Below are 72089 nucleotides of genomic sequence, written 5' to 3'. Positions count from 1 at the left end.
CTTTAACAGGCTCTACCTGGTAGGTAAAGTCCTCAGGGTTGAAGAACCAGGCCTTGCTGCAGGGAGTAGATCTCCTAATTGGCTTGGAAGCTGTTTGACATTCTCTCCAAGAAGTTTTCCAGGACACCGGTTTGCACACTGACATGGACAAAGCAGCTTAGCCAAAAAGGAAACTACCTCTCTGTTTAAATTTCCACATAAGTGGGTAAATATGTCCTTCAGCCTGGTGTACTTCTCCTCAGATGCCTTTTTTAAGGTGCTTCTTGCTGCTGCGAGGTAATTTACTTTGAACAGTTGGGATGTAAAACACAGAGTGACTTTCATGGATAATTGTGTGGAACAAGTGAACGGTTTGCCGCGTCAGCTGAAAGAAAAAAGGTCCAACTTTGCAGGTAAGAGTGGAAAGAATGGGAAGCAGGAGCCTTCGATGATAAATAATTCATCCAAACATGTTTAAAAGACTACTGACAGATATTTATTCAGCGTGAAGTGGTAGGGGATGTGTCTACATCAGTGGTTTTGTTGCAAAACAGGCGTCTGTTTCTGATTATCATCTGTTTACTAATTGATTTAACAGCTGTATTAAATTCACAGGAAACTCATTATCAAAGAGTTCCTCAAACATTTGCAGGTTTTCTCGCAATTCAAACACAAATCTTTAGTGCAGGATGTCTGCACATCCTTAAAAAGTCTTAAATTAATGTATCTTAAAGTCAAGGCCTTAAAATGTGGCTGGACTAATTAATATCATATTCTATGGAAACTTAAGGCCATTTTAATGCCATAAATATGTTAACATATAGGTTGTAAGGCCTTAAATGTATTAAGTTCATTTCAAAAAGTTATGTTGACCTTAAATATGTTCTTAAAGGCTTAAAATGTTTTAAATTAGTATTTAAATAGCCAAGTTAGTCTTAAATATGTTAAACACAGATCTTAAGGCCTTAAAATGTCTTAAATTCATTATAAAATATTACACTGGCATTAAATAAGTTAATCATAGCTCTTACATTTAGTTGTGGCCAGACGATTTAATCTCGTTTTCTATGTTTTTGTTTTCTTGTGGAATCGCTTCATCGCATTTTGTAACTCAAGGCCATTGCAGCTAATGGCCTTACTAGCTAGAACGGGTATATTAGCAGCATTATTAGCAGGAACCATTGGTTCTGGTTTCTGCAGAATGTAGGAGAAAAAGTAGCTAGCTAAAAAAGCTAGCTAGCTAGGATCTACTGACTTTAAACAAGCTCCTATATCTTGCTGGAAACTTAATTATAAGTTAATTTTGTCCTATTTTAAGTATAGTAAGACTTTTAACCTAGAAACTAGACCAAAAATACTAAGATTTTGTGGATTTGCAGTTGTTAGCATAACATGGTGACCAAACGATTAACTCCCAAAAACAAGATGTGCAGTTTAAATTAGAAATATAAACTGTAGTAACAGATTTATATGGAGATTAATACTCAGTTTATCTGCTTTCTTATGGTCATGTAAAAGTAAATCTGGGATATTTCTTGCATGTTTTCTCAGACTGAAGCGAAAATAAAGCTTTCAGCATCACATACAGTCCTATGTATGGTAATAGGCATTGATTTTTCTCTGCCAAGATTGTTTCTTTTTTGTTTTTTTGAGCGGTGGCCTTTCCCCAAGTCTTTCTTGGAAACTTTTTAGATTAATAAACTCCTGACAATCAATAGCCAAGCAGAGCGTGCAAGTGACCAGGCTTTGGTGCAAATAAACATCATCTTTCTTCTCATACTTTTACATTTTCCTCCTCCGGATTATTTCCTTTAGTTTCTCCAATCTGCATGTCGGCTCTCTGGAGCTGCCCATCAACGCCGGACCGTGCCGACAGATCCAGACTGGGAGGCATCGTAGCGTGATCCGAGGCGTGACTGGGGTCAACCTGAGGGAGACAGGTGTCAGAGAGACCAACAGGTCCCATGTGGGTAAAGGTTCACCATTAATGCCCCGAGGGCTGCTTTGCGGGGAGCGACATGAGGTGGAAGGATCCGGATGAATACTGATGATGCCGGCTTCGGCGCGCAGACTGAAAGCAGCAGGTGGTCCAGAAGAAGAGGGCGCAGGGATGATATTATTTATCAACTCAAGAACTGGGAAACCTAATCTGAGAATTTGATGCGGTTCTTGCATCATTTTTTTAACAAAGATTAAAACACGTCACATGGTGACTTGCTGGAACCTGAGAGACTGTTTTTAATTAGAGCAGGCATGTAGAGAGAATATAATTTTGTTCTTATCAGCTGGATGCAGCTGGATGCAGCGAATTTATCACAGTTGCTCTCATCTCCTTGATAAGGTTTTCCTCCTCAGACTGGTGAACGTTCGAATAAGACACAGAGTGAAGCTTTCTGACAGATTGTTGCTGGCAGCTTTGTGAAACAAGTAAACCTTGAGTCATTCTGTACACTCTCTGCACCGATATGGGATTTCTCCTCCACTTGCTGGTTCTTTCATTGAAGATTTTCTGGTCTGCAGCTGGTATGGTTTTCATGTTTGTAGATTTGCCAAATGTACTGAAAAAGTTTCCTCTTGGATGGGGAAGCAAAAAGAAAGAGGTTCCTGCAAATCACAGTTTGACGGTGGAAGAGTCTCACAGCTTCACTATAAATCCAATAGACCATTAAAGTGGAGACAGACACGACCTCAAAGAGACTCCTGGGAAGGTAAAATATGATCTAAAGCAAGTTTTGTCAACCAATATCCCCAAGAAGCATTGCTGAGCAATGTCTCTTTCAGAGCTCCGGAAACCAAACCATTTTGGAACGAACTTTGGCGAATTATAATTCACCGATCCGTTTTTGGAAGATAAAAAGTGGGGCTACATAAACCACAGGCCCTACCTGTGAGAGGCAGGCCAACTCCTTGGGAGGTAGAGTCAGGTTCCTTGCAGTTTGACTGGTGGTGTTCTCTCTAAATTGAAAAAGCATTGATGAACCATCGTCCGGAGCATTTAAAGGGGTTAAGGGCCAAATCTAAACCAGCCTGGACAAAACTGTGGGGAGTTTTAGAACCAATCCATTGTTAGAGATGCCAAGGGAAACCAGATTATTAGGTCTGTTTACACCACTGATAATACGGTGAACATGGAGAGACTATGCAAGTCTTCCCAGAAGATTTAAAGCTCATATTAAACACAATGGGTTATGATTAAATACAATTTTACGTTTGCAAATATTTTTATCAGCGTATTTATAGCTAGATCTTTTATTCTCCCTCTCTACACTTTAGCATTAAAGCAATGAGCATTAGCAGCTGCCTTTAAATTGCTCCAGCTCCCATTTGATGTCATCGTTATTTCAGACTCATTGTTACGAGGGTTTTGTTTTCTTTCTAATTTGAAAAAAAAGAGAAAAATGTCAATAATGTCCACAAGGACAGGCTGAGTGTTTAGAAACACGTCTGTCGCTCAGAGAGCTCGAGGTTTTTCAGATTGTTTTTGTCGTAATGGAGAGGTTACTGCCTGAAATGATGCAAAAATAAAAATAACCCAAGAGCTCCTCTTTGAAAGTGCCGCAGCTCAAACTTGACCCTTCATCCATTTTCTGTGGAGCGACGCTGCTTTTGAAATGGGAACTCTGAATCCTAAATCTGACATCAGCGTCAAAATGTTGGAGATTTAATATGAAAGTTGCTTTCTCTAGGTACAAAAACCAAATTGTTTTTCATGTCGCCGTTTCTTTGATTTTAAGTTTCTTACAAGATTGAGACCGAAAAATCCAAAAAATGTGACAATATACAATGATATGCAATAACATTTGGATCAACTGCAGAATAACAGACTTTTAAAGAATTAAACTCTACAACATGCTTTATGACAGGGTATTATCACAGCTCCGATTTTAAAAAAGGAGTTAATTTTTTACCAAAAAAAATCAGAAACATTTCTGAGTTTGAAAAGTCAAACATTTGCTCAGAACTTTTGAGATTAATCTTAGAAATAAAAAACAAACGTAAATTTCTGAATTTGAAGTCAAAAACTTGCAAGAAAGAAACGCAGAACTTTTGACATCAATCTCAGAAATTTCCATCTTTTTTTCCTCAGATTTTTGAGTTTGATCTCAAAAGTTCTGCGTTTCTTTCAGAAAAATCTGTTTAAAAAATTGCTAGAAAATCTCAAATTTTGAGGAGGAAAAAACATGAACATTTTTGAGACTGAAATTTTTTTTTTTTTTTTAAAACTCAAATTTTCTACAAAAATCTTGGAAAGTTCTGATGTTTTTTTTCTAGCCAATTTCTGAGCTTAGCCTCAAACTTTGTGGTTTTTTTTCCTAGCAAATTTTTGACTTCAAATTTGTTTCCTCTAGAAAGTTTTTTTGGCAGGAATGTACTCCTATATAATTTTTCTACCTACATTGACGCCATTGCTTCACTTTAACCTTTAGTAAACTTCGAACATAATGTCAGAGAATATCTGAGCTTTAAGTTTTGTTTATACTTCTTCCCCATTTTTGACATAAAATTTAGCTTTTATTTTTAAAAGCTAAATTTAAAAGCTTAAATTTAGCTTTTATTTGCAGCAGCTCAAAAGGTGAACAGTCTTTATTAAGCATACATGGAATGTTTAAAATAAGCTGATTAACATATTTAATAAATTTATGCCTTCAAACAAACAAATTTATCACATTTATCTTGCAAAATTGTGACTTTAGATAAAATTCTTGGACACAAACGTGATTTTTGGTGAAAATTTGCTGTTTTACTTTGGTCTACTTTTGGCCCTAGTAGATGTTTTGTGTGCATTGAGTTTAAAAGTAGCATAAAACTCAAAGACGGGATCCTAAGCTTCATCAAAAGCGCAGTCTGCAGTTCGGCGAGGATGATTCCTCTGAAGTGGGTCATTAAAGCCTCTTTCAGCCTGCGGCCGTGGAAAACTCGAACCGCCCCTTCAGGTTGGAGCATCTGCAGGTTTATCTGAAATATTGACGTTTGACAAAAACAGAACAAATCCATAAGCAGAAATGAAAAACCTGCAGGCTTATCTGCAGAGAATCGCACCACATAATCACGGCCGTGTTTTCGTTTCAACCCTTTTTGTGTCTTTGTTTCCGCTGGCCTTATCTTTCATTTCTATCCTCCTGGTAAAACAGCAGCAGGAACAGCTTGCTGAGAGTCACCGCGTATTAAAATAAAAATAAGATATTCTCCTCAACTCCAGTTTCTTTAGCAGGTTTTTATTGCTTCTTCATATTCTATTACTTTTCCACATTCTTCTTGCTCGGTATTTATGAACTCCAGGGTTCAGCAGTGGCATCGCCAGCTGCAGCTCCAGTCGAGTTACACTGTTGTCCCTCCAGGCAAGAAGGAAATAACCAAAAAAAATGGATAAAAATGAATCCATAGAAACTGGAAGTGAAATAAATGACACTGTCTGCTCTTCCTTCCATTTAAATACTCACATTGCTGGAAAGAGAAGAGGCCTGGGTTTAGCTCGATGAAACGCGTCCATCACCGCCGTTTGCAGGGACATTTACTGATATTTACAAACACGGAGCAAAAAGACACAGAACATTTTTTATTCTCACTGTTTTGGCGCCAGATAAAATTATAATTATAAGTTAAATCAGGGTTTGTGTCGTCAGGTTACAGCTGAAACCAGATATTTACACTTAAAGACTTTTTTCCTCACTGTCTGAAATTAAACTTTTCTTCTTTTAGGTCAGTTAAATTATTTATATTTGCTGAATGCTTCGTATTGAATATTTAATAATCCTGATGGCTCAATTATTTATTGATCTGTGTAATTTAAATAAAGGTCGGCTGGTATTTTACACATTCAAATTTCAAAACGTTGCATTTTGTTTGTCCCTGCTGTGCAGCACAGAATAAAATCACAAGATATTATTAAAGCAGATTTAAACTGTCTCTTTGCAGTTGATTTGGATTGTTTTGTCTCCAAACTTCCAGTCGAATGCTTGAATTTTCCTGTGGGGAAAATAAACTGAGTTCTGGGCTGAACTGCCGCTCGGTGGGGAAGAAGCCGCCGCTCCAAAAGAAACACAAAAAACCAAATCAGTTTGAAAACAAAGTCAAGGACAAAGAGAAAGATCTTTGAGACAAATCTTGTTTTTTGATTAAACTAAAAGTGAAATATTTAGTCATAATGATGATTGGAAAGAATAATATTGAAGCAACCAGGAAGCTGGACTCAAACTGGGGCAGAAAACCAAAAACGATCAACACAAATTATACAAAAGATACAAAACAAACGAACTTAATGTTGTTCCAGATGGACACGTCTGAAATAACAGGAACCCTGGAAAATGTTTTTCTTTCAATTACATTTTTAATTTATAATTTATTAAATCATTTTATTTAGATATAAGCTTAATTTTTTATTTATTTTTTAAAATTAAATACATTTTTTTTATTTGACTTAATTTTTAATAGTTATTTTTGTTTGTATTGCTAATTTGTATTTTTTTTATCTCTGTCATTTTATTTAAATATTTTCTTTTTTATTTATATATTTATCTTTTCTCTATTTTTGCAGGGATGGGAACATGCCCTCCTGAGATCGTTTTGTTTTCTTTATTTTCTCTCATTTGTTTTATTTTTGACAAAAATAAAAATGTTGGTCATTTTAACCAACTTGTTAAAAATGGCTTGATAAAAAGCATCTACTTTGATTTAAAAAGTAATTTACACACCTTTCATGCTTTGAATGTTATTTTTTCCCCCTGTAAATAATATATTTTTATTTAATAATCAGTTTTGCTTTTAGTATTTGGGGTTTTCTTACCACTTTTCCCCCTTGAGTCAATCGAATGTGTCTCATTTAGATATTTGACAAGATTATTCATGTTCTAATGAGAAAACACAAACTTCATATGAGCAACCAAGATGAATTTCTATAAAATAAAGCGCTTATATCCAACGTTTACTGTTTGCTTCACACCTTCTCTGCAGAGAAAAGGTGCCATTTCTGATCAGATCTCCATCTGTGGAGCCATTTTTCTGCCACTTTGTTGAATTCTCTAAAACCCACAGATCTCAGCAGCGAGGATATGCGAGCGCCATGTTTATTAATAGTATTTGTTTTGCATGGATTCCCAAGACTTGTTGCTGACTCGGAGCCTAAAGCAGGAAGAGGAGGAGGGGATCTTCGGCGCTGCAGCTGCTGATGCATTTTTCTCAGGTTTTTTTCTACAGTTCACTTGGCTGCAGAGCTAACAGGGAGATAAAGCGGCGCATATATCTGTCTGAGGCCTGGTACGCATCACTTCCCCCTGGGAGGACGCCACGCCCTGGAGGGAAACGCCTCGATGATGACAACACAGATTACACAGGCGTTAAACCGCCGAGAAGAGCGGAAAAGTATGAAAAACGAGGTGTGTGCGCTTCAGGACAGAAATCAGGGAATCAGGAGGAAGAGCAACGAATGGTTAAAAAATAAATATTTATCCCGAATAGATTTATTACTTCTTATAAATGTTTAATGTTTCAAATAACTGGAGTAAATGCAAAGATCAGTTTTAGTGACTGAATTTATGATGAGGAAAAACTATCTGTGTGTGCGATGTACAATGGCTGCTGGAAAAGACAAGTGTTTTGCTGTTGGCTTACAATCCAGAAACCACTTGTTGCATTATTTTTGGTTGTGTGGGAGGCTCCACTTCTGCTTTTCAGAGATGTACAGTTGCGTTATTGCGCATGTATCTGCAGGCGTTACAATGCGTGAGCATAAACGTTGAGTTTGGGGGGCGTGGCCAGCAGCAGCTTATTTGGATTTAAAGTGACAAGAGGCCTTCTGACTAAAACCTCATTATCTAAGAATTATTTTGTGCAAAAAATGTAATTAACATGTTTTGTTTATCCCATAGCATCCCAACCTCTTCAAACCAGCATGAAACGTCACGTTTGACTAAATATCTGAATAGATCCTTCAGTGTTTTAATGTAAATGCACAAAATACCAACACAATTTTGTTAAGATGTGGAAAATAAGTGATTTATTTAATAAATATGCTTTGTATAGCCATATATTGTGGAAGCTAGCTACACAGCTTTGTCCGCCTTTCTCCACAGAAAGATGTTTGAGGGGGTGAAAACTTTTCCAGGCCTCTGTTTGTAAGTGGGTTGATGTATCTGATGGATTTTCTGGACCTCATGAATGTCAACCCAACACCTCCATGTGTTCCTCCTGCTCTAAGTTTTCTTTTGCCTCCAGCAAATCAGATTAAAGTTCAACCTTTCAAGGTTTCTCAGACGAGCTGAAGAGCAAAAAAAAAAATGTCATATTGATTTTTTTCCTTTAGCACTTATCATATTTCATTTTGTCTCCGAGTTAATATTTCAACAACAGCATGACAGGTTGTACAGGCTTTCTTTTTATCTCTCCGGCGCTGAATTCAAGCCGAGCAGCAGAATAATAAAGAAACAAGACGTTTCATAATATCAGTCGTTGTGAATCGCTGTCTCTGGGCATATTCACAGGATCTCGGCGCTGCGCCGCAAACGCCTCTTTACAGGCAATAAATATCTCCAAAGTACTCCGCATCTCCTGCTTGCTAAATACATCTGTCTTTCTTTCGCCAAATAAAGCTCCCACAATGTGCAACTCTTCAGGCAATTTCCTCTTCCAGAGCGTATTTTGTTCTAAAAATCCCTGCGGTGAATAAAAGTACAGCGCGAGGCTGAAATGCGGCTTCATGGTCTGAGTTTTTCAAGCCATAATCAGGACCTGGAGCTTCTAGTTCACGTTTTCTGGTTGATGCTGGACAATTATCTATAATTCTGCTCAAATTGAAGACAGAAATTGAATATTAAATTTATTTTATGATTTCAAAAAGTTGTTTTCTAATGAAATTTGCATCCAAACCAACCTGGTCCAATGGGAAAATAAACCCGTCTGCATTTTTACACCCTTAGTATGTTTTGGTCAAATTTACAGACAAGTAGGATCAGGAAAGACCTCAAGCTGTTCCTGTTTGACAACACGAAGTGGGCTAAAAAATCTCAAAAAGCAACCAGCTCATCTAGCCAATAGCTGGGTTCCCACTGACCATACGACTGGAATTACAAAAACAATTTGTAATAATATCAAACAAACTCACATTTTTTGATAAAAGGTTCTTGTGCTAAGAAGAAATAGTTTCACAGCCGTATTTATGTGTTTCGCAAAAACTGCAACGGAAACACTTTTTTCCACATGTTCAACAAGTGGATGTTACTACTGGTGGAAACGCTGAAGACGACGGCAGGAAGTGGTATTAGGAGGATAGCATGGCATGTTTTTAATGACTTATCCCATGAACAAACTTATTCATGTGTGATATTAACTGCATTTCTTAGATAATGGAAACACAGAAATTGCGAAATTGTATTTTTTGGCATTAGCGGAATATTGACAAAGATTTGTGCACATTTGTAAGGAAAACACAAAAAAGCATACTTAACATCTGATAAAGTTTCTAAAACAAATGTGCTTTTCAATACTATCCTAATTCATTTAACTGGTCTGTAAGATGTCTGAGTGGGTATTTTTCTGTAGGTGGAGAACCCAAATATTTTGCTAAAGTAAAAGTAGTACAAAGTAGCCATCTAAGAAATTATTCAACTAAGAGTAAAAAAAATTGGTAAAAAGTCAACTCAGGTTATTTTAATAAAAATCTAATGAAAATGTAATAAAACTGGAGGTGTGTGTCTGTGTCTGGTGAATTTTAAAACATGTTTGCTTGTGTATTTTGCAAAAACTGCAATGGAAACACTTTTTTCACATCACAAGTCATATGATCAACAACCGGATGTTGCTACTGGTGGAAACGCTGAAGAAGACGACAGGAAGTAGTAACTATTATAATGATGGCAACATATGTTCTTTAATGACTTATCGTGTGTGACTTTAATAGAAATACTGCATTTGTGAATTTGTTTTTTTTTTACATTCGTGCAATATTGACAAATGTTTGCTCACATTTGACATAGCAAGCTTTGAGACTTCAATCAGTGAATAATCCCACAACTTTCTCCAGTAGATTAGAAACAAAACTGAAGTTATTATCACTCAACCTAAAGAGGAACAGATTCAGTTATTGCAACTAGAAACCAGTGGTAAGGTTCAAAATATGACTGTAGTGATGAACGCTGACCTGAACCTTTAGAGTCACATTAAGACAGTCACAAAGTCGGCCTTCTATCACCTGAAGAACATCTCCAGGATTAAACAAGATCTAGAGAAACTCATCAATGTGTTTATCTTTAGTCATACTGATTTCTGCAACCGTGTCTTCACAGGTCTGCCTAAAAATAATGGATCAGATCCAGAACGCTGCTGCTGGAGTTCTGACTAAACCCAGGAAGTTAGAGCACATCATTCTAAAGTCCTTACACCGAGAGAATAAATCACTGAACCTCAATACATTAAAGATCTGCTGTAGAAGCAGCATTCAGCTTCTACGCAGCAAAATCTGGAACAAACTTCCAGAAAACTGCTAAACAGCCGAAACACTGACTTCCTTTGAATCAAAGCTAAAAATAAGTTGCATTTTATCTGTTGTAACTGGAACACTGATCAACATTTTTATGTATATTTGATTGATGACTGCATATGACAAACAGGAGGGTTAATCGCTTGCTTCGTAATTGTTCACTGCTTATTTATGATGTAAAGCACTTTGAACTGCCTTGTTACTGAAATGTGCTGCACAAATAAGATCAGACTTTAGCAGATTTTCCATTGGTAGATTAAACTAAAACACAGCTGAGTGTCTATCATCTACAAGAAGCGCAGAAATTAATTACACAAAAGAAGTTACTAACCCCACTGCACCGTCTTTGGCATCCCACATTTAAAGATAGGAAGAAAATAATCAAAATGTAACATTTTTGTTGTTTCCTAACTTTCTGAAGCTGTGGTATACCTCCACGCTGACTCCTATTGTAGAGGCTGGATATTTGCAGTTGCCGGTAATCAGAGCTGCTTTGTTGTCTGCAGAAGACGGCTCTTTGCTACTTTAGGAAGGGAACAAGAATAGCCTGAGTTTACGGCGTTTCACAGCTTTAATGCTTCCAAAGAGCGTTCAATAACAGCTAAAACGCCGTTCTCCATCGGTAAACGTGTGCATCCCTCCGATCGTCTCTACATGCGGCGTTACGAGCCAATAAATAGCCTCTGCATTCATCTGCAGCAGATAAAGCACAATCATCCTTCCATCGCTTTGCCTCTAACTGTTCGATGTGTGTTTTTATTCCAGACGTTTCTTTTCGGCTTGAACTTCCACAGCTGATCGCTTCTTATCCTTCTTTTTTTCTTTTCTCCATTCAACAGTTTCTGCTTTGTTTATGATTCAAGACATCCAAGAACCAGAAAATAACACACATTTCCTTCGCTTCGCCAGTGAGAGTTTCAGGAGGAAAGGAAAGTGTGCCCTTGCTTTTGTTCTTGGGTCAGGTTAACAGGGGTGGAAAATGACTTGGAGACGAGTAAAAAATAGCAAATAAACTCTAAACAAGAGGGAGTTCAATGAAAAGTTGACCTTTTATCAAGCAGCAGGGACTTTTTTTATGCAGTTGAAAAAAAGACAGTAGGAGATACTAATTTCAAACTAGCTTTGTTTGCAAATGAACATCCAATACAAAAAGAAAATCTGATCTTCTGTGAAATCCCTTATTTCATCAATCTAACTGGATGTCTCCTTAAAGTTTCAGTTTGAATCAGCTGCCAGTGACGACGTTCCTGATTTCTAAAGATTAAATATATTTTTTCTTTCTCCTGTGATTTCTAAATAGTTTCTCATTCATCTTGAGAAACAAGACGCTTCTCACAATTAACTCCCAAAGATCTCCAATAAAACACCAGGAAGGTGAAAACATTTTCTTAAAATAATGTCTCTGGATTGAACTGAACTTTACTGGTTAATGCAGCTGTGATTGGTGCTACACTGCAAAAACACAAAATCTTACCAAGTATTTTTGGTCTAATTTCTAGTCCAGATGTCTTAATACACTTGAACTAAGACAAACTAATTTAAAAGTAACTTTGTAGCAAGACATAGCCGGTTGTTTTAATTCCTTAATATTGATGAGAAAATTTTAGTTCTATTGGCAGATTATTTAACTTATAATAAGACCTGTTTCCCATTTTATTTACTTTGTCTTATTCCAAGTGTATTAAGATATTTGCTCTTGAAACTAGACCAAAATTACTTGGTAAGATTTTGTGTTTTTGCAGTGTACAACCTGCAGTATCCTCCATGTAGCTTTAATATTTAGTTAAGCTTACAAATATTTTTGGAAGATTGTGAATTTGAGAAACCATTTCTGTCAAGGTAAAGGTCAAATTCTAAGAAAAATCGTAGAAATCCAGAAAATACTAAGATAATTTTCTAAAGTTGAGTTGCTAAAAGCTACTTTTAGGGTGTTTTCCCATAGTTTGGTAGACTAGGTTCGATTTGGGACCAAAGTTACATTTGAAACATCTTCAGCTGCTGTGGTGGTTCTCTTTCTCAGTGCATTGTGTCAAACAATCCAAACCCTTTTGAAAAGATTGTTCCCATCCTCTCCTGTGGGGGCGCTGCACCAACAACAACTGAAGGAAACGACACAAAAGCCTCTAAAAAAGACACAGACAACTTCCTGTTTGATGAAATGTAAACAGAAATGGAGTAGCGTCAGATTTTAGCAGTTGTAAGATTTATCTTTTTTCGCTGGTAAAAGACGAGCCATTTCTTCCGCTAGTGCTAGCATCGCGTGTTTGTTTTGTTTATATTTACTCATAATGCACTGCACTGCAGTCCACTTCCTGCTTTTGGAGCAGTCTCCGGTCCTTTTGGCGTTCATATATGCATTCGAACAGTTAGATTACGCATTCACAACTCCCCAAACAAACCAGACTTTCTAGACAAATAAACTCGAGTTCAATTAAAGTGAACTAAACAGCACTGGTTTGAACGCAACCTTAAGTTAGCATTACAAGCATGCTAGCGCTAGCAGGAGAAATTGCTCTTGATCTTGTACCACAGGCAAAAGAGAAATCCTATAACTGCTCAAATCTGACTCCTCTCCATTTTTGTGAAACAGGAACTCAGTGTCTTCTTCAAAGGTGTCATTTCCTTCAGTGGTTCTTGGTGCAGCGCCCCCACAGGCGAGGAGGGGAACAGGTGCAGCATGAAAAAAACCACAGCAGCTGAACATGTACAATGTTGCAACTTTGGTCTCAAATCAAACCAGCACCATCACTGCAATAATTTATTTGCATCTTTTAATGCATTTCCAATTTTGTATAAAAAATTAAATCTGCAGAACGTGACGATTTTTTAAAAATCCAATCCATAACTAAAATATTCATCAGCTGCAAATTATAATAGGTTAAAGGGAAAAGTAAATGTGCAACAGCCAAAGTTTTGAATTAGTGATGTCAAAACACTCCAGCACGTCCTTAAAAAAAAGGTTAGAACAACAAAAAAATGGAGTAGCTGCTGCTGAAATGTTATCATCGTCACCCATATTGTAAACTCATCACAATACCTCAATCACTGTAATAACCCTGGCAATCGAAACTCAGCGATGTCTGCTGGCCAGCCGGGCAAGCATTTATAAGATCTTGTGCCAGGCCCAGAAGTCTGACATTATTTGGCGGAGACAGTAGCTTGGCAGCAGCAGCGCTAACAGGAGGGGCACCGAGAAACTGACAGGCAGCCAACGAAACCCAACTACAGTAATGCCTTTAAACGACTTGAAAGTCAAACTAATGTTGCAGCCTCTTAGAGGAAATACGGGGTGGGAAAGTTAGGCTTCAGAACAACAAAAAGCAATTGAATCAAATCAGAGAAGCTTCTGGTTTCTTTTACAACTTAAAAACAGAAAATCTGCAGCCGTCCATCTTCATTTCTCGACACATTTGGACCAAGAAGCTTCTTCCGTCGGTGCGTTTCATGTGGCTTTGAACCTGTGGAGAGTGTCATTTCTTTTCCAGCAGTGTGCATGTCAGGGACACAGCAGCAACAAGGTCCCCAAACGAAGGGATATTATTAAGGACTTGAGAGACAAGGCAGACGAGATGAGGGGCACAGTGGCAGGATTGTGTTTGTGGAAGATTAAGGCTCTTCAGGACGGACGGATGATGGATGGACGGGAGTCCTTCATCCATCAAGGCCTGTTTACATCACCTTTAAACAGGCCACAAGTCCTCCTCTGTTTGCTCTCTCTTAAAGGGACGGAGTGGATTTTTATTTCATCTCATCTTCTGTAGACGTTACAGCTGGATGTGTTAGAATACTAACAAAATGTTTAATTAATTTAAACATAAAACAGCTGAGTAATTGATCTATTTCTGTTCATTTTCTGACTAATATGGCTTATAGGGAGCAAAAACCCAAACCAGAATATACAAGGATTCTCTTTGTTGCCTTTTAGGATACTTTATGCCCTGATAGTCTGGCAGATTTAGTCTGATTTGAAACCAAAATAGAAACATTTGTTACATTTTTAACTGTAATTTGTTCCCCTCCTCGCCTGTGGGGGTGCTGCACCAAGAAACAACTGAAGGAAACGACACAAAAATCTCTGAAGAAAACAATAAATGCAACTTCCTCGGTCACAAAAATTGAGTAATGTCAGTTTTTTGCAGTTGTATGATTTATTTTACGTATTTGGCGAAGATTTTCTCCTGCTAGCGCTAAGCTAACATGTTTGTTTTGGTAGTATTTACTCAGAATGCCCTGCGCTGTAGTCCACTTCCTGCTGCAAGACAATAATTTTTGAAAAACGATGTAATATAGAAAATTTTTGCCATAAAAAAGAAAAACATTATTTTATTTATAAAGTTTCCAACATAAAGACAACGAAAATAGATCTAAAAAAAAAATCTCTTACAGTTAATATCATTTTATTGTGAAAATTCTTTGCAATTATTCCATTAAAAATATGGAAAATTCAATTTATTGTTTAGATTTTTAAAAATGTTTATTCTTTAACATTTTCAACCAAAGTTAAAAAGATCCAAAAAGCACTGACTTAGATGATTGATGCATTTATTAGCATCTAGGCTAATAAATGCTGCCTGATTTAAAAAAAAAAGTTTTTAAACTTATTTTCTTCCAGGGCAATTATTAATTAGAATTGTTAATATACCTAAAATTAATTTTGATAAGTACCAAAGTCAGCTTACTTAAATAAATTGTAAAGAATCACCTGAATTATGTTTTTTTTTATTTTTGGATTAAATGTCATAGTGGCTTGCCTTACTGATAGATCAAATTGGGAAACATTCATGCAGGCGACAAAAAAAAAGCCATATGGAGCCGTTTACCCTCCACCTCCCACCTGTTCTTTTCTGCTGAATCTGCGTTTTTACGCTGCATTACATCACTACATTTTAAACCCGTCATTTCCCCTGATATGCGACACCCTACTCTCCATCATTCATCCGTTTAGCGGTAAACACGTCCCGCTGTCCGCTTGGTTCCGACGGAGCCCAAATGAGACGGGGCCGCTTCCTGCCTTGGTGGCGTTCCAGCCGTTATCAACAGTCAGACTTTTATCTGATTGCTTTCATTTCGTGGGCTTGAACCGCGAGGCGCCTTTTCAGAAACAGGAATTCAAAGCGAGCTCTCCGAACTGCTTTCACCAGTTCACAAAGAGCAGCCTTATTTCAGGATCCCAAACTGGTTTCTTATTAGAGATCCCAGACTCATAAAAATTCCCTTTGAGGTTGGTTTATAGTGTTTCCCCTGATTTATAATGACTATTTCCCCACAGTTTTAAAGCTGTATTTGAAATGCGGTTTGAAGTGAAAAGATTCAGCTTTTTTCTATTGTTTCTAAGCAGCGTTGAATCAAATCTGGAGGAAAAAATATTCCAGTATATTTAGAGTGCACTGCAAAAACACAAGTAATTTTGTCTAAAATATCTTCATACACTTGAAATAAGACAAAACTTTCAGGTAAATTTTCAACACAATATTGGAGCTTAATTCCACTGGAAGGGTATTTCACTTATAACAAGACATTTTCCCATGCTAACTTTGTTGCTTGCTAACTAGCTAAAAAAATACTACAAATTATTTAAAGGCAGGATTATTTAATCTCATATATTCTTGTGGGCTAAATTACAAGAATTGTCTGTACAGCTAACAAGTTTACAGACAACTTGTTAGCTTTGTTGCTAATTTGTTAGCTAGTTCAGTTGCAAGTTAGTTATCAAGCTTCGTTGCAATCTAGTTAGTTAGCTTTGTAGCTAGCTAATTAACTGAGAAATACTAGTTACACTGGCAGATTTGTTCACTTATTACTAGAAATTTTCCCTATAAGTGAAATAATCTGCCAGTGGAGCTAGCATTTTTAGCTAGTTACTTAGCAACAAAGCTAGCATGGAAAAATATATTGCAATACATGGTTAATCTGCCTATGGAACTAGCATTTTGTAGCTATTTAGGTCGCAACAATGCTAGCATGGGAAAATGTTTTGTAACAAGTGTAAAATCTGAAAGTGGATCTAGGAAATCTTAGCTAGTGAGCTAGCAACAAAGCTGGCATAGGAAATGGTCTTCATGGAAAAATTTGCCTGCAGAACTAGCATTTTTAGCTAGTTAGCTTGCAATAAAGCTAGCATAGGAAAATGTCTTGTAGTAAGTGAAATAATCTGCCAGTGGAAGCTCATATTTTTTAATCAGTGATAAGAAATTATTACTTGTAAGCTAATTTTGTCTTATTTTAAGTGTACTAAGGTATTTGCAGTAGAAACTAGACAAAAATATAAGGTAAAATCTTGTGTTTTTGCAGCGTCTTTCACATTTCATTCACTTAGAAAAGACACTCGAAGTGGTTTCTTTGAACACAAACGAAGCTGGTGTCTAATTCGCTCTTGAAGGGTTATTACTAGAACTCCCTCGTCTTCGTCTCTTCTTCACGCGAATATGATTACAGATATCAGCACTTACGTACATAATTATTAGAAGCTCTCGAGGATGGACCGCTTTTATTCTTCGGACTATTGTAAATATTAACCTTTGCCCCCTTTTCTTTCCGCTGGTATATTCTCAGATAATATTGAATTCCTTTATCTCCCTCTTGCAGTTACCTATATTATGCCGACCTGTTTAACCAGTCATCTACAGTGGGCCTGGTCCGCCACAAAGCGGCTTCCCAGGAGGAGCTGCATTATTCAGCACCGCTCTCTGGCTTCTCTCGGCCTGGTAATCTCCGCGCCAGCAGGTCCGCCGAGGAAAACAGGAAGACCTCCGCTGCGGGTTCCTTCATAAAAAGAAACCCACGAAGGCGCTTTGTGGAAGACAACAAAATGTAAAAGAGAAATTATACCCTCTGTAGTTTTCACTACCAACTTTGCTTGTGTTGTAAAATTCAATTTGATGGACTGTATTTCCATCATTTGCTGGTGAGATGTGAAATATCTGCAGACAAAGCTTCATTTTTTCCTCTCTTGTTCAGTGATATGGCTCATCAAGTGCAAATATCAAATGAAATGCAGCTTTTGTTGCCATTTAACTGGAGCCCTTTATTGATCCCTGAGGGGGATTCAGTGTGTGGATGTATGGAAATATGCAGCGTGTTGAACTCTTTTTATTTGTATTCACTCCAGTGGTTTTAAAATTATAGCCTAGAAAAGTAAAATATACAAAGAATCTGGCCAATTTTAAAGACAACGCACTAAAAAACAGCAACACAATCAGTTGTTGACAAGACAAAATATTAAATTAAATTAAATTAGTCAAGTCAAGACTTGGGACTTTACTGGGGAGGATTTCCATCAAGTTCAGGAGTTACTGGCCGTTCATCCAGAAGAACGTTTCTGTCTTCACTTGACTTGGACTCAATCCTCACAGAGACCTGAAACTTGCCTCTCAAATACTTAAGACTTGACTTGGACCCACTACTAAGACACTTGAGACCCAAGGGAGGAGTCCAAGTCAATTTCTCCAACTTAAGTCTCAAGTCTTTGAGAGGTGAGTCCAAGCCAGGTCCCAAGTCCTTGGACTCGTCACTCGAATATTTGAGACTTGACTTGCCTTGGAAAGACGAGACTTGACATGGACTCAGCTATCAAAACCCTGACACTTGACTTGGACTTATGCCTCAAAGACTTGAGAATTAAGTTTTAAAATTTTACTTTGATTTGTACCTCAAGTCAAGTCTCAGGTCTTTGAGAATCGAGTCCAAGTCAAGTGAAGACAGAAACATTCTCCTGGAAATACGTCCAGTAACTCCTGAACTCGGCGGAAATCCTCCCCAGTAGATTTAAGGCCTTTTCACATCCTCACAATGTTTGGTAAGTTATGATTAAACCTGTTTTCTTCTTTCATTTCCCGACATTAAACGGTTTGCCAGGTCGACTCGTGACTCGTTATTGTTTGTCCGCTCCATCCAGATGAAATACCACCGGAAAAAAAACAGAAGCAGAATATCTGGAGCCGTGATAAGACGGCGATATGGATCTCAGGTAGCGATTATGAAGCATCACGCTTCCGCTAATGACCTCATTACAAGGCAGCACAGGAGGATTTTTAAGTTTAATCAAATTCCTTGCAAAAATAAAGCTGCTATATTAAATTTCTCTCTTTAAAAATACCCACCTTGAAACTTCTCTGACTCTCTGGTGAAATGAAGTTACAGAGTTGAAGTAAAACAAGAAGAAAATGGTAATTTAATTCAAGGAGACATTCACAGTTAATATTAGTTTAAAAACGTGCCTCATAAATACAGGAAATAAGAAGTGAGGCTTTGCGGTAATAATAATCATCCCACTCACAGGAATAACAGTCATTACAGGAACGATGCGGCCAGGCGACCTCAGCGGAGGGGAGACAGGATTTCCCCCTGCGCCATCAAACTCAAAACCAAGGACGAAGTAAGGGTGGAGAGTTTTCTCTACCTGCTGACAAAGGGGAAAAGATGATCACTCTAAATGCCGAGCACTAAATCTTTCACACTTGTCAAGTCCACTTTGTTCCTACTGCCGGAGCCGACCCCTCTCTGCATCAGCAGGGAACCGGCCTTGGACGTCGGAACAAAGAGGGAGGAAGGCCAAGATGGAGGCTAAATTTATAACCCACCTTTATGCTTCAATGAAACCCACAGGCAGAGCCGGACAGAGGAACTAGTTACATTTACTGCATTACATGTACCTGAGTAACTTTTTGGGGAAAAAAATTACTTTTATGAATGTTTTTACTACACTGTACTTTTTACTTTCACTTTAATAAAATTTCAGGATTTTCTACCCACTGAATGAAAAACAAAAATATTTTAACCAAAAACTCATCAGACACAGACACACCGGCAGTTTTATATTTTGATCCATCTAATTATGTAATTTTTAAATATTAACTGTTAATTTCTGTTATTAAATTCAAAACGTAAGGCTCAAATATTAGAGGTTTGTTACACAAAAAAAAAGCTCAAAATTTGGTTGAATATAACATCTAGCCAATGAAACCAGATTTGCGACACAGAAATATTACTAACTTTACTCAAAACACCACTGGTCACAGAGTAAAAAAACAAACAGCACATCTGGTAGCTGAAATGACATGAGAAGCTAATGCATGTGTCCGCTAGCTTAAATGCTAAACATGCTAACAGCTCAGATGCAACATTTCGATCAACTGAAAGTATAGTTGTGTTTTAAGTATTTATACACTGTAAATATATGCTCCTACGTGTGAAATAATACTTTTTTACGAACTTACAGGTTGTGCTCCGCCGAATAAACAGCTGCAGACGGTCCGTAGAACAGTAATGCTAAACCGGAAGTACAAACTCGGTGATTTCCGGATTCCCGATTTTCAAAATTAAACTGAATAAACAATATTAACTACACTAAATATGCGTGTCACATTCAACAAACAACAATGACTCTTTATAAAATAAAATGTTTTATTGGTCTTTTGTAATATTTACATCACCTGAGAAACTGAGTTTGGGTTTTTATTAGCTGTTAGCCACAAATTCCCAGTGATAAACCCTTGAAATATATCCATATGAATCACACAGTACACATAAAAAGAACATCTTACATGTTGATTCAGTCCAATTTAAGATGATATACGACATAAAAAACCATAGAACATTCTTCTTGGTGACAACATCTATGCTATATAGAGCAGTTCTGCACAAAGTCATTTCGACTATTTTCTTCTATCAAGCTTCAGTCCTGCAGATATATTTCAGCTCTGTATGTTGACAAGAATGACCTTGTATCGCCTGCACAGCAACATGTTGGGGTATATTAACTTCCATTTTGTGAAATGATGTCAAAACAACTATTATACACTTGGGTGGCAATGTGATTGTCACAAGGTTAGATAGCTCATATAAATGAAAAATAAAGTCTCTGAAGCATGCTGGGTGCAGTTTCCAAGGGCTCGGAGAAGACGAGACAATTTCAGCTGAGATTTCCACTGCAGAGATACAGAAGATGGTGTGGATTGAGTTTGAAAAACACAACTTTTATGGTGTTGTTACTTGTAACACAAAAAATTACTTAAAATAGTTATTAAAATCAAATTATACTGGGTTATTGTAATGAAAAAACAAAACATTATCTCCAGTCATGTTTTATGTTAGCGAGCCATGTGTTTTGTTTTGTGTTTTTAAGAGCCTGGATTTTGGGACTGCATGAATAGGTGACTTTTCAACTGGTTGAATTTTGCAGTTTTGTGTTTCTAATATACATAGTTCATAAAACATTATGCTTTTTATTGAGGAGATAAAAGAAAAACAAGAAAATCAGAATATATTAATATTAGTACTTTTAATTTCATGAATTTTGTGACCCATTTTGCCAATTTGGACACCACTGATTTAGATAAACACATAAATAGAATATTCAAGATAATATTTATGTGCTTAAGTGTTATTTTATCAAACTAATCAAAACCATTTCATTCTGAACAATGCCAAATTACATCAATATGAAAAGATGTTTAATATTTAAAGGGACATATAATGCAAAATTCACATTTTGCACATTTTCGTTCTTCTATTTGGGTTTCTGCTGCTTCTGAAACACCACAAGCATAAAAAAACACCCAGCCATTTTTTGGCAATGAGTTCATACTTATTGTTCTAGATTATGAGTCGTTTTAGAAACCTCCGGAATGTAACATCACAAAAAGACAGCACTTTACCTAGCAACCCAAACCAAGCCCAGCCCGTTACCTAGCAACCCAATCTAAGTTCCACCATGTTTGGTCAGCTGGTTTTACTGCTGTACAATGGCTGCTGGAAAAGACAAATGTTTTGTTGTTAACTTATCACCTGAAACCACATGGTGTATTCTTGTTGGTTGAGCAGGAGGCTCTACTTCTGCTTTTCAAAGATATACGGTTGTATAATTCTGCATCTGTTAAGTGACATGATGCCCTAAAACAGCTCATTCTGACTAAAATCTCATTATATAAGAATTATTTTGTGCACAAAATGTAATGATTAACCTATCCTAATCTGTTCAAGGAAGCATAAATGGTTATCTTTAATTTCAAGAAGCACTCACCAAATGCAGAGAAACATATTAACGTTATATTAACATTTTAACAGTTTTTAATGGGCAGTCTGATCAATACTTTCTGCCATAATCGGCTGTTTGAAGTACATTTGTTATCTTGATGTTGCCAAAAATCAAAATAAGTTTAGCACCTCTGCTCTAAAGTCTCTTACAGGGATTTTTAAATGTGATTTTCTTTCAATATTAGTAAAAGTGAAGATGATTTTACATCTTTTTGGGAAATAAATCAGGAAACTCCTTTGACTGCATTGCAAGAGTTTATCCAATTTAAAGATTTTTGTGAAGCTGCAGTGTTTTTGTACTGCACAGATCCCTGAACAGCACAGATGTCGCAACTAAGGAATGGTTGTTATCTTTCCAAAAGAGATCTCTGTGTCATATCAGTAGAAATGTATTTCCAGGCACCATAGAGATGCAAACTGGGAGACTAAGAATATCAGCTCTCCAGTTTTGGAAACTTTAATAGCTGACAGGCTTAAATAAGCTTACTCCTGAGGTGAATTTAAAATTCTGGCATATCTGTAGCAGCGACTTCCGCAGACAAGCAGATTTATCTCCTTTCTGCTGTATTTGCTGTGACCACATCATGGCACTGTAAGCGATAAGGAGCATGGTGAAAGAGTGAGAGGGATTTATCTGCAGCAGTGCTGAGTGGGGAGCTGATAACGGGGCTAACCCAGATGACTTGTTTTGACAGAAAACGGCAGGAAGACGAAAAAAAGAAAAGAAAAACTGTGTTAACAGCATTATGTAAAACAGGGAGACACGTTCTAATCATGACGACGACCCGAAAAAATGTATTCTGGAGAGGGAGTGATGAGGAAGTTAAGAGTTGTAAAAAATCATCAGAAATTAAGAAGGCTTGAGGGATTTATCTGCGTTTCCAGTAAAAGGAAAGGCAGGTTGGCTCAGGTCAGATAATAAGAGTAAAAAAAAGAAATAAAGAAAGTATTAACATCTATGCTTACAGCTTAATTTGGATTGACTTAGAAATATGGGGAAAAATATCAAAGAGCAAGATGAATGTCTTCAGTTAGCTCTAAAGGTGACTAGAACAGTTTAGAATAATTTATAGACAAAACATTTTAATTACATTTTTTGCGCAAAATCATTTCAGATAATGAGAGTCAGAATGAGCTCTTTTAAAAACTACCGTCACTTTAAATCCAAATAAGCTGCTGCTGGCCACGCCCCCCTACTCAACATTTACACTCGCATGTGAAAATGGCTGCAAACCAATGCACAACTATACAACTATACATCTTTTAAAAGTAAAAGTGGAACCTCCTGCACATCCAACAAGAATCCAACAAGTGGTTTATAGATGGTAAGTCAACAACAAAACACTTGTGTTTTCTAGCAGCCATTGTACAGCGCATACAGTGATAAAAGCTGCTGGTTGCTAAGTGACGTGCTTGGCTGGGGTTGCTAGGCGACAGGGCAGCGCCTGCTAATTTGTGACTTATTCAGAAGATTTTTGAAACGGCTCATTTTACAGACAGCAAAAAAGAAACTTATTGTCATAAAGCAGCTGGTTTTAGCTAGTAGTACCTACCAATATACTCTAACTTGTTAGCTAGCTTTGGTGCTAACTAGTAAGTTAGCTTTGATGCTAGTAAACTAGCTAATTCCATTGACAAATTATTTCACTTATTACAAGACATTTTTCTCATGAGTGAAATAATCTACCAATGAAATTAGAATTGTTTAATCAATATTAAGGAATTATTGATTTAAAACAATGATGAAAAGTTATTTGTAAGTTAATTAAGATCGGTAAGATTTTGTGTTTTTGTAGTGCAGGTCTTAGATTTTATTCAGAATGGTTTTAGAAAGTCTTAAATTTGAGTTTGTGAAACCTGCAGAAATCCTGGTGAAGATCAATTTACACAATTTTGGAAACGTTCAACAACTACATTTAGATTAGAATTAAAATTTATTAAGGTGAGGTTTTCAAACCCGTTTAACCACCAAGCATGGCGGTAGCAGCATCAACTTTAGTCAGAGGCTTCCTTTGAGGTGATGTAACACAGACTGCTGCAGGAGATCCTTCCTGCCATTACAGGAAATTTCACAACATTTAATTTCTCTCTGGATTATTAAATAATTTTCAAAGTTTGAATTAAACATTTGAGTGTGTATTGATTAGGAGAAATCTGTTTGATTAGGTATTGATTTTCCCTTTTACGAAAACAAAACAAGACCAATTTGTTTCAAATTATCACATGTTTACTTTCAGATTGAAAAGCCATCAGAATCTTTATTTAACAACACGAAATTGCAGCTTTTCATGAAACAAGCCTGGCTTTTTAAGGACCCATTGAGCATAAAAAGAAGAGAGAAGTACTGCTAAGATAATTATTATTCAGCCGCCTTATAGAGCTGCCCAGCTGGAGTTTTAAAAACAGAAAGTTCTCACATCCCACTGTGAATATGTAAAGCGAAGCTGCTCACTTTGAGACAACTTAAGAGAAAGAGATCGTCTCTTTGAGAAATTTCTGCTGAAAACTAAATGAAATTGCTGTTTATCCTTCACTTTATTTTCTGCTGTTTTGCAACTAATCTAATGAAGACGCTGTTATTCTGCGCGCGAGGAGAAATCTGTGTTCTCCTGTGCAGCAGGAGGCTCATATCTCACAGGCTTACCCTTTCATAATGAAAGGTGTGGAGACATCTGTTTCTGGAGGCAGTAATTACGTTATTGTATAAGATAAACAAAACAACTTATAATGAGAAACCACATAAATTCACAGAGAAGCAGACAAAAAACTCACACACCTTTGATCACTGGAAATGGATGCAAATTTACCTTCTCTGCGTCTGCAAAACGCCCCGAATCTGGAAAGATGCTAATTATCTCTGCACAGAAAACGCCTGCTGAACGCAGGACTGAAACCAAGACGGAGCGGAGCGAGTGTGTGTCCAGACTGCGGAGAGCGGCACCAACATCTGGCCGAAACTTGAACTCGGCGGATAAAAGGTTTGGCTCTATACTCGCTTCTCTTCTGCGCCAAGAAACAGAGGAAATAAAATTATTAGAACAAATCATAAGCTTTATCTGTAAATGCTGCTGAAACAAGCTGCAGTATTTAATCACAGGAAAACTGTTGATGCATATTTAAAAGTCATGTAGAGGATTAAGTGTAATATTATTAACAATAAACATTTAATTAATAAAAAGGTAGTTAAATTCAAGACTGTTGCAGCCTACAATTACTTATGTGTTGTGAAGTTGTGAATGTTTTAAGCTTTAATTTGAAATAACATGATGTTACAAAAAATGGACATTTCTACACATAATCTTTTCTTTCCTTCACTGCAATAATACAAAATCTCACCCAGATTTTGTATTTGGTGCCATTTTTATTTGTGCTAGAAACTAAACTAACTAATTTTGGTTTAGTTTCTGGCACAAATAAAAGTTTTAAATAAATGATTCTTTAATATTGTTGAAAAAGTACTAGTTCTGATGGCAGATAAATTAACTTATAACATGGAGAAAATATCTTAGTGAAACAATCGGCCAATGGAACTAGAACTTTGTGGCCACAATTAAGGAATTTTTTTTACGTAAAACATACTAACATACTTGCTAAAAAATACTTGAAGTTAATTTTGTCTTATTTAAAGTTTACTAAGATATTTGTACTAGAAACTAGACCAGAAATACTTGGTAAAAGTTTGTGTTTTTGCAGTGTTTTCTTTTTCTCATTAAGTTATAATTTGTCCTTACCTGCATGTCTCCTTCCTGACTTTTTATCCTGTGAATAATTTCTTCACAGAAATTGTGTGGAGAGCAACACTGAGAACAACTTATGCAGCAAAATTAAAGAGGATTTGGTTTATTCCTGGCATTAACTAACCTGCAAGGGATGTAAAATACGGAAAACATTAGTATTCTTGCTAACGAGCTTAATATAATAACATGGATTGGCTAGTCATCTGTTAGCTAACATTATCTGCGTGGAGCAGCGTTACTCGACTTACTCGGTTTGTTTGGAAGAAAACAAAAAGTTTTTTGCCTTTTGGTTCTGGCTGAATATGGGCTCTTTGCACCTAAGGCGTTGACGTCACATCTCCAGGAGCTAATGCGGCTCACTTTTTTCCGCTTTGAGTTACCATGACTGGTAGAAAAGACTAAGTCGTATTTCAGATGCAAAAAAACAATACTATTAACATTGTTGTCTTCCTAATATAATGGGCTTTTAAGTTTTCGTTAATTTCCAAGCGATCCTGAATTAAGAAGATGGCTTGTAAATATCTGCCGCTACCAGCTAACGCCGCACAGCAAAGTTTGCAGCCTTCACTTCACTCCGGGTCAGCCTAAAACTACCGGGGACACGGATGGTAAATAAAGGAGCCTCCCTGAGTTATTTCCATGGAATCACTTCTGTATTCAGCCTGAAAGAGTTTATGGGAACCAGAGAGCAGACCAGAGCCAGACAGCCGAGCAACTGATCCGCCTGTACACACTGCTGTAAACACCGTCCTATCTGAGCTCTTCACAAGAAACATGCAAAGGTAATAAAACGAAATAACACGGAGACATGAAGCAACACGGTCATATTTTTCTAAAAGCAGCAACTTTGAACCTGAACAGCTGAACCAGATCTCTGACACCAGAGCTGCGCTACTGTTAAGCTATGAGGCTTGTTGTGCCTCGTCAGGCTTCGTTAGTAAAAAGCCCAAACCGTAACCTCCCCGTTAGTCTGTGACACTAACGACAATAAACACACATAATATACTTGAAAATAAGATAAATACATTGTCCGTTAGAATGTTTAGATACTTAAATAGCACATTTTACAAGAACAATGTCCGAGAATATTGCCTACTAGCATAAGCTAACGTTAATGTTAGCCACAAAGTTTAAGTAAAACTCACCTTCGTGTCAGTGAATGTATAACGAGGCGAACATCTTAATACCTTTCTCCAGCTTACTTGTTGGGGCTTCGGATCGATGTACAAACCTTGGCCAAGCCCTGAAAGCACCTAATGTAAATGATATTTGTATTGGATCGGAAACAATCGAGCCGCTTTACCCCGAACGCGGAAGCTGAGGTGCAAAGAGCCCATTAGCCTCCACTCTCAGATCCACAGGTGTAACCGGACGGATTTACGGGTAGCACAGATAAACAGAACACCAGCATGTTTACATTCCTGGTGCATTTAAGGACAACTCGGAAAATCACGTTACCGCATCTTTATAATAAATAATCGAGCAAAGTAAAAGATATTTTTATGGAAAATGAAGAAAAACATCACAACCTCTCCATACTGCTCACTACAGCGGCATGTTAAGGCAATTTTAGATATAAAAAAGGAGCAAATTTCCAACATAAAACTGATAAATGTGGAGATTAATCTCAGAAATTTTCTAGACAAAACGTAAAAACCCTTCCCTTTACCATATATGGAAAATATGTCACGGAACTACAAGCCCCTGTTGTTAGCTCGGTGAGTGATGACGACATATTACGGTCACCGTACTAAAAAAAAATTGCTTTAAAAAACATAAATTTGGAAATTTAATGTTTTAAAGATCGAAAATTTTTTACTTTTGACTCAGGAATTTCCCCATATTTTTCCTCGAAAACTTCTGAGCTTAATCTCCAAATTTCTGATTTTTAACTAGCAAATTTTTGACTTTTCAAACTAACTTGGAAATGTCCCAGTTTTGTCTCAAATTCTTCAAAAAATGAATAAATTTTTTATTTTCTTGCAAATTTATGAGATACATATCAAAATTTGAGTTTTTTTCTAACAAATGTTCTACTTTCCAAACTCAAAAATTTCCAAAATGATTATTCTAAAAACTTCTGAAGTTTTATTCTAGAAAATTGCAAAAAAGTGAGGCATATCTTTCTTCATTAACAACAAACACATGGGCAGATGTTACCTCCATCTCCAAATATCATTATTTCTCCTTCCTGAGCTGCATAGAAATTGAAACTGACCAGGAACTTTACACATTAAACAAAGGCAATGGAAAAAGATTGAGAATGCTTTGCATAAGTATTCCTAAACTTTTATCTTTTTCAAATGTAAATAGATCAACACAAAGTGAAGTTAGTGTTTCACCAATTCAAATTTAAGACATTTTAAGATCACAATAAATGAAATTTAAGACCTATATCTCTAGAGAAATGTACAAACTTCGTCCAGCCAAGTGACGGTGAATTTATCCATGATACGTGAATAGCTAGCTACTTAGCTAGTTAATAAGCTAGCAAGCTAGGTCGTGGTTCCCTTGCAAGGCTACTAATTAGTGTGGGCTCGTTTAGTTTCTTACCTATTGCTGTTATATTGTGGCTTTTGCACTTTGGGTCAACAAAAGGTAAGGCCACACAGAATTGTTGCATGAGAACGCTTTAGCCTGGGTTGCTAAGATGCTACATAGCTTGCAGTTTGAAATGAAGGCATGTCTTTCTCCATTAACAACAAACACATGGGCAGATGTTACCTCCATCTCCAAATATCATTATTTCTTCTTCCTGAGCTGCGTAGAAGGACAGATTGCTTTCTGCCGCCATTGAACCTTTGACCTTTTTGTTTTTATATGGGCCCAAAAAGCACCAGGCCAACCTGACAGCCTTGAATGTTCCTTGGCTGGTAAGGCTTGTGTGGTGACATTCAACCGTCTCCCAGGAGGGGGTTTTCTTGGCGCAGACTCTGCGTTTTACAAGGTCCCCCAGTCTCAGGCAGTCCACAAGCAGGTGGGGATAATAATTAAGTATGATTACAAGACATTAATCCATCCAAAGAGTGACAGCCACAGCTGCAGCAGCATTATACAGGCCCTGCAGGTGACTCCCAGCAGGCTCGGCAGCAAAGGCAGCCATCCTTTCAGCAGCATTTATATTTCAGTCAGTGTTTTGATTCGGTACAGACTTCAAAAATGATGCAGCACCATGAAGGAAAAGCTAAAGCAGTCTAATGGTTAAGATGCAAAATATATTCAGTCTCTTTTTTTCTACCACAAACATTTTCTTTCTTTTTTAAAAAGACGTATTTTTACGCTTTCATTTTATCTTAAATGGAAGTTGTAAACAGCCCAAAAAAAATCACACATCTTTTAGAAATGAGATCTGTTTTCCTGGCCTTGGTTAAAAACAGCTTCGTTTTCTGCAGAAATATATTTAGTTTTTTCCCGTGAAAAGACAAACAACTAAAAAAAGCACTAAATCCAGCTGGTTCTGATTTCCACTTTTTAAAACATTAATTTGCTATACAACACATCTGCTATTCTTAGCAAAACAAAGTTTGGATCATAAATCATCTCTGTCCTGTTTTCCTTTCATGATGTTTTAATACATTTTGTTGACACAAAAAGCAAAAATGCCACAAAAACAATAAGTTAGCAACTAAACGGGCTCAGACTAATTAGCTACTACCTAGCTTACTAGCTAATGAAGCTAACTGCTTAATTTAAACTAATGGTTGCTCAAGCTACCATTAGCTTGAGTATGTACCATGCTAATACATACTCAAGTTATGCCAAGTTAGGCTACTCATGCTATCAGCTAGTCAGTTTGGCTGCTGGTTAAGCTAACAGCCATCTTGCTATGCAGCAAAATAACCTAAACATTATCAAGACAATAAATAAGAACACTTTCAGAAATAGAGAAGTTTCTTCCTACAACAGTCCTAAAATGCAAAAAATATTAAAATTTTCAGAGTTGCCCTCATTCAACATACATAAAACTTGCTTTTGAAAAACTAATACGCTTATTATTTGACAAATCATCCAATTTGGGCCTTTTCTACAGGAAAAAGTCGTATGTAAACTTCACCATTTGAAGAATTACCTAAACTCTGGTTTAAGACACTACTTTTGCTATGAAGGATAAAAAAGGCAAGTTTGCTATTGGGTAATTAGTGGGATAAGGTCCATCTATATCCATCAGCAGTGGCTGACAGCTGGAAGCTGTTAGGCATGTGAAAATGGATTTCTTCTCACTGTGAAACTAATTATGGACATACTAGCTTAGTGGGAGATTTCGGGTTTGGGTCTGCAGCACACCCCACGGCGTGTGCATAGCTAACAGACACATCGGCAACAGGTCAGCCCAGATCATGGCTCGGAAATTTAAACTGACCAGGAACTTTACACATTAAACAAAGGCAATGGAAAAAGATTGAGAATGCTTTGCATAAGTATTCCTAAACTTTTATCTTTTTCAAATGCAAATAGATCAACACAAAGTGAAGTTAATGTTTCACTAATTCAAATTTAAGACTTTTTAAGATCATAATAAATGAAATTTAAGACTTATATCTCTAGAGAAATGTACAAACTTCGTCCAGCCAAGTGACAATAAATTTATCCATGACACGTGAATAGCTAGCTACTTAGCTAGTTAATTAACTAGCAAGCTAGGTAGTGGTTCCCTTGCATGGCTACTAATTAGTGTGGGCTCGTTTAGTTTCTTACTTATTGCTGTTATATTGTGGCTTTTGCACTTTGGGTCAACAAAAAGTAAAGCCACACAGAATTGTTGCATGAGAACGCTTTAGCCTGGGTTGCTAAGATGCTACATAGCTTGCAGTTTGAACAGCTTAAATTGACTAGCTGTTAGTATGAGTACCCTAACTGGGCATAGCTTGAGTATGTATTAGCCTTCATAGCTGTTAGCTTTAGCAATGATTAGCCTGAATTGATAAGTTAGATTCATTAGCTAGCTAGTTGTTGTCTTGCATAGTCGCTAATTAGTGTGAGCCTGTTGTTGTTGTTGTGGCTTTTACACCACAAAATGTATTTAAATATCATTAAAGCAAAATAATCCATGCTTGAGAATGTTTTAGCCTGGTTTGCTATGAAGCTGCGCAGATTACCGTTAGAAGAGCCTTTAAGATGACTAGCTGTTAATATGAGTAGCCTAACTAGCCATAGCTTGAGTATTTATTAGCCTGCCTAGTTGTTAGCTTGATCAACCATTAGCTTGTAGCTTACAGTTTGAATAGCCCTTAAAGTGACTAACTAGTGATCTGGAACTAACTAGCAAGTGTATTAACAGTGAGTTACTGATAAAGTCATACACAATATGTTTGAACGCGAGGCAAAACAAAAAAAAAAACCATGAATATGCAATTAAATAGTCCTGCCAAAACAAAATTTAAGACCAGTGCTTAACGTAGTTAAGAAAATTCTGAGATTAAAGTCAGAATTCTGAGAAATAAAATTCTGAGAAAAAAGTCAGAATTTTGAAATTAAGGTCAGAATTTTTTGTTTATTTTTAGTACCTTTAATCCTCTTCTGTATTCTTTCAGCTTAATCACAACATGTTTTTGTGTGTAATTTTTTTCTTTTGGTCTGGTTTATGAAACTGTTGTAAATGCTGTTGTAGCAGGAAACTGAACACTTCACCAGAGTTGTTGTGAAGTGTTAAATCTCTGTTCTCGGGCGTATTATGGCCTTTAAGGTTCTGGTTTTGCACTTTCAGCAGCTCCAGAACATTTCTCTACATCATATTACATGTGTGAGGATGAATCCATCATCATTTTACCCTTAAAGCTTTTTAAAATTCTTCCTCAGCTGAATAGCACGTCTCTAACTGGCTGCAACACATAATTCAACCCAGTTGAAGTGAAAAGCATCTTAGAAATGCTTTTCATTTTGCTTCTAAACCGAGGCTAAATTGGATGATAAAAAGCTTCCTACGCTTTTAATGTTTCGGTCAGTTTTGATATTGCAACTTCATTATAAATTGCAGACTTTTTAAAATTAACTGAATTGTTCATTTGAACTGCAGATGAATGGAGGTATTCAGGTTTGTCCTTCACAGCCTGAAAAAGCTGCCTTTATTTATCCAAGGCTGAGCTTTGCTGCTGAACACACCTGGGCCTGATTTGCCCATTCATCTTAATAAAAACTTCTTTTTTTTTGTCAAATTTAAACCTTCCTCTCGCTCTATTTTTTTGTAACACTGTGCAGATTTTCTGTTGGACTGGCCTTGAGATCCAAAAAGAGAGAAAAAGTTAAATTGCAGCCCACTGCTTCTTAATTTTAAAAAAGAACATACCATTATTAATAATAAATCGCATAAAGAAATGCAGCACCAAAAGAAACAATTTCATGGTGGTCTGGGAAATAATGGCACTTAATAAGAGCAAAATGATTGCAATTTTTCTGTCTGATTAATTCAGCCGTGCTAATTACTTTTTTTATTTTTACACCACTGAGAAATGATAATTATTTTTACTTATTGAGTCATTATGAGAGCTTGCGAGGAGAAAAACTTGTGAAATCAAAAGCAATGTGACACCCATGAAGAAATGTGACATGTTTACATTCCAGAGCACCTGCAGGAAGTCATTTATAATCCTCATTCTTGATCAAACGTGAAGAAAAATGTCAATTTATTGAGCAAAAACCACAAGAATGAAGAATATGCCTAATAAAGACAGAAAAGATAAAAGCGGTACCAGTTCTCAATATTAAAGGAACAAAAAGGCAAAAATATTTCCCAAAAGACACCAAATTAGGAAATAATTCACTCCTACTTTAAAAAAGAAAATTAATCCAACAATCAGGAAGCAGAAATGTTTCTTCCCTCTTTTCTTATTCAACACAGATTTTGTGGGTTTGCTTCTCTTGGGTTTTACAGCACAATTGCAAGCTGCCAAGGAGTGTAAAATGTCCTCTTAGGAGCAATCAAAAACAAATACAGGCCTCAAATAAAACTCATTTCACACATGCAGGTCGTGGTTGGTGGAGATTTTCGGTCTGATTGAGTGACAATTTAAACCCAGCTAATTTACCAGCATGAATGTTTTTAACAGCGTTATAAAAAGATTCATGTTGGCCTCTTTCTTTTGACACAGAAAAAGCCATCTGGTGAAAAACTGAGGTTCACAAAGCAATGTTTGGAAATGAAGTTCAACAAAACTGCTAGCTGGGCAGTTCGCCATTTTGTAACTTAGTTTCTTTTTTTTTTGGTTGGTTTGTCCTCAAATTTTGGGAAGAAGAAAGCCGGAACAAAGTTTTGGTCTTCCCAATAATTTGATTCAACGCCATACACAGTTTTCATGTGACGTCACACTTATGAGAACTGCAGCTGACGGACATCTTGGTAGCCTACCATTTTGTAAATTAGCTGTTTTTGGTTGTTTTGTCCTCAAATTTTGGGAAGAAGAAAGACAGAACAAAGTTCTGTGCTTCCCATGAATTGATCCATCGGAGTAATACATAGTTCTCATGTGATGTTACACTTCTGAGAACTGTGTAGCTGACGGCCATCTTGGTAGGCAAAATTGAGTATGCGTGACTATCGAGAAATATTCATTTAAATGCACAAAGCTTTCGTGATGGACGAACAGATGTTTCAACCGTGCAAAGGATTCGGCATGATCTCAAACAATGAGTACTGAAATCTCCGATCACCTTTATTCCAGTTAAAATATATACATATTTTATACATATAATTTTTTTTTTTTTATGTCTTTTCTGTTCATGATTTAATACATCTCTGCAGTGGTTAGTTTCGATATGCTATGCTAACTTTTACAAGGTAAAGACTTGCTCAGACACCAGTGATATATTGTAATAATTTTGAGAAGAAGGCAATTGGTAAGAAAATTATCAGTGATATTCACTGTAGTAATTACTGCAGAAGTAGCAAATACTCTCCCAGTCACCAGAATCTTATTATTAAAGTGAAGAGTTGGTACGTCCTTTACAAAGCCGTTGAAACACTGATTGTATGCATCCATGAGTTTTCAATTCAAATTCATTTAATCAAGGGTAGCACATTAAATAATGTGACATGTTAAAAACAGAGTAACCATTGTTACAGGACTTGTATCCATACACTAATTTGCAAACCTAGTCCTTGGTTGGACCGTTTTTAAAAGACAGTGAAATTAAAGTTAAAGTTTCCTGTCACACACAGACACCTATGCTGAATTTTGCTGAAAGTTGGAGAGAAGATGAGGAAAAAAGTGGAAAAAAATTACAATATTGACAAATTTTTTTAATCATAAATTTTAAATGATATTTTATCATAAAATCTAATCTATTTTCCAATCATTGTTATAAAATATGTTAAAATAATTTACTGAAATGTTATTGTCGTTAATCTTTCTGACAGTCAAACTGCTTTGTTCCTCAAACCGGCATAGAACGGAAGTTTCTGGAGAAAAAAATGAGGGCTTCGCTGAGGTTGCTAGGTAACGGGCCTGGGCTTCGGTGAGGTTGCTGGGTAACGGCGGAGGGGACGTCGAATGTGACTTTACTATTAGTACGTTTTTAAAACGGCCCGTTGGTGGCAGCAGGAACGAAGATAAGACATTTTTCCTCATGTAGGTGAAATAATCTGCTGGTGGAACAAGTATTTTTCAACAATGGTAAGGAATTATTGACTACCCATTACTGAAAAGTTACTTGTAAGCTAGTTTTGCCTTATTTCAGGTGTAATAATATATTAGCACTAGAAACTAGACAAAAATACTTGGTAACATTATGTGTTAGGGACTAGATTACTGTGACTACTGAAAGACAAACCTTGTGTAATGAATTGCTGTAATTTGTTTGGTACTTTTTTTTATTTATATGAACTTTCTAAAAAGAAGAAATGAAAATCTTCTTAACAATCATAACATAAGGAAACATATCCACCATAAGCATTGCTGCCTTTACTTTTATACCTTCACCCACCGTTCTGATAAGTCTGCATTTTGAAAATAGCCCACACTTGTAGAGCACTCCTTATCTTTCCTCTACAAACTGCTTTTTCACAGCATTTTTTGTGTGTTCACCCCAAAATTTTGCTTTCTACATATACAGCATTTTTATTCTTAGTTGACAGGACTGAAGGGTGAACCACCCATTCTCCTACTGGAGGATCAAAGCCTCTACACCGAGCCTCAGCTGCCCACATTTGCTCAACAACGACAAGTAGAGAAAAATAACATATTTATGTCCATAAATATGCCACTCTGTTTAGGTTTGAGCATGGGAGGAGAGACGTCCCGGGTTCCTCTACGCCGAAGCAGGATAACGATCCGAAGTGCACTAATAAAGGATTCTTGCAGCATTGTTATCCCGTAAGAGATTAGATTGTTGACAGAAGATCTGCAGAAGAAAATCAAAGTTGAATCTTATCACTGCCACAGATTCCTTACCAGGTCTGTGTTTAGTCCGCTTTAATCAAACTCTAGCTTGATTTTCTAGAAAGTCCGGTTTTTGTTTAGTTTTAAAAGCAAATATCTTAGTACACTTGGAATAAGACAAAACTGACTTTAAAGGAGTTAAACTGATAGTCTTTTTATTTAACTTTTACATTTTAGGTGAAAATATTTTAGGTAGCTAACCAAAAACGCAAAGTCCAAATAAAATGGCTGGGTGCAATGCAGTCATAAACCTTCATCTATATTATAATACCTGCAATTTATAGCAGCTGTCAATGATTCAGCTACACTGTAAAAATACAAAATCTTACCAAGTATTTTGATCTACTTTCCACTGCAAATGCATTTGTACATTTCAAATAAGACAAAAATAACCAACTTACAGGTAGCTTTTCAGCAAGATATATGAGTTTGTTTTAGGTCAATAATTGATCAATATTTATTAAAAAACTATTAGTTTCCCTGGCAGATCAAAATTTCAGGGGGGTTTTCTTGCAAATTTTACACTTTGAGCTCAGAAAATTTCAGTTTTTTAAAAAATATGTGAAATTAATCTCAACATTTCTGAGTTTGTTTCTCGTAAATTTTACACTTTAAACTTAGAAAATTCTGAGTTTTTTTTAAATAAAATTTGTGAGATTTATCTCAAAATTTCTAAGTTTTTTGGCAGAAATGTGCTCTGTTTTTTGTACAATCGTAATCCCGTTGGAGCTAGTACTTTTTCATCAATACTAAGTAATTTTTTAAAAACCTAAACCAAGCTATTTTTGCTTAAAAGTTACTTGAGAGTTATTTTTTTCTTATTTCAAGTTAACTAAAATATTTCCACAAGAAACTAAACAAAAATACTTAAGACTTTGTGTTTTGCAGTAAATTACTACATTTCATGAACATCTTCAACCTAAATTCAGAGTCACATTTTAATTCACATCAACTCTGATTCAGCTAAGATGACCCACTGAGGCTAACATAAAATACTTTTTAAAAAAAACATAATGAATGACAAATTACATTTGCTGCACGAAGCACAGAAAGCGAGAGGCCCGCTGTATGGAGGTAAATGTTGGCCGGCCGTATCCGGTAATAAATTGACTGCCACTCCAATCAAAGGAACAACGTTGGGATGCCCCACTGCATCAGGACGTTCCCTTTAATTAGGTCGAATCCTTCCAACTGCAGCGCAACGTCACGGTGCAGAAACGTCTGGAACCAGCATGGACTCCCAACTTTTCATTCATTAGCAAAAAATCAGGTCGGGTTGTGAATCTGCAGGAGATCCAAGGCGAAAAATATGAAATAACACCCAAACATAGCTCTGTTGTTTTCCTAAGCTACTTCAAAGACATTCATAGTGTTTCCATTAAAGCAACAAAGGAAATAATGAATCATTAGTTGCAGGAACAAAACAATATTCGACTGAAAAATCTAATAAAAGCATGTTGATAATTTGAAAAGATTGAATTAGTTCATGGTTGGACAGATGTAGATGAGGTGTGTATTAACTTTGCAAACAAAAATGAAACAGATCAAATTATTAATAAACAGCTTTCTGCCCTTCAGCTGCAAAACAGGAAAACATCAATAAATAATTCTGAAATATTTCAAATATTACTCCATCCTTCTGTTCCGCTGTATTTTTAAACCACAACAGTTTTATTAGAGTTTTGTCATGATAACACCTGTTTAACATGTTAAAAAATGTAGATTTCTTCTTGTGTTACACTGCACTATTATCACCAAGTAAAACAATGAGCTTAATGAATAATTAATGGCTTAATATAACAAGTTTAGTAACCCAGTGTGATAGTATAATTGGTCTTGTGCTGTAATGTAAAGGTGACCTACAACACTGCAAAAAAGCAAAATCTAACAAGGTATTTTTGTGTGGTTTTTAGTGCAAATATTTTAGTACACTTAAAATAAGACCAAACTAAATTATCAGTAACTTTTCAGCCAAATATAGGAGCTGGATTGAAGTCAGCAATTCCTTAACACTGATTTTAAAAAAGTACTAGTTTCACCGGTAGATTATTTCACTTATAATAACACATTTTTCCCATGTTTTAAGTGAAATAATCTGTACTGGAACTTATTTTTAAATCAGTATTAAGGAATTATTAACTTAAAACAAGCTCCTATATTTTTCTGAAAAGTTACTTTTTAGTTATTTTTTATCTATTTTCATGTGAAGGTATTTGCACTAGAAACTAGACAAAAATACTTTGTAAGACTTTGTGTGTTTGCAGTGTAAAATCAATACAATTCACATTATGATATAGCTAGCTTCAGTTAATTTAGTAACTAGTTCTGGACACTGCAAAAACACAAAACCTTACCGAGTAGGGTTGGTGGGAGTTTGTGTTTTGGCAGTGTATACTTGACTTAAATAAACAAACACATAGAGCAGTAGAACTAGCTGACCAAGCGTGCTGGAGCTCAGCTTGGGTTGCTAGGTAACAGATGCTAGGTAACTCTGCTGGGGTTGCTTGGTAACGGTCAGTGCCTGCTGATTTGTTATGTTATACTCCAAAAGTTTTTGAAACGGCCCATTTTCCAGACACCAAAAAATATTAATTTATTGTGAAAAATGGCTGATTGGTTGCTTTTAGAATTAATAAAGACCGAAATGGAAGTACAAAAACATACAAAAGGTGAATTTTCCTTAATGTGTCCCATTTAAAATATTCTTTCAGAGTCTGAGCCGAAGCTCTGGTGAAGAAAAATGGATTCAACTTGTGTTTAAAATAGAGCAGGAGAAGACTCAGCCTCTTCGGTGAGATTAAACAGCTTGAGCAATGATTTGTTGCAGACTGGTTGGATGGAGCGGATCCTGGAAGAGCGCTCTGCAGGTGGGTTGTCTGATTCTGCCCTGGAGACGGGTTGTAAGTGGCGGGTGGAGACGCTGCGCCTGCAACACAAGATAGGGAGACAATGAAGGAAAACAAAACTATTTAAAAGACAGGTAGATGATATGAGGTGGCGTGAGTGTTTAAATTAGACTGCTGCTTAAAGTACTTTCCACCCAAAATAACCAATTTTAGCAGCAGAGACAGAAAAACTGGCATTTCTATTTTTATTTCAGGATGTCTCCGTTCATTAAACTCTTGTGAATCTTTTCTGACTGACAGGGTTAAAAAAAACATGTTTGCGTGCTTCAATTAAAAACTTGGACTCATTATCTTAATTGCAATCTCGGTCTTTAATTAGCAACACACACACACACACAGAGTTATTCAGGTGTGATCAATGGCCTCCCTAATCTCCCAGCATAAAATGAAAAGAAAATAATATCAGTGTTTTACCATCTTTAATTAGAATGTAATGTCAAAATTAATAACAATCAAGTCAATTAGCATTCAGAGTTGGCTGATGCGCGCTGATTCTGGTCTTTAATATTACTGCGATTCCTGGTTAATTGTCGTCATTACGGGAGCATTCAGCGGCACTTCTGAGGAAATTAATGGAGTGAGCTGAGCTGACGGGAAAAGCTGCGGAAAACTGTGGAGCCGAGACAAAAAAAGATGCAGCAGAAGAAGAAGGCGTCACCTCAGCAGGATCACTGATTTTACTGCGTCTGAATTAGATCGCTTTCCCAGAAACACAAAACTCAACCTGTCAGAGGAATCACTCTCCTATCAGGAGGCGGAGGGTTTTATTGTCTTACAGGCACCAAACCTGCTACCACGCCGACTTGGAGCTATTATAGGAAGAAATTTAAAAAAGGAGGAGAAAATGTCCGCTAAAAAAATCTGAAAGATTGAGATTAATCTCAGAAATTAATCCTGAGCTCCGAATGTCAAAAGTTTTAGTGAAAAAAAATCTTACATTTTCTAGAAAAAACAAGGAAAATTCTGAGTCAGAAATTTGCTAGAAAAATACTCTGAAATTTTATATTTAATCTCAGAAATTTTCTAGAAAAACAAGGAAATTTCTGAGTTTGAAAAGTTGAAAATTTGCAAGAAAAATCTCAGAAGATTTATGAGATTAAACCAGAAAATTTTCTAGAAATTTTGAGCTCCAAAATTTGACTGCGGAGCTCAAAAGTAAAAATTTGCTAGAAAATTTTTACTTGGAGCTCAGAAAATTGCTAAAAAAATTTAGCAATTTTTTTTCTAAATATTTTTTCCCACAAAAATTATTTGTGGGAAACCACAGAGAAGTTGACGCTAAATCCCAATGGTCTGATCCTAAACCAATCAGTAAATAGAGCGCTAAACAAAAAGATTTGAAATTTTTGAGTTTTAAATGTCAAAAATGTTCAACTTTTGGAAATTTTCTGTAAACTACTATTTCCACGAGCATATTTAGAGTGCTGCATTAAGGCCATTGGAGACAGAAAAAAGGTAAATTTCAACCAAAATCTTTTAAATTTTAGATTAATTTCAGAATTTTTTCTTACCAAAACAAACATAGAAATTTCGGAGTTTGAAAAGTCAAAAGTTTTCTAGAAAAAAACCCTTGAGATTAATCTCAGAATTTTTTTTAGAAACAACCTGCAAGTTTATGAGCTTTAAAAATCAAAAAATTGCTAGAAACACTTCAGAAGTTTTGAGTTTAATCAGATCTTTTTACCTTTGAAATTTCTAAGTTTTTTGTAGAAAATTTCTCTGATTGATCTCAGAATTTTAGATTTTTTTCTTCAAAGTTTTCACTTTTCATACTCAGAAAGTAAAAAAAATCCTCAGCTTAATCTCCAAATTTGAGTAGTTTGGTGAAATTATTCTCCTTTTTAGATCCAAAATGGCCTTAATGCACAATTATAATCCTGCTCACTTTAGACATTTCAAACATTTAAGTTTTGTCTCCTAATGCAAGACAAAGCCAATTATTAAACAGATCAACAGCGTTCATGGGAAAGATGAATTCTTAAAGGTTTTATGTACTCTCTCAAATTAAACCTCAAATGTTAGAAAAACACAACAGATTTCTCTTTACCTTTTACCAAACAGCGACGAGACTGAGAAGTATTTCTAAGAAATCTTGCAGTAATATCTACCTGCAGTTGTTTCTGTCCGACTTTATCAGTCTTTCACTGTTAACTTTTCTTTCCAACTTTGCTGCAGTGTTTTGGAGTTAGACATTCGTTTCTGCACAGCTCTCAAGTTCCTGGCATTTCAATCAGACTGCGGCCCAGACTTTCACTGCGCTGTTGCTACACCTTCATTCTTTCCTTTTTCAGCCAATCTATAGGTTTTGCTCTGTTTTTGAAGAAAAGCAAAACAATTTCCAACATATCATACATTAAGTTTATGAAATTATTTGTGGGAAACCACTGAGAAATTGACGCTAAATCGCAATGGTCTGATCCCAAACCAATCAATATAAAGAGTGCTAAATTGCTTTGCAAAAATTAACGTGTGTCATACTTTTATTAGGTTGTCCTGCTGCTCAAGATAGGCATTGCTGGTGGCCATCTATTTTACTATTGTTATATTTTTTAATCTTCCAAACATTTGACTGCCCAAAGTTTTCTATCATTGTACCAATGTGTCGTTCTCGACATAGTTGTGTTGGACAAATTTTGCAGTTGCAAAATGTGAGTGAGCAATTAGTAATGGAACATAAAATACTTAAACAGCAAAACTGAACTATATTTAGATCACGTCTGTCAGGCTGTATTATTTTCCCCAAATGCCTGAAAAGTTACTACATTAGAAAGAAACTTTACATGCGCTAAAACGTATCTTTAGCGCATGTCCCCCAGTGACGACACGTAGCTATTTTTTAAGAATATTTTCCACAAATCTCTTTGTCGGAGATTCAGTTCCTCCAGGTAAGAAGCATTTTGTTTGGGACAAATAATATATTTGTATATTTGTTTAGCGTAGTTCATAACAACTGATTTGAAGATGCTTTTAATGCTCTTGCACTAAAATAACAGAAAATAGTCAGAATCAGCGCCTGTTTAACAAGCAGCAATACTATTTTCAGCAACTTTGTTAGCAATGTTTCATGTAACATAAGAGCTGCTAACACAGTCCTACCGCTCTTCAACAAAGCTTAACTGCTCCATAAGACGCTGAACTATCATTTATTATACTTAAAATACATCTATTAAGCACAGAAAAAGAAACCCTAGTACTTTTTCCAACGGAATCCAAGAGGACTTCCGTTAGCATGGGAAAACAATTCGCCCGCCATAATGGTACGATCTGTTAACTTTTCTGTTTAAACACCGAACTGACTCTCAAAATAACAAACTATGAGCTTAATATGCTAAACATTAAAGATAATTATTAACAATTACAATCAAAACAACACATTAAATGCAAATAAAATAATAATTCCAAACCGGAAATTACCTGGTGTTTTGAAGTTGCTCTGCCGGCTTTTCAAAATAAAAGCTACCGGTGCTCTTTTAATTTCCTACCATAATAAACTTCCGGTTTCACATTGCTACATTTGCACTTGAAACTACGCTTAAATAATTGGTAAGATTTTGTTTTTTGCAATGTAACACACCTGTCAAAACAGCCGTTTTTGTAGTTTTCAGGAGATTTTTTCTATTACGAACCATAAAAGCAAAGATGTTATGTTTTCTCCACTTGAGGAATGGTTTTAGGACGTCATTTGATTTTCTTTTTTAAATTCAGTCCAACCTTTTCCCATGATTTTCTGCTTTAAGAAGGGAATAATCTACAATGAGGTATTTTCCAGAAGAAATGCAGGGGAAAAAGACCTCATGGAGGGGAGGACGTTTGAAACTAAAGCTGTTGGTTTGAGTCCGTTCTTTCTACTTTCTGCTTGGAGAAACACATTAAGCAGGACTGGAAACGCAGGATCATCAATTAATGATTTCCCGGGCTGCGGTTTTCCTGCCCTGAGCCTGGTTCTGTAATCAGTGAGTGAATAACTTTGTACAGGACGGCTGCTAATGAGGGCCAATAAAGATGTTGGCCACGGGCTTCAGAGGATGAACTCGGATCCTATTTAACAGTTTGCCCTTTGGGATGATATGACCCACTAGAGACCGCCGGGCCGTTGAGATGTTTACCTTGAGATTCCTCACTAAATATTAGATCTTAATTATCTTTGCAGCCATTTGGGATACGCTGTGTATATCCGGGAGCGGGTTTTCTCCTTCCACTGCAAAAATACAAAGTATTACCACGTATTTTTGGTCTAGTTTCTAGTACAAAAATCTTTGTATGCTTGAAGTAAAACAGAACTAACTTTTCAAAATGATATAGGAGCTTGTTTTAAGCCTATAATTCCTAAAGTCAGTCGCCTTTTTGGTTTGCCACTTAAACTATTTGCAATAAAGTTTAACAATTAAATAAAAATACCATCAGTTTATCTTGTCTTATTTCAAGTGTACTTTGTAAGATTTTGTGTTTTTCCAGTGTACAGCTAAAGTTAACTCAAATAAAACACGGGCTTTCCAAAGATAAAATACTTGCACTGCAAAAACACAAAATCTTACCAAGTGTTTTTGTCTAGTTTCTAGTGCAAATATCTTAATATATTTGAATTAAAGCAAAACTAACTTACAAGTAACTTTTCAGCAACATACACGAGGTATTTTTAAGTAATCTATTTGTTAATACTTATTTAAAAAGTTCTAGTTCCATTTCACTTATAATATGGGAACATGTCTTGTTGTAAGATAAATAATCTCCAAATGGTAATTGTATTTTTTTTATCAATATTAAGCACTTATTACCTACCTCGAGATTTGTTACAAAATATTAGATCTTAATTGTTTTTGTAGCCATTTGGGATCCACTGGTATATTTGGGATTTTACCAAATATTTTTGGTCTAGTTTCCAGTGCAAATATCTTCGTGCGTTTGAAATAAGTAACTTTCAGCTAGATGGGCAGAACGGGACTGGGCTTCCCTGTGGTTGCTAGGAAACGGCTTGGCTGGGGTTGCTAGGTAACCGGGCAGTCGCTTAACAGTTGGGCGTTTTTTTAACGGGTCATTGGTAGCAAGTGAAATAATCTGTCAGTGGGACTATTTTTCATCAATATTAATGAATTATTGACTTAAAACAGACTACTATGTCTAGCTGAAAAGCTAATTGTAAGTTAGTTTTGTTTTATTTCAAGCGTACTAATATATTTGTGATAGAAACTAGACCAAAACTGCGTTTGTCTTTTTGCAGTGTGGTGCGATTTCTTTCTTTTCCAACAGTTTGTAAAAGTTTGGGATGACTCAAAAGTGTCCAGAGGTGTGTTACATGAGCGCAAAGCTACGTCGTTAAACCCCATTACTTCTGACCTGAGGAGGGAAGTTGGGATTATCTCAATGCTATTGTCTTACATTTGGAGAAGAGCCGAGGGTTTAATCAAATCGCGGAGCAATCAATGCAGCGGCTCCAGCGGACACTTCCCGCTGCCCTTGGAACCCAAGGAGTATTCAGAGTCGACACCAGCGGCTAAAAGAGTCGCTTCGGATACATCATCACGGAGAATGAGATTAACCTCCCCTCCCCCGCCCACCGGGATATCTAATGTCACCGAGCTTATCTTCTAAGCGCTCAATCAACCTCCAAGAGTCTGGAAAAAAACACACCACCACCTCGCGGCCATTTTGTTTCTCTTTCAACTCCCACGACATGGTGGCGACTCGCTTTTCAACTTTTCATGGAGACGATCCAGAGAGCCAACCTGCTGTGCTGGTGGGAGTGTTTCTGTGGGACAAGAGAGGAATAAAAGTGGGGATAAAGATGCATTTTATGGCTGAAATATTGGGACACAAACCCCTGCGGCTATGACTGGACTCTGTCCCAGATACCCTTATTTATTATTGAAGTGTTTCCCTATTTTCCTCCTTAGTCCATTTGTTCATCTCAACAACATTTAAAGAGATACATCCGATCTTCTTAAAGCGTGAAAAACATTTTCTTCCACACAACAATAACAAACTTCCATGTATTTATTTTAATAGCATGTACTATAGAGCTACAGAGGGATTCAGACTTGAAGTAAAATGATGCTTTTTAAATATTTTACCCCCAAAATTTGTGTTTAACCCCTTTTCTCTTATAACACTAAATGCAAAGTAATCCAATCAACTGCCTTCAGAATAATTACTAAAAAGTCAATAAATGCAAATTTATTGTCCACAAATGAAAAGAATATGAGGTGCTGTTTGTAAAATTACAGTGAAAAATTAACACCCTGTCATAAAAAAACATATTTTCACCATTCTCTTAACAGTTTCAAACTAACTTTGCTTAACTAGCAATCCAAATATTTAGCATATATTTAGCTAGCAAACTGAATATTTAGCATGTAATCTAAATATTTAACTCCATATTTAGTTGGCAAGCCAGATATTTATCTAAATATTTAATTGGCTAACTAAATATTTAGTTTGCTAAATATTTAGCTTCATGCTTAGCAAAATGCTTCACATATATTTAGCTCTATATTTAGTTATTTAACTAAATATTTTTTGCAAGTTAGCTAGATATTTATTTCCGTATTTAGTTAACAAACTAAATAATTAGTTCCATGCTTAGTTAGCAAGCTAAATATTTGGCTCAATATTTAGTTATCAAGCTAAAATTAGCTCCAGCTTACTTTAATTTGCAAATAAGCTCAATATGTAGCTCCACATTTAGTTAGCAAGCTAAATATTATAATCATTCAATATAACCACAATTACAGCGTTTAACAGCAGAGGTATTTAAACATCTTTATGATTTTTATCTTGTTTTAATGTCCTTTTTGAATACTTTATAGGTGTGTTGAAGATTAATTTCTTTCAGAAAAATTAAATGTTCTGTTCTAGTTTGGAGCTAAATATTTTGTTAGCAAACTAAATTGTTAGTTTACAAATGTTTACCTTAACTTTAAGTTAAACATTTAGCTTAGAACTTGTATGAAAATTCACCTGCCAACAACCAGAAATGCATAAAAAGCTGCATTTTCAATGTTTTCATGTTTTACAACAAGTGTCTTCAGATAGTGGTTTAGCCAGAGCAGCTGGAATACAGACTGCTACTGGAGATACTTCCTGGCATATAAGTTTTTTTATAAGTTTCTTTAAAGAAACTTATAATGTTAATGTTTATTAACATTATAAGTTATGTTAATGTTTTAGCATTTTTAAATTTGAATTGAACTGTATTATAATCTCAGAATGGTTGTAAAAACTAATATTAATACAAATGTATTAATTGCATGAAAATGTTCTGCATTGTTCTGCCACTCATTTTCTCTACGTGTGTGTGGGTGTGTGTGCGTGCGTGCGTGCGTGCGTGCGTGCGTGCGTGTGTGTGTGTGTGTGTGTGTGTGTTAAATTGAGCCCCTGAGCAGAAAGTGGACTCTGACTTCTTTTACTGGAAACCAAATTGGATGAAAACCTTAGCTGAATGCAGAAAATACATTTACATTAATATGACCTCCTTTTTCATTTCGGCCAAGTCTGGTTTTACAGAGAAAATTACAGCCAGCCCATCATCTGAGGTAAATGATATATGTGAATGCATATTTTAAATATATTAATCCAAAAGCAATTTTCAGGTTGGCTCCCTGTCAGGTCGGCAGTCATCTTTTCTTTTTTTTTTTTCACCCCTTCCAGCTCAGGCATTGTTTCGCTAATCTAAAAAGATGAGTATTAAGGTTATTTTGTCAGTGCAGCTTTCCATGTCAGAATATCCTGGAGCTGTAATGCAGAAAAGTTTATTCTATTTCCTCTAATTACCCAAAGAAATGTTCATATTTCAATGGGCAGGCGGCCTAAACAGCTTTGTTTACAAATATGCAGACAGAACAGAAGAAATTTGGAAAATGCAAAGTTTTCTCCTTTACAGATTTATTCTTTTTTGTCACATTTAAAGGGGGCCTCTTATTAAAAAATGTGCACATATTTATATTTCCATCTGCTTGAAACAAAACAGTCCAGAAATGTATAAAGTATAAGTTCTTAAATTTGTTGAGAAATTAATAAAATATGGTTAATTTTGGTTATAACCATAGAGTTTAAACATAAATAAATCAAGTGATGCCCAGTGATAAATTAGATTTTAGTTTTATTTGTATTGTTTTCTGCATCCTGAGTAACTTTTTCTTGTGTTGGTTCATTAATTTTTCAGAAGAGTCCATGAATATTTGCAGTCTGGCTGCAGAAAAGGCTGTGATATTTGTCAAATGTATATTTCAAAAAGGAGCTGAATGGAAACTCTCACTTACACACAATTGCCTTATTAATTCATTATGTGCTAACTGCTTACTTTGATAAATAATAGAAAGACTTCCAGCTTTGTAGATGTCAGTCATCCTTGTTTTTTGTGCTAAATTGTGTTTGAAATGTAAATTCTGACAAATTCACCTTCAGTAATGTTTGAAAGCATAAACTATTGCGCATGTTTGATTATCTTACTTTTTAATCTCTGCGAATGAGCAGCTTCTCCTTTTGTTTCATGAGACTCCTATGGGAATTTTGACTTTCTGACCGAACACAGATCTCTGCTTTGAAGTTAATGAGAGGAATCTTGAAATCGGCTTTGTTTAATTGATAGTCAGTGTTAAAAACACATCCTAACAATCCATGGCTCAGTTCGACTAAAACCAGCTCTTCCCTCTGAAATCTGGTACACAGGTATTCTGTTTTCACAACTTTGTGTGTGAAAAAATACGTTTTCACTGCAAAACAAGATATAAAGTTAGATTTAATATGACCTATTATGCTTCCTGGAGGGCTGCACAGTGGTGCAGTTGGTAGAGCTGTTGCCTTGCAGCAAGAAGGTTCTGTGTTCAATTCCCAGCCCAGGATAGTGTTGGTATTCATCCCACACATGGTCTTTCTGCATGTGTGGGTTTTCTCCAGGTACCAAAAGAACAAATTGGCCTCTCCAAATTGTCCCTAGGTGTGAATGTGTGTCTCTGTGTTGCCCTGCAACAGACTGGCAACCTGTCTGGGGTGACCCCGCCTCTCACCTGGAATGTTAGCTGGAGAGAGGCACCAGCACCCCTCCCAAACCCACTAAGGGACAAGGGTGTAAAGAAAATGGATGGATGCTTCATGGAAAAGCTTAAAAAGTTTAGGATAGGTCTATGTAATAAAAAAAACATATTCTTTACATTTTTGCACAAAATTATTCTTAGATAATGAGATTTTAATCCATTTTTTTTATGTCTTTGAAAAGCAGAAGTGGAGCCTCCTGTGCAGCCAACAAAGGTGCAGAAAGTGGCTTCTGGATAGGAAGTCAAAAACAAAACACTTGTCTTTTCCAGCAGCCATTATACAGCAAATACAGTGGTAAAACCAGCTGATAAAACATACTAGAGCTCCGGTTGCTAGGTAACGGTGCGGAACTCCCCTGGCGTTGCTAGGTAACAGTTATTGTGTGCTGATTCGTGTTGTTACATTCCAAAGGTTTTTAAAATGGCTCTTTTTCACGACACCAAAAAGCATGAACTTATTACCAAAAATCATCGGTGTGGATTTTTTTAAGCGCTTGGGTTGTTTTTAAACGCAGTAGAGACACAATGGAAGTAAGAAATGTGAATTTTGTATCATAGGTTTCCTTTAAGAAGCTCAAATTTTTTTCTGACGCTTTGCCTTTATTACGTCATCACAACAATGCCTCTCATTTTGCTGTTTACAATCGTACTTAGGACCGTTGGAGTGAGAAGTAGTTTGTATAAGGAGCTCAGCAGACTCACAGTTCCACTAGGTGTTTGCTAATGGCTGCTGCTGCTAGTCTAGAGGAGCTGACCAGCACCCTGTGAGGTGGATGCTCAGTTGATGACTTCAAAGTTCATATTCAGCATAAAATTTGTGCCAAAATTTAGAATGCAGCAGCTGGTTTGTATAGAAACATGTAAAAATGGGTCAGTTTCATTGATTCCATCTTTAAATGAAGTGGTTGTTGCAGCAGAAGTTGAAATTTGGACGTAGGAAGTGGTGAGTTGGGGGATGGGAACCACTTTTTTCCCCCTGGAAAGCCTCTTTCTCTGCATTGCTGCTCTGCCTTCCCACACAGCAGCACAGATAACCTCCTTTTGAGGTGTGGAAAATCACCTACAGAAGGAGAAGAAGCCGACTGAGAAAAGCCTGACACAAAGGGATGAATTACAACACTATCCTGTGATGCAGTGAACAACCGATTGATTGATGGCTCTCAGCTTTGTGCTAAAGTGACCAAAGATGCATTTTTTGTTCCAAACAGACCAACATTGCCTCTGCTTTTTGCTGCAACAATAAAATTCAGATTTTATTGCTCCTTCTGAGAAGATTACAGTTCATATGCTTCTGTTTTAAACAAATATTCAGCGATTTCAGACGTTATGTGGAAGAACCATTCGGCCATTTTGTTTTATTTGAGCAGATTTAATGAAGTGTGTTATCTCTTTTTCTGTATCTGCTGGTTTAGAGCAGAAGCAGCAAAGATTAACAGTGGGGCTTCATGGACAGTTAACCTAAAAAAATAATAAAAGCCTCCACTTATATATTGGTGCTTCATAAAACGTTAAGCAATGTGAATCCTGCTGCTCATCTGTTGAAATGTATCAGAAAGGATCAGAATGGTGCATTTTAAAAGCTCGACCGTTTTAAAAAGTAAGAAGCTCTAGAGGATGAGTGAGGGTGGTCAAAGTGGGGTGCCTGGGCCATTTGTGGCCCATGGACTGTTTCTTTTTACAGCCATAATTGAAAAATAAATTAAATTGAAATTTTCTTACAAAATATCCAACACTCAGTGATAATCTGGGTTCCTTTTGTCGCCATGGTAACTAGGACCACATCTACTCGTTGTTGCACCAACTTGAAGTTTTGGGTGCAATTAAAAGCTTTGCTAGGGGTGAAATGATTAATCGTGTTTTAGGCCTTTAATAATATCTTCAGTTTCATTTTTGACCAGCTGGAGAAAGTGATGGCGCCTCCATAACTAATGAGCTGTGTGTCATAGTTATAGCTGATCTTGTTGCATGTTGTAACCTGAACATATAGATACTAAATAGGAGAGGCCCAAGGATTGAACCTTGTGGTTCCACATACATAACATTTGTTCACTCCAGTGAAATGTTGCCTGTTGACAAAGAAATTGGAGTCCAAAGATCGTAGGAATGACCTTGTATCTCTAGAGGTCAATGGCTTTGGGTGTTTTGTAGGTTCTTTAATGTGTTTATATCAGGGCATGAAGTTTTGCTTTCTGGGGTTCAATGACCCAGCGACAGTGGGTTGCAAACATATTCATACCCATTGAACTTTTCCATATTTAGTCACATTACAACCACAAAAATAAAATAAAAATACAGCATTGGACTTTTATGTGAAAGACCAACACAAGGTGGTTCCACAAAGTATTAATTCAATGGGGCTGAATACTTTTTCACACCGCACTTTTCAAATTTATAATATGTAAAAAACGTTTAGAATCATCTTCACGTTATAGAGCACTTTGTGTTGGTGAATGAATACTTCTGCAAGCCACCGTATTACGCTAAAGATTCAAAATGTAGAGAATTTTTGTAAGAATTTGGCAGTCTGTCATGCACTGTCTAAGACATAATTTTGATATTTCAACCATTTTTTCCAATCTTAGATATTTTTTGCTTTTGTTTTTTACGTAATTTGAAAGTGTTTCACATCAGAGCGACGTAAAGAGTTAATCGTCCGTGCGTGAAGTGGTGATTTGGCTTGTTGTGGATTCACTGTAATCCTTCCAGTAGCTGTTAGCGCTCTGATTCTCGGTTTATTCTCTCTTGTTTTGTGCAGAGGGGTCATCAGAGACGGAGCCGTCTCTCTCCTCACATCAGATCTCTGTCATAACACGTCTCTGGCATTCGACACTGCAGCAGAACTCACAGATGAAACACTCCTTTGATCAGAGAGCCCTTTGAGTGCGCTCTTTAAACCTCCACTGCCACATTCAGGAGGCATTAGCAGCAATGCCACAACACCGCCATTGTGCCTGGGCCTCTTGCACAACAAAACTCACAGAGACGATGCAGGAAAAACGAAAAGAAAAAAAAACCCGAGCCGGGCCATCAAACCGCATCAGCGGTGCGTCGAGATTAAATCGTTTTATATTACATCGGACGTGTGAGTAATGCTGCCGTGTCAAACGTCAGGCCTGCAGTTCGTAATGCTTCTTCAGCTCGATCCTGCCATTTGCATTTTTAAAGACAGTTCCTCTAATGAACATGCAGTTGCTTTTAATCACAGTTACCGTCTTCGTAAGGAGAAAATGTTGATGTGACAGCCCAGCTTTCTGCAGGAGAAACGTCGGCTGAAAACGTCTGCAGAAGCAAATATAAACTGTATTTTAACACTAAAAATACAGTTTTTGATACCACATACAAATTATGGAAAAATGGGTTTGATACACAGGATAACCAGCGATATGGAGTTAATTTCTTGCCAAAATTTTTGACACAAGTAAAACTGGTTTATCTGATTATTTTAAGTGGATATACGCAAATTCAGGAGATTTTAAAGTGTAGTCTATGTGTATCACATATGATACTCCTCTGCAAACTCTACCTACCATTAGAGATTTGCTTTATTGTGGAAGCTGGGAGATAATTGTTTTTTGGAAAGAAAGTCAAGTCCAAATAAGTAACTTCATGTTCAAAAACAAGCCCTAAAATAATGTAACTTATTAAATTTCGAGCCCCTTTAGAAAAAAAAAATCAACCCCAAAGTTGTTTATGATAAATGGACTTAGCAACACTACGTCTTGTCACTTTAAATCTAAATAAGCTGCTGCTGGCCACGCCCATCAACTCAATGTTTACACTCGCATCTGAACATGGCTGCAAATAGATGCGCAATTATACAACTGTACGTCTTTGAAAAGCAGAAGTGGAGCCTTCTGCACAACCAACAAGAAAGCAGCAAATGGTTTCTGGATGGTAAATCAACAACAAAACACTTGTCCTTTTCAGCAGCCATTGTACAGCACACACAGCAGTAAAACCAGCTGAACAAACATGCTGGAATTCCGTTATGGTTGCTAGGTAACGGGGCTTGGCTCGACTGGGGTTGCTAGGTAACCCCAGTCCACCCCAATACACCTGGTTTTGTTGAACCAGGTGTGTTTTATTGAGATTAAAAATCTCTTTTTCAAGAGAGACATGGCCAAGACTGTCAGCAATTACAAATCAAAGCAATGGTAATGCTGTGTCGTTACCGTTGCTAGGTAACTGCCAACTGATTCTCCAGACACCAAAAAACAGTGACTTATTTCTAAAAAATGGCTGGATGTTTTTTTAAGCACTTGAGCTGAAGCTTTTAAAAAAATATGAATTTCAGGAAACAAAGAAAAATTCACAAAAAAATAAAAGAAAACGGAAAATGTGAATTTTGCATAAATAGGTCTCCTTTTGGATCAGAAAATATTTGAATAATTCTTATATTTGGAGGCAGTCTGAGCCACAAAATAACACCTTTTAATACAGAATACATTTTGGGACTTAACTGTAGAAAAAAGCTCCAGTTGTCTCAATCTGGACTCTGATCCAGACGATGAGTTCACTGAACTGCAGTGACACCAGAGTCACCAGATCTCCGTCCAACAGAGGACCTTTCACATGTGGAGCAGCCAGATGAGGCTTTCATGTCAATATGGACCAAAATATCCATGACACCAAGAATTTAGTCGGTTCTGAGGTCCAACAAGGAACCTTTCAGGTGTACCGAGTTTCACACAGAGCCTGTAAAAAGTATTTCCCCCTTGGATGTGGCACCATTCAATGCTTTTCCAAGCAGAATTTGGCCTTTTTGAGACAACAGAATATCTAATACTTTTTATTTTAGTGTACTTGAAATACGATAAAACTAATTTACAAGTAACTTTTCAGCAATATTTAGGAATTTTAAGTCAATGATTCCTTAATATTGATGAATAAGTACTAGTTTCACTGGCAGATTATTTAACATATAATAAGGCATTTTTCCCATCTTAGAAGGCAAATAATCTTCCGGTGGAACTGGTCTTTTTAATTTAGCTTTGTCTTATTTAAAATGTACTAAGATAAACTCAATATTTGGTAATATTTTGTGTTTTGCAGTGTAACTGATTCCCACCAACCTGACAGAACTGGAACATTTTCAAAGCAAAACATTGAATATATGTGTCTTTGTTTACTAATGTGCATAAAACTGTTTATTTTTTACAGCTTTGCTGCTTTTATCTGTTTCAGTCATAAGATGAGCTTCAGTTTATTTGCTGCCTTCACTTGTTAAAATAAATATTACAAAAGCTTATATTGAATGGATTTGAAGAGAACTATGAACTTCCCGATGTCCTTTTCATTTCTTCCTTTTTCTCCAAGCACAAGTACAGATAAGGGAATAAATACAAAGCATTCAGGCCTTTAGATTCAGTCAATGCATCATTCAAGTGCATCCTCCTAACAAGTTTCTTCTAAATAAAGAATAAATTTTTACAGTTATTGTTAACTTCGCTGATGAAAAGGAAGAGCTTGACATTTTCTGCTGCATTTAAACGGTTCAGATTTTCTTTCTCTATAGTATGTGAAGCCAGAAGAAGAAAAAAATGTAATTTTGTTACCTGGAAAACGTCCAGAGGAAAAAATCCAAGGGGAGAAATCAGTGGAGAACAACTCCACAGACTCTTAGATCAAGAATTTACAGTGCAAGAGTTCAGAAAGTTTTAATTTTGGTTAACAATGGATGAAGTTAATTTCTGTGACGGTGCATTGTAGAAAGAAAACAAGGAGCAAATTTTAGCCAGAAATCTCAGAAATTTTCAAGAAACAACCAGGAAGTTCTCTGAGCTTGAAAAGTTGTAAATCTGTGAGAAAAAACTAAAATAATTTGAGATTATTTTCACATATCTTTAAGAACAAAATGTCGGAACTCAAGTTTTTTTTCTCACAATTTGAGCTCACAGAATTTCCTAACTTTTCTAGAAAACTTTTTGTTTTTTGGCAGAAATGTACTCCTTTTTTCTCAGTGGTACCAAATGGAGTGGCATCAGATATAGTAGTTACTTTTTCTTTTTTGTCTTTGGAAATAGACCACAAGCCATTTCTCCAGCTAGCGTTGGCCTAGCACATCTGTTTTGGTTGTATTTACCCAGAATTCCCTGACCCAAATCAAACTCTGTTCTGCCTACAAACCTCGGTTTTGGTTCGGTTGAAGTAAACTCGGTTCCATTTGAATGTCTATGTGAACGCCAAGCAGACCAGAAACCGCTCCAAAGCAGGAAGTGGACTATAGTGCAGTGCATTCTGGGTAAATACAACCAAACCGGCTGCAAAATGTTAATGCTAGCAGGAAAAGCGGATTGTGGATTGTTTACTTTTCCTGAATAAGGAAGTTGCACTCGGTGTCTTCAGAGGTTTTTGCTGCAGCGCCCCCACAGGCGAGGAGGAGAACAAGTTATTTTAATTATTACAGATTGTTTGAGTCAGTACAGTGTGAAAGAAAACCACAGCAGCTGAAAATGTAACAGATGGTCCAACTTTAGTCCCCAGTTGAACCAAGTCTACCAGACTATCAGGTGTGAAGGGTCAGAGGTCATGATTGGATGGCCTTCATGGGAGAGTTTCAAGATTTCAACTGCAGCTGAACAGAAAGAACAAAATCATTTAGCTCATATTATATCACTATGTATTCTAAATAGTGGTTAGTTAAAACATAATGTTGCTTTCCATAAATAAATGTTTCCTCTTTGGCCCACAGTTTGATGACATTCACATTGTTTTAACTGGTCAACATGAAAGACTTTAATGAAAAAGTTTGAACCCCGACTCGTTATTAGAGAGATCACAACGGCCTGCTGGAGCCACACAAATCTGTCGGCACTCATGGCAAACATCACCTGCACAGCAAAGATTATTAAAAGTCTAATTATGCATATCAAACACCACAGACGGGACAATTAGAGCGCAGGGCTTCAGGCTGCCTGGCACAGATGGTTTGCCCATTTAAAGAAACTACAGACAAGTGCAGCTCCGTCATGTTGGATTTTATTCTGGTTGCAGGTCCCCACAGAGAGAAACAGATCAGCTTTAATCGAAAAAAGAAATTTTTTTGTTCCTTCGGTGGAAAAGAAAGTTTTAGCAGGGCATGCAGGCATACAGATGGCTTCAATCATGTCTTTGGATTTTCAGAAATGTTACACTTTGGCTGTAGGCATGTCTGCACAATAAAACACTTAGGAGAGGAAAAAAGTGGCAAGATGCACTTCAGAACGATGAAAGGAAAAGATTAGAAAGCCTAATAGATAAATGACAATGAACATCTTTGATTATTTTAGTAATCGATTATTCTGATGGTTAATTGGATTAAAAATTTGCTGCATTCTGCAGATTTTTCATTTATCCACTTAAGTTTATTCTATACAATATCAATAATACATAAAAAGACAAATTAACAAACAGTTCAGTCCCTTTTTGAACAGGAAAATAAAAATTTAATGACCTAAAGTGCAACAGCTCAGCAGGGTTTCCTAAATATACAAATTTATTCTTTCAAATCAACAAATTTAAAGATAAATTTGGGTTTAAGCAACCTGAGACTCTGCAGCAGATCCAGATCTGTGCAGTAATATGATTACTGTGAGGTGACATGACTGAATAAGTTGACATTTAGGTAATATTAAACTGGGGTTTAGTCACTCCTGCTGTAAACTTTAAATGTCAAACAGAGCAGGAGATACATGTTCAGCAGCGGCTTGCATCGCTTCAGCTTTAGTTAGCATTTTCATTGGCAGAAATTAAAGTAATGCAAAGATTATTGCTAGCAGATGTTGCGGCGTTACGGAGTAATTCAGCTAACGTTGCTAACACGACTGGATGGTTAGCAGAAGAGAAACCGTGATAGGGAAAGACACTGTAAAATACACACAGAAACATCAATATGCTACAGACTTCCTGATTTGTTTTAAAAGCTTTGTGTCAAACTCGAGGCCCGTGGGCCAAATCCGGCCAGCCATAGCTTTTTATGTGGCCCTCTAAACACTAAGGAAGCTTAAATATTAGGTTTTCAATCAAATCAATGCAGTTTTTATCTGTTTACTGCCAAATTCTGTCAATCAGTCCCTCCAGTTTCTTGAGAATTATGGAAATTCACACAAAATCAACAAATCCCTGCACTTTTTTGTACTGATACATAATTGAAAGTTTAATGCAGATTTTTCTCAAAAATTGTCAAAAACTTTCTAAATTGTACTAAACAGCTGCCTCAGCTTTCAATTATTATAGTTCATGATCTATAGAGCAGTAATGAAAGTCGCATTTATTCTCATAAATTAGTGTAAATATTGCAAATATTTCCAATTTAGCACCAGAAACACTTTGCTTTTTATTGCAAAAAATCGTGGAGGGACTGAAAATTCATCCATCCATTTTCTTTACATCCTTGTCCCTCAATGAGGTTGGGAGGTGCTGGTGCCTCTCCAGCTAACGTTCCAGGTGAGAGGCGGGGTCACCTGGACTGGTCACCAGGCAACACAGAGACACACAACCATGCACACACACACTCAATTTGGAGAGGCCAATTAACCTGACAGTCATGTTTTTGGACTGTGGGAGGAAACTGGATTACCTGGAGAAAACCCACCATGCACAGGGAGAACATGCAAACTCCATGCAGAAAGACCAGGGCCGGGAATTGAACCCAGGGCAACAGCTCTACCAACTGCGCCACTGTGCAGCCCGGGACTGAAAATTTTCAATATTATTTAATTTTAAGAATTCATTGATATTTTAATAGTTTGTGATCAGGTTTTATCAATACATTCACAAAATTAAGAGCATTTTATGATCTTAATTTGGCCAAAACCAAAATGAGTTTAACACCGCTGCTCTACGATAAAACAATACGGCCATCCTGATGCTACAACTAACCCAAGTAGGAGAAAATATTCTCCTATAACCTAAAATTAATTAGCAGGTGAAAAAAATTAACCTATTCCGTTACATATTTAGTCTTTTAAAAGCATTAATCAACATTTTTTCATCGTAATAGTAAATATTTTTATTTAGCATTTAATTTAAGTGTATTTGTATATTTTCTCTCCTAAACATTTTTTCTTTATTTATTTTTTTGTCTAAAAGAAAATCAGTTAAATCATCACATTTTTATCTTTTTATTCTTATTGTTGTTTGGAATTACATGGATTTTTTTTCTTCAATCCAAAACAGGAAACAATCTGCCGCCTCCGTCGCCTTTTTACTCCGAAAAGAATTTAAAATGTTTTTAGTTTGCAAAAACATCAAAAATGGTTTCATTTGAAAAAAGAGAAAAGTTCAGATCTGTTTTTATTATTATTTTAATTCCCTTTGAATTCAAGGGCTGCTTTATGTACAGCCTGTCATCAAAGTCCAACTTTCTTTGGTATAGATCTGTGGCAGGTAGACAGGACAAGCAGGACAGACGGATCAATGGGAGAACAGAGCCAGAGTCCACAGTGAGCAGCTTGTTTTGACACTTTGTGTCCTGTTCTGGGCTGCAGGCTGTCAGGAAACGACACGGACCCTAACTCTGGTTCCTGCTGTCATTTCCTCCAGGCCACAGCTTCACCTTCATCTGTTTGCTCTTCCAGCTGCTGGTGCAAAAGTTTTCTACATAAGTTTAAAGCTAATCTTGTTTCATTCGATGCTTTCGTTCTTCCAGTTTGGAAAGTAAAGTTGAGCCTCAGTGGCGCCACCAAGGGGAGGTAATGTACATTTAAAATGACCAAACCTTTAGCCTTTATTATTTCCTCCTCTTTCCATCCGTACAACTGACAGCAACACAAGTAAACAGTTTTTCTTGATCATTTTGTGAATGTATAAACAAGAACAAAACATTTTCTTGGAGAAAATCTTTGCTTCGTTGTAATATTTAAAAAGCATAATTTTTTTCAATAAATCCAACTAAAATCACAGAAAAAGTCATTAAAACCATCCTCCTACTACCACTTCCTGTTGCATTCTTCTTTGTTGTTTCTGCCAGTAGTAACATCCATTTGTTGATCACATGACTTGAAAAAATTGGCATGTTTCCATTAAGTAAATTTATTTAGTGATTACTATTTGTGCAGTTATATCTATGAATCCAAGATTTCCCCTTTGGAGACTCTGAGATTTTGTTTGGAATAGAGAGAAAAAGTGATTTTACTCGGGACTGTTTTGCCCACACGACCAAATCAGGAGACCAGTCACTTTCTTTAAACATTTCTCTAAAACTAAATTCAATAATCAATAATTGCCAAAAGACTTTCCAGCTTGTGTAAGTCTGTAAATCTCCTTCCCAGATATTCAATGAGCCCCTTGAACTTTAACAGTGTTCCAGGTTTCGGTCCATCCAATGAGTGCTATCAAAACAAATCCTGTTTATGCTGACAAGGAGAAAGCACCAGCTGCAATCAACCAAGAAATGATGGTCTAATCAAACTTTCAGATCCCTATCTGGTTTTATATATTTCAGTGTAAGTATCTTAGTCTACTTGAAATAAGACAAAAATAACTTAAAAGAAACTTTTCAGCAAGAAGTGAGAGGTTAAGTTAATAATTCCTTAATGTTGATGAAAAAAAGACTATTTCTACTGGGAGATGTATGGTGCTGTATTTGGGCCATTGTAGGTAAAAACAAAAAAGAAGAGAGAGAAAAAGTACATTTCTGCCAAAAGCTGGGAAATTTGGACATTAATCCCAGAAATTTTCTAGACAAATTTGGAAATTTCAGATTTCAAAAAACTGTACTCGAAAAAAACTAAAAAAAATATACTTGATTTTGTTTTTTTGCAGTGTATCTTTAAACACAACAGTTACTTACTCAATAGTCACTCATTGAAAACCTCAAATTACAAAACAGTCTGTGTCTCTGATTGAGCTTCATGTTCTCATCATGTGGAGTAATAAGTGAAAAGACGTGCATTTAAAAAACAACATGAAGAAGTTCTGCAAACACCGACAGGCAGGAGGATTCACAGCAGAGACTCGGTGATCTGCTCAGGATGGGGGTTAGGTGAGATCAATCTGCCTGCACAACACTGCCCCCTGGTGGCGGATCAACAAAGCCAAGCTGCCTCTGATGTCCTTTCATTTTTAGAAAATTAACAGTTCTCCTGGTTCTTCTTCAAACATCGACAGATTTTTCTAGTAGAAGCTGTAAGTCTTCCATCATTCTGATCCAACATGATGTCTGCATTAAAATAATCTTGATTTCAACTCTCATCTCCTTTTTGTTTTGTAGAGATTTAAAAACTGCATGTATAATGCATGATTTGGGCCTATAAATACACAAGACCGTATCAATGAATGACACAAAGCGCGACACGCTCTGCAGTGTGTGAGTTTAACTGCTGATTGAGACTTCCTGCTGATGCTTTTCTTACTGGAGCTCACCTGAGGCTGCACGCGACGGTTCATTGAAAAATTGTCAAAGAAAAGCAGAGCAGGTCACATTTATTGGCACCGCATGAAAATCCTCTTTGCAGTAGTTTAATTTCACACTGAAAAACGTGGAAATGTCCGACCTATGACTAAGTACTTTTATTCAGAAAAGGGAAAAAATTCTGTGTTCAAAACAATGGGGGTCCAAAAATGATTATAAAATGGAAAGAAAAATCCAAAATTTGAAATTTTATTTTTAAAAAATGAAAATTGTGATACTTAAAGTCAAAATTAAAGATGAAAAAATCATTATAAAAGTAAGCATCATTCTCGACAAGGCCGTTCAAAGTGCTATACATCATAAAAATACACGAATAAAAAGTCACCAATTGTGAAACCAGAAACAAACATTACATTTTGTCAAATGACATCATCAATAAACATCAAATATATTGGACAATTTTCCATTTATTATGGTTTAAAAGCAGTTCTAAACAGCTGGGTTTTTAGTCTTGATTTAAAGGAACTCAGTGTTTCGGCTGTTTTGCTGTTTTCTGGAGGCTTGTCCCGGATTTATGATGCATAAAAGCTGAATCCTCCTTCCCCGAAACTCCCAGGCCTTTTCCAGTTGGTGAACTTTTCACTTTCATGGCTGAAAGTCCAACTCTGACTAAACTCTAATCCTAATCACAAACTGCCTTAAATTGTCAGATGACAAGTTGTTTACTGCTCTGAGTCCGGCTGTACCTTGGACAGGATGTCCTCTGCCCCTTTAAACTGGACGTTGAGTCATTCACAAACAGAAAGTGTTTCGGGCTGCAGGGCCTCGGAGTGCTGGTCGGAATCTGCAGCTGCTGGAAGAAATAGGCCACTGTGTCACATCGTCTCAAACTGTTTTCTGGAATATGATGAGTTCCGGTGAACAGGTCTGAATGTGGCAGAGATATACAAAAATCACATTTTGCATATTTTTGTACTTTCATTTGGGTCTTAAATTCTTCTAACAGCTCAAGTGATTAAAAAACCCACCTAGCCAAAATGTTTTTGGTTTCAACAAGAAGTACACCGTTACCTCGCAACCCAATCTAGTTTTCCTGCGCTGTACAATGGCTGCTGGAAAAGACAAGCATTTTGTTGTTGACTTGCCATCCACAAACCACTTAATGCATTCTTGTTGGTTGTGAAGGAGGCTCCACTTTTGCTTTTCAAACATATTAATTTGCATAATTGTGCTTCGGTCTGCAGCCGTTTTCATTTGTAAACGTTGAGATTGGGTGGTGCGGCCAGCAGGAGATTAGTTGGATTTAAAGTGACAAGACGCCCTAAAACAGCTCATTCTGACTAAAATCTCACTTTTTAACAATTATTTTGTGCAAAACATTTTCTTAAACCCATCCTGGCCTGTTTTAGGAAACATAACTGGATGCCCAACCCAGAACTAGCAAGAATCTATCAATGTTTGAGGTAAGAGGTTGGTTTAACCAGACTTTGGCAAGGACATTTAAGGAAAGTCTTATCTACGGTGTTTGTGTGCTCTACTCTGTTACAAATTTCTCTTTTTGGTGATTGGAGGCGTTAATAAAATGTCTGCTGCTCCCACCATTTCCTGTTACCATTCTGTCTCTCCCATTTCAGCCTTCCTGTCTCCATTACGCGATAACAAGACTTGGTCTGCCGCGACTCCTCCTGAGAGTCCGCCACTGCCATCATATTCAAATGGACAAAGGTGCGTTGATGAGAAGAAGAAGAGAGAGCTGCCTTTGTCTCCAGGGGAAACTGGGATGCCAACAGTTAGGCGCCCTGCAGACAGAGGAATTAGATCAGTTAGAAACCCAACCCAGCCCCCTGCAAGCCGATTGTTCCCCTCCTCCTCCTCGCTTCGTGCCCTTATCGCCGGAGAGAGGCTCTGAGACGGGCTGACACCACCTCCGAACGTTTTAAAAGGTAATTGAGCCTCGCAGCCCACGCCGCTAATTTGTGTGAGACTGCCCGGTATAGTCGGCAGAGTGACAAAAACAGAGGGAGGACTGTTGGGGAGAGTGACTTCCTCAGACACAATATGTTAATTGGCTCTCTACAAGTGACAGCCGTAGTATTAAAAAAACGAGAAAAGGGGAAAAGAAAAAACACAAAGCAGAGGGTGTTCGAAGGATCTCGCCGGAAAGGGCACGGTCAGAAAATATGAAAAGGGTTCGTCTCTGCAAGACAGAAAATAGTGCCGATTTCAAAGATCAGCACAAGTTGCTTCACAAAGACATGAAAAAAAAGAAAAATCAGGGATTTAACAGTGGAATGAAAGGCAAAGGGATAAGAGATAGTGTTTGTGGTTTTGGAGGAAAACTTTAACCTGAAAGATGGCCGCCACACTCAGGAAGGACCTTTAAGAGAAAGGGATCCTGCTCTGACCTGCTGTAAAGCCAAGAACTTTATTCCTTCAAATGCCAGCACTGCTGAGACCGAACTATTTGTCTAGAGCCTGAGTTATGAGGAAGACGCCCCGTGAATCAACCCCGGTACCTTTGTGGCCTTCGGCCCAGCAATATCCATATCTCCTCACTTTCCTGTGATCAATAACGAGACAACGCTCTTGGAATATTTGTTGAGGTCACGCCGAAGAGAAGCTGAACAGATAACTGCACGTAGATTTACTTATCATTCGGAAACAGTAAAGAAACATCTGATTAAAAGGTTTAAATGATGGTAAATAGATGGGAAATTTTGTCTTTGCTGGTTGATTTTTCTGTGTGTGGAACCATTTCTGATATATTTTGGGTCATTAAAGGGGAAATCTAATGTAAAATTGACTTTTTTTTTAGCGCTACATCATGTTATAACCCTGTTCTGTGTTGCTTTGACTGTCATGCATGTTTTAGAAAGCCTTTAATCTCCATGGCAACCATTCAACTGTGCAAAACGCCTGGGTGGACTTAGCCCCGCCTACAAGGACGAAGCTCCTCCTCACAGCTGCATTTCCAACCTCACAGAGCAGCGCTCCCCCACTCAGCTCCTTCAGACTAGCCAGCAGCAATTAGCAAACTCCTGTTGAGCTCATGTTAGCAGCTACTATGAAACACTGGTAAAAACGTTGTGAAAGGTTTTGATGACTTTTGAAGGCAGAGCTTCAGAAACGGCAGGAGTTTTTAAAGAGACAGAGGCCCAATTTCACAGCCTCAAATGACGTCAATTTTCTTTTAAATCATATTTGATGTATATATAGTAATTTTATAACAAATGAAGTCAATTTAATCGTTTCAGCCCTACATAAGTTAGAACGCTCTTCTCTTGATATTCATTCTCAGTTTTTCCTTCCTGGTCTTTGTGTTGTTAAAAAATAAATCAATCTTGGCTTCATCTGACCAAAACATTCAACTGTCAGTAGAGATTAGCAAACGCCACACGTTTCATACAGAAAATGTTTTCCAGATAACGAACCGGTACATGGATAGTCTCTAAGTGTGTTTAGTCAGGTAGACTTGCACCGTGTTGCAACATTTGTTACATTTTCAGCTGCTGTTGTTTGGTTTCACACTGCAGTCAAATTAAAAACCTGTTCCCCTCCTCGCCTGTGGGGGCGCTGCACCAAGAACCACTGTAGTAAATTATACAAAAACCACCAAAGAAGATAATGAGCACAACTTCCTCCTTCACAAAATGTAAACAAAAATGGATTAGCATCTGGTTTTAGCGGCTGGACGATTCCTGTTTTGTTTTTAGTAGAAAACAGAAGTCATTTCTCCAGCTAGCGCTAGCCTGGTGCTTTTGTTTTGGTTGTATTTACCCAGAATGCCCTGCGCTGTCATCCACTTCCTGCTTTTGGAGCAGTTTCCGGTCCATTTGGCATTCATATATCCATTCAAACCGGACCAGAGTTCCCTTCAGCTGAACAAAAACCAACATTTGTAAGCAGACCAGAGTTTGATTTGAGTCTGTTCCTTTCACAACTTTGCTACATTTAGCCAAATTTAATAAATTAGATAAAAGTTGATTTGGATGCAGCAAAATAAAAGTCTGTGGTAGACATAGTTCTACTTATTATGAAAGCTTGGATATAAAAAGATTCATATTTTGTGATGGAAGCAGCATTTTCCATCATGACGCTGCCACCACCATGCTTCACTGTGAGTAAATATAATGAGATACTTTCACCCTCTTTCAAGTCTTTCTTATAATCATGGCTTTTGTTTTGATAAAATAAATTATGTCGCTACAGTTAATGGCAGCAGAACCATTTAAGAAAATGCATATTTATGCTCCTTTGTGTCGTTTATCATCAGCTTCTGTCACGCAGCGAGACAAAAGACATAACACGCGTCTGGGGCTGAGCTTCCTGCGTCTCTGCCTTGCTGCCATCGATGATTCACGCCCCACCGGGGGGAAAACAGAGGGTTACTAACTAGGTCCTCCAAAGGCACCAGATGTCAGTGATTAATCTTGATGAAGTTGGGACTTCGCGTCTCCCAAGCTGTCTCCAAACCTGCTGCTTAATGACCCCTTGCCTCTGTTTTATCAGCCCATTTTTTTAGCCTTTATATCATCCTGAGCGCGGATGGTTTCATATGCAGATGTGTGGCGGCTGGAGAGGAGGCAATTGGAAAGCAACTCATTGTCTGCAGCATCACACACACTCACACACACACGCACACGCACACACACACACACACACACACACACACACACACCTACACACACACACACACGCTCTGCAGAAAAGTTTGCCACTGGAAGAGAGATCTGAGGAACAAAAGAAAAGCTTTTTTTTTCTTTCTGGGATGCATTTATATTTAGTTTTTTTTTTTTTTTTTGCCCGTCGCAGGAGGTGCAGATTTTCATTTTGGTGAAAGCTTTGTGTGGCGAAAGAAAGAGAGAATAGCAGTCATTTGTTATAAAAAACCCCAGAAAAAACCCACCAACAGTAAATACAAGTCATCATTCATTCCTGAAAGCCTGACTGATATAATAGAAGACAATGTAATTTAGAAATATGAAAAAAACATCAGCCTAATCATGAAATACTAACTCGGGAGTTGGGATGATTGATGTTTAGGTGAGTGGCGGAGTTCACTCACAACAAAGGGGATAATACAGTGTTGGAAGAACCCAAGATAAAACTGTTTCAAGTAGTTTTTGGTCTTGGACGTAAAATAAATGTAATATCAACCAGTAAAACGATTGTGTTCCTCTAAGAACGTCATTTAGAACCATAGAAAAACTAAATAAATATAAAAAAGTGTAGTTGTTATAGAAAATGTTGATAATTTCAGTAACATTAATGCGTTAATGGATGTGATTAAGCTAAAAAGTTTATTGAGTTAATGAAGACATAAACTGGAAACAGTTTATGTCAGCAAGAGTAGATTATTTTTTATGCATTATATACTTTACACCACATGTGTCAAACTCAAGGCACGCGGGCCACATGTGGCCCGCCATGTCATTTTATGTGGCCCCTCCAGCAATTTATAGGTTATTTATAGGTTTTGAGCACTAATTGACTACAAACTACATCTCCCACAATGCATTCCGATTGTTACCAGCCAACATTACGGCTTCTCGCCACTAGAGAGCAGCAGAGTCACCTCAAGCTGCTGATTGTTTTTTCCAGCGAATAAAACTGAGACATCGACAAGCTAACATCAAAACGTCCAAGAAAAGAACAATCGATTTACAAGTAAGACTATGAATGAAGATGTGTGTGAGTTGGTGTCAGGGCGGCAGGTGGCGATAGACTTTTTTTGTTATTCATTATCTTGACCGACAACATAAAAAAAAAATCGGTCATGTACTATTTTTACCCATGAAATTACAATCATATTAACATCGGCTATTTAGTCGCATTTTATGCGGTTTAGTTAATATTCACCGTGAATCCTGATCCCATCACAAATTAAGCAGATAAATGCATCTACATTTTTATAGTGACAAAAACCACTGACTGAGGCCCCAATAACTTTTAATAAATTAAATTAAACGACTTCACTTAAATTAGCATCACTTCACCCGCTGAGGTCTGAACGCACTTCCTCCTGGTTCCCATCAGTTGGATCTGTCTGATCCAAACAGATCAACTGAACTCTGTGAGTGTTTTACCCTGTGAGGTCCGGTGTGCGCTTTTACCAGGATTATTTATTTATTTATTTTTGCGTGGTTTCGCTTCTCCGAAACGGACAGATGTTACGTCTGCAGCTCCTCCAGAGCGCCGCTCTCTTGGGTAACGTGAACCCAGAAGGCTCCATTTGTTAAATGAGTTACTTCCAGCGGTTTCTAATTCTTCGCAGTCCGCAGTGGTTGATCAGCGGACTGCGCATGTTACAATCTAATTAACTTTTGGATTGTCATTTATTTGCTCAAGAAATGGATTAACACAACGTTGCATTCTCTTTAGTTTTCTCTGGTCTGTAATGGAGACTTGAATTTAACGCCATTTCAACCAAAGGTTTGTAATGCGCTTCCTAACCATTTTTTATTTGTAAGTATTGATTTTATTTTTTATCCAACACTCTGTCTCTGCTAATGACAACTTCAAAAAAAATTTTGATCCCAAATTAGAGTGTTGATTTTATTTTTGAACCCTTATTTATTGTAAAGTGTTTTTATTTTTGAAACCTTATTTATTGTAAAGTTTTTATTTTATTTGTAAGTATTGATTTTGTACCTGTATTTATTTTGAAGTATTGATTTTATTTTTGAACCCTTATTTATTGTAGAGTGTTGATTGTCTGAAAGACCTTACACATGAATTGCCTCATATGGGGTTTGAACCGATGACCTCAGCATTACCAGCACGGTGCTCTAACCTGCTGAGCTAAATCACCTACCTTACAAACTGTTGAGTTTCCATGGATTTAAGAATAACTTACATGATCTTACCACAATGAAGATTTGATAAAAGTGCTGATATTCCAATGTTTTTCAAAACAACATACATGAATTTTATTTTCCAGAGATTTTGTATTTTGAAGTGTTGATTGTATTTCAGAGATATTTTTTATTTTAATGTGTTAATTTTATTTTTGAACCATTTTTTATTTGTAAGTATTGATTTTATTTTATAGCCATTTAGCCAAGTCTCTGTAGAACCATTTGTCTCTGCTAATGACATCTTTAATACAATTTTTGGTCCCAGGCTTAGTTTATGGACTGTAATGTGAAATTAGGCCCAAGTATAAGTCTGGCAGTTTGTTCACCAAGTTACTGTGCTCTCTGAGAGGATCTGTAAGTATTTGACATTGTTCCATGCCAATGGTTGACATTAGTCGCTAACAAAATGTGGATCATCTACCAGGAACACTGCAAAGACCATGAGTTTCTGTAGTGTAGTGGTTATCACGTTTGCTTCACACGCAAAAGGTCTCTGGTTCGAAACCAGACAGAAACAGATTTTGCATGTTCTATTCATCACAGGTGTTTACTAAAGGTCAACAAGGCTCTGTGGTGTCATGGTCTGTACTCAGAATCCAGGCATCTGAGTGCAAGCCTCAGCTGAAGTTTTCATGCGTTGCATCTCACATCATCAACTTTGGAACCTCAAACTGAAACAAAGCAGAGAAGTTCAGTTTCTGTAGTGTAGTGGTTATCACGTTTGCTTTACATGCAAAAGGTTTTTGGTTCAAAACCAGACAGAAACGGTTTTTGTAGGTTATGCATCTCTTGGGGTGCAGTGAGACAACAAGAGCCTTCCTCTTTTGTGATGGTTCATTTGCCAATCGACTTCAATGTAGGCTTCTTTGAAATCGAAGCTACTTTACTTTAATTACCAATTGGCAGTTCTATGGCGTAATACACATGTGTCAAACTCAAGGCCCGCCGGCCACATGTGGCCCCCCAGCATTTTATAGGCCAATGATTGACTTAAAATAGGTTTTGAGCACGAATTGACTACAAACTACATTTCAACCAAAGGTTTGTAATGCGCTTCCTAACCAGACGCTCCAAAGCGTCCGGTCCATAACTCTTCAACACGCCGTCAGCTCCCGGTCAGAAAGACGCATTTAGTTCAGAGACCATGAGATGATATTCAGAAAGGATTTTTTAAATTAATTAATTTCAGTTGCCTCTGAGACTAAATCTTTGCGTAAAGTCTATAATGTCTGCCCATGTGACTTGTTTTTATTATTTGTTTTCTTACCTAAACACTGATTGAAATATTGTAATTTTTTAAACTGAGCAGTAATTTTACATCCATGGAAACTCAAATGTAATATTTAAAACTTCAATACATAAAATCAGTTATTTAACAATATAAGGTGGTGTTTAATTTATTTTTAAGATTGTATTTTCATACATTACTGATTTGTACCATCAATGTGGCCGTTGAGGGGGGCCAATATGCTGAAGTGGCCCTCGGTGAAATTGAGTTTGACACCCCTGCTTTACACAATGCACTTATACAACATTACTTGTCATCCTGGGAAAACAAGAATCAACATTTAAGTAGAAAAAACAACCACACCAATACTTTAATTAGACAAATGGGAGGATTAAAATTTCCTGAATTAGTAAAATTTGAGCAAAATGCAGAGCAAAAAATAATATTCTCCAATAATATCCAGGAATTGTTTTAAAAAACGGGAAGTTAAGAAAAAAGTTTAGCTTAAAACAACCAAGTATAAATTAAACTGCTGTGGAATAAAACATAACACACTTTGAAAGGGAATTAAAACAAAGTGTTATTAAAATCTATAGAACGATTTGAATATTTCAAATCTGAAACCTTCATGATTGTTAAGTTTACTCGTCCCGTTCCAGTAGGGGGCTTCGCAGTTTAGTTCAAGTGACAGGAAGTGACTTCACTGCAAACCGGAAGTGTTTTTATATCGGCCGTCAGCTCTCTAGCAAGCTAAATAACTTTTAAAGACAATTCTTCTTTACGATTTTTGGAAACGGACCAACGCGGTGAGTTGAATGTTCAAACTTTTGAGAGATATTTTTTTTGTTCTGCATGTGGATTTTGGCAAATTAGCTTCAAGCTAATGGAAATGCTAATGGTTATAGTAGCTAATTAGCTCAATGCTAGCTCTTGTTTAGTGCACAGTGGTGCTTAATGTTCGTTTTCATAGAGTAAACTATATGCTTCATGACTTGTTATTTAAATCAAGCATAACTGGTGATGACCTGCTAATATGGTTTACTTTAAATGTTTAAATCTGTTTTAAATATTATGTTTATTTGAATATTATACAAAAGTAAACATTAAAGTTTAGTTTTTACTTTATTTACAATAACAAGAATGACTAACTTATGTTCTTTGTCACAATGATGGAGATTTAAAACCTTTTATGCCATTTTGTTTGGATTTATTTGTTGATTCTCAGTATTCTGTTAATATTTGTTGTGTTAAAGAGCAAAAATGGTTTAATGGTAATGAAGTTGTAAGAGTAGGCACTTGTAAGCTGAATAACTTGATCTAAGTAACATTTATGAGTTTTATTTGACATTATTTGAGTCTACTTGAATGCAAACAGATTGTAACATTTTAGATCGATTGAACTTTGGCAGTCAGACTCTGATCGCTACACTGCTGGACAGGATACAGAAAAAGAAAGAAAAGAATACAATACAATAGAAAACAGCAGGTTTATTTGACAAGTAGTTTTGCTGAAAGTGCACTTTTTTCATCTGCAGTCAAAGGACAGGAAACATCTGGCTCTAGAGAAGTCAAATAACATAAAACCTTTCACTAAAATGGAAAAATAACATTACCTGTGCTAGAATTACACATTTTTTTGGTGTTACATTTTTTCAAAGTCTGATATTAAAATATTTAAAAAAAGAACATTTTCACCTCCATCTTTTGCACATTCTGGTTTGATTCCTCACACCCAAAACGTGACAGATCGAGTTCTGCAAAGATTACTGCAACAGGGCTATCAGAGAGCCCATTTTCTGCCGGGTTTCATGCACTGATGGATAAGTTGTTATGTGATCTCTGAATTACTCACTCAGAAGATCATGTAACAACCTCCTTGAGAATGTGAGATATTTTCCTGGCTGCAGTGGAGGGTGAAAAACATCTTGTAGTTACACAGCCAACTAACCTGTAATACTGTTAAGAAAACAGAGCTGCAGAACAAATCCATGCATATGTAAACCTAACACCACTCCTGGCTGAATAAACTGACATTTATAATTCATGACCACAATGTGGTGAGAATCATGTTTCAGATTTTAAGGCGTTTTTTCATGTGTTCACTCATGACAACACCATTTCTCTGTTGTTGTATTGTGTATTGCTTATATTTGAGTTTATTTTCTAGCTTTACCATGTTTGCCCTAGTCTTTGTCTCCATAACAATCCCATGATTACATAAAAAAAAAAGAGAAAGCAAAAGTCACAGCCTGGATCTTAATAACATCCTTCAAAAATCAATTTCAATTTCTCATTTTCGTCAGCATGATGGCCGAACATGAATCGATCATGTTGAACTGACATTTTTCCCTAAAATACCAGCCGATACCAAACGAGAACGACACAGAACCTTTTTAAATGAATTGTATCTTGATACTACTGGCAGTAAGGGAAGAAAATGATAAAATTGGAGGTTTTCTCTTCTTTGTTCCCCAGCTTTCCCAAATTAACTCCGACTTAAAGGTGACCTTGAACAGGTTAGAATAGGTCTATGAACTGTACAAAACAGTTGCTCAATTTTATTCTTAGATAATGAGATTATAGTTTAATCAGTACGCTCGCGTGAAAATATCTGCAAAAAGATGCAAAATTATACAACCGTACATCTTTGGAAAGCAGAAGTAGAGCCTCCTGCACAACCAACAAGAATTCAGCAAGTGGTTTCTGGAGGGTAAGTCAACAACAAAACACTCGCCTTTTCCAGCAGCCATTGGAAAACCCAACATACTGGAACTTTACTTGGGTTGCTAAGTAACAGGCGGAACTTTACTTGGGTTGCTAGGTAACGGGCGGAACTGTGCTGGGGTTGCTAGGTAACGGGCGGAACTGTGCTTGGGTTGCTAGGTAAATGTGCAGTGCGCGCTGACTGTGACTCAGCAATTGTGATCTTTTTGAAAAGGCTCATTTTCAAGCTACCAAAAAACATCAATTTATTTCCAAGAAAAAACAGCTGGCTGTTTTTAGAAGCAGTTGGGAAGTACACAAATAGTTCTTTAAAATACGTAAACTATTATGTTGGACTAAAAATTAGAGATTTGCCCCCTGAAATAAGTCTTGCAAGCAAGATGTGGTTGCCTTGCGGATCTTGTTACAACCCTGCTGACTATTCTGTACCTGTATCAGTAAATTAGCTTCTAAATGCTAATTTGCTTGAGAATTGGCTAATTGTTCCAAAGCAGAGAGAAATTGGATGCATTTTTCTGTAACCTTACAACAGAAGCAACACCGTCTCTTTTCACATAGCGGTGTAGAAACCTTGTTAATGAATACAACCACCAACCTGCTGACTGCATTTCATGTGTTTTCTCTGTGATAAAAATCAAGCCTGGGATAATCACAGCATGAAATTCAACATGTTTAAACACTGACATTGCGTGGTCTTGATGAGGTTGTGAATACTGGTCCCTGTTGTCAAAGCTTTGCTCTCTGTGGGATTAATTTAAAACTAAAAAGGGAAGCAAACTTATTTTTAGACAACAAGAGAATTTTTCATGTTCAGATGAAGCGATATAACCTAAAAAAAAAAAACACTTTTTAGTTTACTGAAGCTTTGCTAAAGAACCTTTCTTGTATAGTTTAAATTATTGTTATTAATATCTTTAAAAACATGGTTTAAAAAATGAAGAGAACAGATAAAAACCAGCGTCATTAAGATCAAAATATAAGCCATGGTTACTGCAGATGTGACTTGCATGCAATACAGAACCTCTTAGAAAAATAATTATAGTTTAAAATGCTACAGGGTAGAAAAAAAGAAAAAAGCAAACCAAAGATGCTACAGAAATTAGAAGAAAGAAATTAGACAACAAGTACAGATTGCAACTGTTTTAGCGAGAAGGTTTGATTCCAGACATTTGGTGTTATAAATGGCCTATGATTATTTATTGTTCTTGTTCATGGCTGACCTCTTACGTCAGGCACCTTGTTGGGCACCTAAGGGTCCTTCGGAATATATGTATTGCGCTGTTGGCGGCAATTATCCTTCTATGAAGATAAGTGTCTGCGTTTGTGACAAAGGTGAGTTATAACGATGCGTTAACGATGCTAATTATCACTTCGATATGCAAACGAGAGGCCTTATTTTGGCGCTAATGTTAGCTAATGCTTTGTTGTAACTTGTTTATTTAATGTTTCTAATTTGAGCTCTACCGTGACCAAGTATTTGATGCTAATGAGCTAGCCTTCCGACTGTTGTTTTTAAGCTGAGCATATAGCATTAGCTTATAAATAATGTAGTGCTATATTATTGGTTTATTTCTGCTACTAGTATGTTTACATGAGAGCTACAAATGAGCTAACTTGTTACCCATTTTAACAAATGGCAAAACTGTATTTTCTTCTTCCTTTTACTGTGAAAGGTAGAAAATGGGGATTAGTCCGCTTTAATCAAATTCTGTACCAGTTAAACGAAAGTACAGTTCGTTTGGGGAGGTGTGAATGTGCAATCAAACTGATAAGAACAAAAAAACAACAAACAAACAAATAAACAAACGAAAAAAGAAAAATACTGCATTTTTTTGTGACAGTGAAGACTGAATTGAAAGTCCAATACCGCTGTTAAGGGTAAAACTAATTTCAATTTTTCAAAAATTACATACAATGTATTTTTTAAACTTTTCTATTTATTTTTCAATATTAATTAAACATGTTTCTTTATTTCAATGGAGACAAAATTATGAGGACTTATCAGGGCCTGACTAAGAATTTTGTTTTTTGAAATTATGAGTAACGTTGAAAAATTACCAAAATAAAGTAGAAATTTTATGACAAGTCCTGCAGGAAAAAGCCTTAGTCTTACTACAGCAATAAAATGAGGAATGTTGAGCATTTTGTGAAGTTATACATTGGTGTCTGTTTTAAAAATAAAGAATTACTTAACCTTTTAATAGTGTCATATTATTATCAGTAGCAGGACTTTGTGATATTTCGAAGACTCTATCAAAGCTTTTTTCTCTTTAAAATGACTTTTTTCTCATAATATTGCATGTTTGTTTCTGCTAATATTATGATTATAGTCTTATAATACTAAGACTTTATTCTCATGATTAAAATATAATTTTCTTAATCCAGTTCTAGTACTTGGTTGTACAAAATCAATGATCTGAAAAGCTGCTTTCATATATATATATATATATATATATATATATATATATATATATATATATATATATATATATATATAAGTTACACTTATAAGATCTGAACTCAATACTTCGGACACCCGCTGATTTTATTCTTCACTTTTCTGCTTGAACACGTCAACTTCACACACATCTGAGTGGTTTCTTTTAAATTCAGCTGTCTGAAATGCAGGAATATAGTTATCTTACAGTCTTGGACCGATTCTGAAACGCTTTCTCAAAGATCTTTTTACCTCCGTCTATAATCAACTATTGATTACCGGGTCTAAAAAACCCCACACCCCTCTGCCATACCACCCTTTCCATCACTGCTCTCCACTTCACCCTTGTTTCTCAGTGAAAACCATCACATTTTCACAATGGGAGACGTGTAATCTGCAGCATGAGACATGGTGGCACAGAAGTTTGTAGAGCCAAGACAGCTGCTCGCTTCTCACAGCTGTAATTGGTAGACCAATGCTGCACCGTTTGACAGATTGTGGAAGATAGTTTCCCCAGACATTCTGTAGAGATGTACAACTAGGGCCTGGCTGGATGTGACGTGAACACATTTTACATCACCAAATATAACATCTCAAGAAAGTCTACAGGTGGCAGCTCCTTCCAACCGAGAGCTTCAATTCTTTATAACGAATCAGCGATGTGGGCCACTTGCATGTTTGATTGAAGACAAAGCAAATTTTCAGACTTTATATCTATCTTCCGGAGCCACTTGGGAGGCCACAAGCTAAGGTAAAGGTAATAATTACAAGTACGGCTGACGTGAAACACAAGTCTTGTCTATGTATTAGCAGGATCAACTTTGTACGGTTTTGAGAAGATTTCTTTTGTACATTTTTGTACTTCAATCCGGGTCTCAACTGCTTCTAAAAAAGCACAGGTTCTTAAAAAAGAAACTCCTACATGTTTTCTGGCAATAAGTTAGTGTTTTTTGTGTCTGGAAAATGATCCTCTTGATTAAATTG

The 72089-nt window shown here is 36.6% G+C and overlaps 1 long non-coding RNA gene and 1 other non-coding gene across 4 annotated transcripts; one reads left to right on the top strand and one right to left on the bottom strand.

Annotated features, from left to right (window-relative positions):
- Nucleotides 1-19834: 19834 nt before the first annotated feature.
- LOC148153452 (uncharacterized) lies at nucleotides 19835-28338 on the bottom strand. 3 transcript variants are annotated; one of them, XR_015761710.1, is made up of 4 exons: nucleotides 25470-25525; nucleotides 25216-25345; nucleotides 24292-24487; nucleotides 19835-20376 (listed from the first exon to the last, which is right to left on the bottom strand). It is a non-coding gene; the product is annotated as an uncharacterized LOC148153452 (long non-coding RNA). The 3 variants fall into 3 exon arrangements; XR_015761709.1 differs by lacking the exons at nucleotides 25216-25345; nucleotides 25470-25525 and adding an exon at nucleotides 27946-28338; XR_015761711.1 differs by lacking the exons at nucleotides 25216-25345; nucleotides 25470-25525 and adding an exon at nucleotides 27382-27427.
- Nucleotides 28339-65160: 36822 nt separating this feature from the next.
- Nucleotides 65161-65233, top strand: trnav-cac (transfer RNA valine (anticodon CAC)). Its single transcript has one exon. It is a non-coding gene; the product is annotated as a tRNA-Val (tRNA).
- Nucleotides 65234-72089: the final 6856 nt, after the last annotated feature.

The sequence above is a fragment of the Poecilia mexicana genome, unplaced genomic scaffold, assembly GCF_051168715.1.
Source record: "Poecilia mexicana isolate PSO_F unplaced genomic scaffold, ASM5116871v1 scaffold_20, whole genome shotgun sequence".
In the NCBI taxonomy this organism is placed as follows: Eukaryota; Metazoa; Chordata; class Actinopteri; order Cyprinodontiformes; family Poeciliidae; genus Poecilia; species Poecilia mexicana.
This window is presented reverse-complemented; position numbering and strand designations above follow the sequence as displayed.